Raw genomic sequence first — 72089 nt, 5'->3', positions numbered from 1 at the left:
TTGACTAGCACATTTAACTCTGCCCTGGCTCTCAATGTCAACTTACATGGACTTCACATGAAAGGTGCACGAACACGCACGCTCGACAGGAAAGTAAATTACTTTCTTGTTTGGAAGTTATTCTTAAACTTTGTCAAACAATGAAATATCTAATTTTGTTTCATTAAATGAGAATGAAACCCAAAATCTTTTCCATTAACTCAGCCATATTTGACGAGTGCTGCCAACTACACAACACAAAGACAAACTACCGAATAAAATAAATAAATTTTCTGTTTATACTATAGAACAATTCATTTAAAGAAGTCAAGTTCCGATTCTCGTCGACGACTGGAGGGATTTGTAAAGTCCTCTTCTGTCGAGGCCTCGTTAACCGATCGCAGGCAGAGGACGTAGTAGCATTTCTCTCCCCTTTACTTATTCTGGGTTTTTCAGCCCACACAACATGAAAGCATTTTATATTACAAGTTTTTGATGCGTGCTTATTTACTACAATTAATTTTCATAGCTGTTATTATTTATAATTTTAAATTCTGCAGTCACTGATTGTGTACACAAAGGACAATTGTATTCTGGCGAATAAGGGGTCACAAGAGAGAAGCCGTGAGTTCTCTCTTGTCTCTTTCGTCGAAGAGACCGTAAAGGAAGTGTGGAGGGAGTTGAGAAGCGAGTGTTCTATCAGTTTTTATAACTATTCTGAGTAACTGCTTTCGTGGGCTGTGACTTGTCAATGCCTGGAGTGTCAATCTGTGGTTAGAAAGGCTAAGACGTTCTCCGACTCCAAGTTTATTGATTACTTTATCCTTGGGCGTGAAATACTTCACCAGATGACAGTTTGACCGAGAAGCTTCGAGCCACACTACCGAAAGGTGTGTAACGATAATGACTTCCTTGAAACATTCCTTCTTGTGTGAAGGAAGGGCAACGCCACGAACTATAATAGCGCCGAACAGTCTTTCCCCAGTTTAAGGAAAGTGCTGTCGCTCGCAGCACAGCGAGTCGCTGCTGATAATTCATGTCCTATCAATAACGCTTTTTATTTGGGATGAATTCACCAAGTTCATCTTCTCCGAAGGGTTTATCGATAGCCTCAATAACCTAATAGCTTCTGTGGTCGTCAGCAAGGAGCACAGCTGTCAAGAGGAACTCCTGGATGACACATCGCCATTCAGATAACGTTTGGCTCGGCCACAAATTAGCGAACTGAAAAAACGGTGGGTGGTGAAAAGTACAGCGTCAGCATGCTGTCTACAAACGGTCATTACTATTTAAAAAAAGAAAGAAAAAAAAAGAGACCCTCCTTCTCTCGAGGAAAGTTATACCAGCTATTACCCACTTACTGAATAAGCCTTACATAAGTCTGTCGAAGTTCAGATTGTTATTAAAGTACAGAAACCATCATGGGGAAAGAATAGATGGCAAACAGCCTACTCTTAGAAGATGGAAAGATTGGAAAGATAGAACATACAGATCTTTCTTTCTCTCCTCGTTTTTATCATTAATTTGACACTTCCAGATTTCCCTTTTCGTTTTCTCTCTTTCCTTTACAATTTTCGAAGGTAACATAGGGTTTAAAACCGTTTTTCTTGTAAAAGGCAAGGGTCGAAGTTCATTCTAGACAAGGAACTGTTATGGGCCTTTATTTCACTTGAAGGGTTGCACGATTTCTCCACCAGGAAGTTTGGGTTTTTCATCCAGCAAGCAGGCAAACCGAACAAAATGATACTAGCAAATTACTGATATAATATATTGATTCCTCGCCGCATAACATAAAACAAACCCAAAGCTTTCCCTCCCTGTTTCGTTTTTATTCTCCACCCCAGCCCTCTTCCGAGCAGTTCAGTTCGTTTGAATTACGCTAAGGTAATATGTAATGTTCATCTCCATGGAGACACTGAGTTTCTATATTTAGAAGCAACGATCATCTTACCCTAAACAAGCCGCTCTGGAGCCAATCACTCTGCAAGAGAAGGCTACGTAGGTAACTCGAGCAAACTGAAAGCTCTTTTTAAGTACAAAGCAAATGTCACAAAGGGATAGTCCTCTACAAAGGCCTTAACATTAGACACTGCGCGGATGCATTATGTTCTACTATCATAACTGTTCTCAAATTGCTGCTTCCTTGCACGGCTGACCTTTGACTCGAAAGTATTCGTGATTGCCGTATGCCAGGTAAATCGCTTGAGAGATTATAAACAGTTCAACTACTGATTTGTTAAGGCCTTAATAAATGGCAATAATACGGTATATGAACTCTTCGACCATTTTTTAGTAACTAATACTTAAACAAAAGATAGCCACTATTATTATATACAATGTACACGAACGTGTGAATGGCGCGCGAGATTTCTACAAAAAACTATCGAAAGTTCTTCAAATGGACTAACTGCTTTTTCAAATGTTTATTTCCCGATATATCTGGCCAACTGATGATTGTTTGGGCCATTTAGGATTATTCAAATTGATTATTAAGCTGCAATTGAAGTCAAGGATTGCCTTTAAAAATTAAGACCTATCCAGGGAATTCTGGAGGAATTATTCGCTTAGGAAAACTGAAATTATCCACCCGCGTGTTGTTTTACGAAGGTAATGGCAAGTGAACAGTAAGGTGGATAATGGGAATGGTCCTTACAGAACGAACCGTTTCGTTCATTAATGCAAATAGTCCACTGAGGGAAACAATTTACTGTAACTGAAACTGCACTGGAGGGAATTATTATCAGTGAATAATAATTCTTAATAGCCATAGTGGGAAAATATCGAACTATTTGTTTGTTAAAGAATAACTTTTAGATTTACTCAATGTTTTGATATTATCGTAGCATAAACATTACTCGCAAATGGCTACAAAAATTAATTTAAAATTTGTAATAATTCTGACAAATTCTATTAATTTAAAACACTTTAAAATAAACTAAACTGATTACTCCATGAAATGAAATTAATTCTGTTTGTAACATGAACAGATTTCAAAACAATCCTTTCTTTATAGAGAATAAACAATTGCCCGTGGTACGTTTAAAATTAAGAATTTATATTAATTTTAAGCATGATAGCTGAGCTACAGAGTAGGCAGATGTGAGGCTTTCTGCTTATTTCTTCAGTTAGACAAACTGAAAAAGAGAGGTTCAGGAAACTGTTTGAAAGAAGTGCAGATGGCCGTGAGTGATTTACACACAGAAGTGCAGAGACTGTGTATCAAGAAGAGCACTCAGCGAAAAATACCAACGAATAGGACGCGATAGAGCAAAAGCCACTGTGAAAAAGAAAGAAAAACAAACACAGTGATGAGTGGGATCTCAAGAAGATAGTGACACCTATTTTGAGACAGTACAACGATGCTTACATGGGAAAAGTAGTCAACATAACGAGTGGTTTTTATTATTATTAATAATATCATTTTATTTCCACAGCCGTGCACCCCTGGAACAGCCTGGTTTGGCTAGAAGGGTGTACATTATGCAAATTCCAGTTGAGTACATTCATCGGAATTGCAAGAGATCAAAACAGATTGAAAATACACAACCAAGTATAAATCAATACATAAAATAATAAACAATAAAATAAATAACAAACAATAAAGTAAATAGATAATAACCAATGAAAACACCGTGGTGAATCCAGGAAAGCCTTTGCAGGGAATTATTTTCACATAGCGCTTATTATTCGTGTTTACAGAGTTCTTTCAGCATGTCCTGTCTACAGCGCTTCGAGCTGCAGAAAGATAAGGCATCAATTCCCAGGGAGTTATACATTCCGAACGTATTTGACGGGAACACTGACCTAAGGTACTGCACATTTTGCAGAGAAGATTGTAGACAAGGTGTTGAACTGCACCGGGTTCGTTGTGAGGTCCGAGGGTTCGCAGAAACATCCCAGATGCCAGGTGAATCCATTTGGTAGCATAGAAGTTGCGTCAAGGTGTGTAGATTCCTCTCCTTGACTATATTTTCCCAGGGTTTCATGCCCAGGTTTGTTTAGAGCACACTCCTAGAGATGATGAAGGGGTAGCCCATCTCACTGTTTAGCCATCTCAGGAGCCAATATTCAACCCCCAGAAATCTCTTTAGTTGAGTATAGAAAGCCCCTGACCAGAGTACCGAAGCGTAGAGCGTACGGGTATTAAATTTCTTCGGAAGTATTCCAAAACGACCTCTCGAGGCCTAAGACCGACCAATTCCTGCCGGATTGCCCAATACGTCGCTAGCGCTTTTAGCCTGGCCATCTTGAGGTGTTCTTTGAAAGTAAGCCGATCATTCCATTTCAACCACAAATCCGTGTGGGAGTGAACCTTTTTAATGGCGGTCCCATTTATTGAGTATAATTTCATTAATAGTCCTTTTTGTGAAAGTCATCTGGGCTGCTTTCTGAGGATTCAGTTTATGTTCCAGACGTCCTAGATCAATGATGGGCAAACTTTTTAGGAGTGGGCCAAAAAAAAAAAAAAAAAGAAAATTTTGGCGGGCCGATATAATTTATTATAAAACGCAATAAAGACTAAAAAAAAATAGTATATTTAAAAAATTCTTTAATACTAATGCGATGAATGAAGTTGTGACTGCATTTCTCAAAGTTCCTCATAATCTGGTTCGAACTGGGATGTAATGATTCTGAGAAGTGAAGTTAAATGCTTATCTGTCAGTCTGTTTCTTATACAACTCTTTCAATGTTTCATTGTAGAAAACACCTGTTCACATAAATAGGATGAAGCAAACATAGCACTAACTTTCTGGGGGCGTGAGATATCAGATTTGGAAAACTTGATTTCGACAAAGACTTGTAGAACTCTAATTTTGGGACATTGAGAAACAACTGTTTGAGGTGATTGTTAGATTGCGATTCAATTAATTCAAGCTGCAAATCCAGTCTCACTACTTCACAGTCCACATTAAAAGGCATGCTGAAAATATGCAAGTCTTTTTCAATGGCACTGAAGTCTTGAAATCTTCGTTCAAATTCAAGATGAAGTTTTTTCAGGCCATCGTCATAGCTCTTAAGCTTGTCTTTATTTACTGGGGCTATTGAATTTAATCTCCATCGGTCGTAATATCACATATGTTTGTTATGGGTACTTTCAATGTTGAAAGCCCTTCCTGAAATTCATGAAAAATATCAGACCCTGTTGTTGTTCCTTTTAACGACCGCATGCATGCAAATTCCTCAGTAATAGAAAAGTTTTCATCAACACCTCTTATAAATAATACTAGTTGAGCAATATCATTTATATCAGTGCTTTCATCCATAGTAATGGAGCAGAATTTAAATTGACCAATCTTTAACTCGAACTGTGATGTCAGATTTTTATTTATGGCTTCGACTTTAGAAGTCACAGTTTTTTGGGATAAGCTTACAGTTTCAAAATCTTTTTTCTTGTAAGGACATAAAACATCACAAACTTGGAGCATACAGTGTTTAACAAACTCGCCATCAGAGAGAGCTTTATTACTTTTAGCAATATTGTATGCTACAATATAACATGTGTGTGTAGCTGCTTTCTGAGAACTATTTTTTTTTCTTAAAAAAAATTTTGGTAACTTGATAATTTTTTGCAAAGATCTACTACTACGACCCGCGGGCATCTGGCCCGCGGGTCGTAGTTTGCCCATCACTGTCCTAGATAATCCTGGAGTTCGAACAGTACTATCTGATTTTCATAGGTGACTGCCTCAGCTTTTGCTGGATCATCGGATGCGACCAGCATCTTAAGATCATCAGCGTATGAAATGAAGTTTGGGTGCTTCGCAAGGAAGGGTTCTAGTGCTGCGGCAAAAAACCATGATGAAAGAACTCCCCTTATGGGATCCCGAGAGAGGTCGTGGAGGTCCTCTTCAATCTATAATCATATTTAATAAAGATTTGCCTGTTGATGAGAAGTTTATGGAGCATAGCAAGAAGATTGCCTTCGATTCTGAAATAATGCTTCAAAATTTTAACTAGCTCTGTTGTGCTGAGTGTGTCAAAAACTGATTGTATGTCTAGAATAAGATTTTAAGTTGTTGCATAGAGTTAAGGGCTTTTTGGATAGCCCAGCTGGTCATTAATATCGTAGACCTCCTAGGAATAACAGAATGAAGATGCTATGGACGCCCATTGAAGCAGTGATCGACTAAGGTGGACTGTATCGTTTTTTCAAACACTTTTAGTAGTCCACAGGAAATAGAGATTACTCTGTAGTCTCTGGGATTTTTTGGTTTATTAGTTTTTGGGACTGGTAAAGCATGGTAGACATTCCATATTGTCGGTGTGATACCTGTCTGGAGGATACGGTTGAAAAGGTGATGTAACAGGTCACTCACATAGAAACTGCATATTTTGAGAATAAAGAGGTGGAATCCATCGGGACCAACTGTACATTTACTGGAATGGCTGTTTATTGCTTTTATAATCATTTCCCTTGAGATCTTGACATGCGCAAGATCGGTCCTGGCCTTATCTGTGATGGCCGCTGCAGAGAGGGGCGGATGTTTTCCCTTGTCAGGATGGAAGGTTGACTGTGTCTACCGTTTTATCCTTTCTTCATTCATCCATTTCCACCTGACGACCACGTGTGGAAACGATACGCTTGGAATGCCTAAGTCTTCTCTGAATATGCTTATGATGTGCCATCTTCCGAACACGCAGGAAATTCGCTCTTTGTTCCTTGTAAGCAATGCGATCTAGCATGGAGCCAGACGTTTTCCAGGTTCTGTAGACTTTCTGCTTTAGATTAAAAGCCTGTTTCGGAGTTGAACCACCACTTTGTGTTTGAGGAGATTTTAATTGTCTTCGACGCACCAATGAGAGCAATGTGTCTCAATTCATTCAAAATGGCATTAATTGCCTCTTCCACTGGTTTGAAACAGAGATTATTCCAATTAAATGCTTTAATTTTAGTGAGGATAACATTAGGCCTGACCAGGTTGGTTGAAAACGTGGTTACTGTATGCACCGGGTCCGCGGATTTGGTCCCAGCTACTGAGGTTGCAGGTACCTGTGCAATTTTAAACACTATTGGTAGGAGGCTCCTCCGTAGCCAGGTGGGAAGAAGCAGCAGTGCATAGCACACGCTTCTTGATTAGACCGAGGTTCGAACCCGTCACCATCAAATACGGAGGATGCGGAAAGGTCAGGAAATGACCACCGCATATCCCGGAGCAATATGGCCTTAGTTGCTAATGCTCCTAAAAACCAAATAACAACAACAACAACAACAACTATTGGTATGTGGTCCGACACGAACTTGGAGTTATAGGGAATGATTTTTATTTGTTTCAAATTGTGGTAGACGCTGTCCAGGACTTGATTTCCTCTGGTCGGTGGTGTATTCAGTGGGATGAGCCCCCAGGTCCGCATAATATCTTCCATGCCTTGCCTCCTTGTACCTTAGCAGCAGCAGGTTTAAATCTCCTAAAATTGTTGTTTGGATATTGGTGCATAGATGAGCAGACATCCATGAGATGAGATCCTCTCTGATTGATGGGGTGGGTCCTGGTGGGAGATTGCAGTTATTGCTTCATAGTTTGATGTTTTACTGCTGTAGACATATATCTGTCTGAAAGAGATCTTGTAGAAGATGGCAACACCACCACCTCCTCTCTTATGCTTCCTAGAGTTTGCAATATATTGATAATGAGTGGAAGAGAGGAGCAATCCAAGTTGTTTTCCCTCATCAATCCACGTTTCCAAGATGCAAATGAAATCAATATCTTCCTGGAGGAGCAGGGCGTGCAAAGTATGTAGCTTGTTATCAAGCATTTTGTAGAAAAAAAATGTTACAGTAGTTTGGGTTACATCCATTTGCCTCTTGTCAATTGATTGCAATGCACTAGGGGCCTTGTGGTTGGTATCTTTTTTGTTTCGATGAATGGCTTAATTAGCGTACCTGTCGGCCATACTGCTGGGTTGAGCACCCTTGTAGATGTGCCCGAGGGCAAGACAGAACAAACGAGAAATATGATGGGTATTTTGTTTTGATGACTCTAACGTCTACCTTTACGGCCAAGCTCTATGTCCAGGAAGCTTTTGATAGCAGTGGCCTGGCTAGTAGGCGCCAGCCTAGTGACGAACATAAAAGATATGCTACATGTTATAATCCGTAGGAGATCCTAACCCTTATCAAAATTCGATCGTAAAGCACTGTTTGCACTGAGTTGTACGTATCGGCAGTTTCGATATATAGCATCCTCTGTTCGGCTAGAAAAGTGTCCAATACAGTTTTCAATCTTTATTAAATCTGTATTCTATCTTTATATTTTCGTTCTATTTTGATTAAATTAAATAAATCTCGTATTTAATTCGGTTGCAATAAATCGAGCTAGTCAGCTGAGCTTATTGCATCTTCAGCCACCTCAAATAATATTACTTTTATAGACAGTAGACGTAGAATTTTTTTTTTTACGCTGCATCAAAAGTTAAGAAAAAAAAATTAAGCTATATATTCTTTTACATCGCTTAAAAATATTATATTTCTTTCACTGAAAATGCATTTTATGAAGTGTCCTAAAAGTAATTCATGAAACCTCTTTCATAACTATTTTTTGCGCCAAATACTAAATCATATATGTAAACGAAGGCATCTTTCAAAGAATATTGACGTTTCAATTTGTATCCATTATGATTTCCATCTGAGTTTTTACAGTCTACCGTGGCTTTCGCCTTTGCGCGCAGATCATCGAGTTCTACCCATAGATCCGCAGATGTGTCTTTGTGATGGTACAAAATTACTTATCGATATGGAATGGGCCCTTTAAGTACGTCAAGGACAGTGTTCAATATCATTATCTAGTTCTCTGCGGCCTGTCTAAAGAATACATCAGCATCTTTCAAAAGTGCGTGGAAAGTCCTTTGAGAGGCGTGAGTGTGAAGACGTGGATTAAGAAGGAAAGCGAATATAAAATAGCTGTCAGTGTAGAAAGTACGACTATGCCCAAAATATAGCTGAATATCATAGAGAAGAAATTTATTTCTTACACATCTTAGGCCACCTCTAGATCATCGAATGTGAAAACAAACTACAGGACCGTTCGCTGTAACACGACAAACTCCCTTTGCAGCAAGATGAAACATCACTGAACTCAAAAACCATTTACGTAAGGATCACCTGTTCTATTACAGATGACGTCATATATCGATCTAATATGGCAAGTTGCCCATTACTCTAACTAATTTTAGCATAACAAACAACGACTCACCAAACCGCAGAGCAATTTACGGTCGAGCAAAACAAACACGGAGGTCCCATCAGATGTCGAATTCGAAAGAATGTCGCAGCTGCACGTGCTCGCGCATGGAGAGCATTTTTAACGGTTCCGCGTTACGTTGAGAACGATTTAGGAACTCTAATCATTATTCCATCAGTTTACGGGAAGCACTTATTTAGTTTTGCGAGAGACCACCCTAATTGTCCATCGTTGTTGACTGGCAAAAGACATCTTTGCAACACAAACCATCGAGGGCCTGTTTCCTGCTGTACCATTACCTACTGCGTTCTGAGAGTTTCTCTAATTATTCGGGAGTCCATAGGAAGAATTACAAAGAGAAACAGCTCGTTATTTCTCCAGGCATCGCGTGCTCTCATAAGGTAGGCACGCAAAGCTAAAAAGTTGAGGACAATTACTCGTATTTTGGGTGTGCCGCCTGGAACAAAGGAGACCTCTAAATACGTTGGCACCTTGTTTCTCAAGCTTAGGAACTCAAATGCTTAAAAACACGCAACAGTTTATCACTGTTTGTATACATGATTGTGTTTTTTTGTTTTTTTTTACGGATTTCGACATAATCGTTTGCGTATTCTTCAACTATGTAGTTTGCTATCTACAGGATATTCCAGTTTCACTAAGGATTTTGGTCAAAAACCGTGGTTCATTTTTTTTTAAATTCTTCTGAGGATCGGTTGTTTGAGATCAGTTTCTGAATATCTAAGCTCCAACTCATTTTATGGGGTAAATTTTAAAGTGCGAATTATGACGCTGCTATTGGATAATAGCAATTGGATTTTGCAATAATCATATTCAAAGTATTTTAAGAAGCATTCGCAAATGCATCAAGCGCCTGTTCTCTTCAGCATATGCCTCAGTCCGCATATAACAACTTTACTCCTAACAGACGGTTTTTTTTTTTTGTAATTTTATATTTGGGCCTTTTGTGGAATCTTTATTGTAGTAGTAAAAGTAGTAATAATAGAGGGTTGTGGTGCAAAAAAGCAAGCGATTGAGCTTATGTAGCATCATCCAAAAAAAAATAAAAAATTTCGCACAACCATTCCCTCTAAAAGTTTGTCCAGTTCCTCCTTGAATTTATTTAAGCTATCAAGGGGCTCACATCTGGTAAGCATGGGTTTGGCACACCCAGAGTCCTGAGCTGGATATCATCATTCTTCCCTTTCTACTTCCCTTCTACTTTTGACCGACTCCCCTCTCTCTCTCTCTCTCTCTCTCTCTCTCTCTCTCTCTCTCTCTCTCTCTCTCTCTCTCTCTCTCTCTCTCTCTCTCTCCAGGTGTTGCTTAAGCATGGGGTCATAGTGAAGAGATGGTGTCCATCATGCATTATACCTTAAGATAACTCTTCTTGAGACATTCTATCTCGTGAACAAGTCAATAGACAAATCAGCAGGACAAGTTCTTGTATTAGCATTAGCAGTGACAAACGATGGAAGAAATCGAGCTTATACAGCATCAACCAACAACAAAAAAAAAAAAAAAAAAAAAAAAAAACGACACCTCTCATTTCACCTAATCATTCCTTCCAATAATTTGTCTACTTCTTATTCAAGCTGTCAACTTCCACAACAATAGATGGAGTTTGTTCCAGCAATCGACCACCCTCTGGCTAAAGGCAAACTTCTGCACATCTATTCTGCAACCAATTTCAACTTGTGTCCCCTCATGTGTGTTGTTAAAAAATCCCATGGAATTTCACAAAGTTTTAGGAAGTATTTATAAATTTATTTATATTAAACTAAATTTAGAAATATTTATAAATTCATTCTGAAGTATTGAATAGCTGGGAATTTTTCAATAAAAAAGGGATCGACACCAAATTTTCAGTATTTTCTGGAATGTTTCAAATATATTCCTATTCCACCCACTAATCCTTTTTAAAACTTAGGGAATTACTTAGAATATTCATAGAGATCTTTTGCATCCAATTTTGTCGATAAGTTAACCCAATTTCCCCAGTATGCCTTTTTTTTCCCTTAAAATAACTACCACATAGATCATCTTGCACCTTCCCGGAGAAAATTTCCCTAAGGAAATTTCTCCGTCTTATCTTCTCGCCATGCGAACATCAGAAGGTGAAATTTTCTTAAATACTTCTAGAATAATTGTACATGACAGGCATGGCCTCTTTCTGTATACAACTATGAGAAAACTGAGTTTGCTACTTAGTTTATAGATCTCATATTGTATAGGCACTTCGCAACAAATTCCTTTGGTATTGAATCACTCTAAATGAAAGGTACTACTTCAAATGTAGAAGTATATTGCTTTTTATTCAAAGTTTATACCACTACCCAGCCCCAGATTTCGATCCTTTTTGTGATCTGATCGGTAGGCATTCTGAAGACCTGAAAAAACCAGTGGCGAGATGTATCCACAATGTGATTTGCGAGATGGCGCAATAAGTGACGTAGACGCTTTAGACAACTTATTGCCATCTTGCATCTCACATATTGTGGATGTATTGCATTCGTTACTGAATTGTTTGGGTCTTCATATTGCCTACATAAAAATGGAGGAGATCCCAAAAAAGGATTGAATTCGGATAGTGGCATATACTTTCAATAAAAAGTTACATACTTCTCCATTGGAGCTGTTCCTTTTATTTTAAGTAGTGAAATACCAAGGCAACTAACTCGTAGCGCTGTTACCACGCATTATTATTATTAACTTAATTCAAAACTTCTGAAGAAAACGGTTGCTCTAACAATAAGTTAGAAAGATTTAGAAGCTTATTATATACCAAAATTGATTTACAATCAAACAGGTTGAACCGTGCTAGCCAAATCCACCAGTTTCTCTGAACTCATTTCTAAGGGTCATCTGATTGGTTCCCGCCAATACCACGCATATACATAAAAGTCGAACAAGAAATGAACTGAGCTGTAATCTTGCACTTGGCACATTTAAATTCGGGTTGTCCTTATAGTTACCTTTACTGGGCTTTATTGTCTTTACTGCCGACGATGGGAAGAAAGGAGGATAGAATCTCTCTATGCCGCAACCATTTGGCCCTCTGCTCCCACAACACACTTCAAAAAGTTCCTCAGCCTGGAATACTGGCTCCTGAAATGGTTCAACTGGCGGACTGGCAACCAATACACCATTTCCAAGACTCAGTTCTACATAAACCTGGAAGTCACCCCATGGAAACAACAGATTGTGGCAGCAAACCTTCTCACACTTGCCAGACTAATCACAAGATGACTCGACGCCCCTGACATTACTGATCTAATAAAAACTTCCCGCATTGCCGGAAGCAATCAAATGGATCCACGGCTCCCACTCATAATCAGTTTGAACAACCTGAAAGGATTGAGACGCATGTTCCCAGGAAACACGGTAGATTTGATGAACAATCTAGCCATCGACCTGGATAGATTCTGCGAGCAGCATACATACAGACACTTATGAGACCCCACGAAGGAAACTGCCACCACAATGCATCCCGTTAAAGATAGGTGAAAAGTAAAATAAAGTGAAGCCATCACTGGTCCTCTCTCTTAGAATATACTACTCCAAAGACGCCTGGCTGTGAGCACTATTACCATCAAGATTGAAGAGATACCACGTGCAACAACCGGTGAAGGACTGCTTCATTTCTCTATAAGTATTTTGTACATTTCTCTCATGGTTTTGTAATTTATAGCACTTTTGAGAAAATAATATCCTATAATTCTCTCAATTATGTAAAATAATAAACACTGTAAGTTCTGTACCTTTCGGGTTAAACATACATGTGCCCCATGTAACCGACGGACACATGTTCCTGTCTTAACCTTTGTATGTAAATATCACCCCCCTAGCTTCGTGCTGTCCAGGGGGTGGCTCTACGGCAGAGCAATAAACAGATTTAATAATAATAATAATCTGCCAACTGATCCAAGCAGTATCCAATGGCCCACGGGAAACCCGTCGACACTGCTTCAAGAACTAATTGATGATGTGTTCGCTTAGCTCAAGCAGAATAATGCACGAGAAATGGTGAATTTGCACTTTATGCGAGAACCAAGAGCACTCACATAAAATGAAATACTAAAATATTCTCGTTTTTCCCTGCTTCAATGCACCTCGACCTTTCGCTGTTATACAACAACAGTTGAGATTTCTTTTCCTACATATTGGACCGCTTTAGCACTAAAATGGCATGCGCAACGTAATTGTGCCGCAACACTTCCCTCTCTTAATGACCTCTCACTAATCAGTTGCAATGCCTACAGAGGATCCGTGCCCAATTGTTCCATTACCAGGAAGCCATTTGGATCCTTTTCTTGCTGCCCACGAAGCATGTGTACAAGGCGCCTTTGAACACTTTGCACGTATACGTTATGCGCTTGCCAGAGTTCCGAAACATTGATTGGTGTCTATTCATTCCGAGCAGATAAATATCGTTTCCTTTTTTTAAAGCGCGATCTCACAAGGTCGTAAACGTTGACATATTACCCATTGAAAGTGACGCCTAAGGCTGTAGCCTCAATGAGCCACCTCTCTGTGTTCCTGAGTGCAAAATAGAATCCTGAGTTGGGCTATATGATAGTCCTACTAATTCAGTGCAGGGCAATTCACATCTTAATCTGTTATATGCTCGGCAAATCTTTCTAAAAGCGTGTTAATCAACCTTTATTTTATTATTTTTTTTTGTTGACATTTCACTTTCATGTACCCTAAATACATTTTACAGCTAATACATATTCAAAATATCCATGAGAACTGATGAATTAACTGAAACCACAATTAACGCACAAATTCGTCACCCAGATATTAAAAGTTTACAGGTAATTTTTGGTGGTTTATCAGTAACTAATGAAAAGGATGCCGCGTATCTCCAGAAGCCCCACTGGTTGAATACCACGGCTTTAAAAGATTCAAATATGAAATTTCATAGAAATCCCTCGAGCTGTTAAGCGTAGACTGACGGATGAACATAAAGACAACAGGTATATTATGCAAGCATTTGTCATCTTCGCTTTTCCTGAAGATGAGGACTATTTATTTCCGCCGAAATTCCTCCTTGGAAAAACAACAGATGGTTCATCAATTTCTAGAGCATAGCAAAGCATTTATTGGCCGGGAAGGGACCCCAAGCTCTCAGCCAGGAGAAGGTCCTCTTCTTCGTTTATCGCATTTTTGTTTATTATTCACCTACAGGGATATCTGTGGAAATGTTCTGAGAACCAATCGTAATCATACCCCCCCCCCGGGATATTGATGCTGATTAACTCTTCCAATAACTTAAATGGGCTAAAATGAACGTTATATAATCAGCAGTTTCTATTCGTAAATGTCGAATTAACACAGGTATAGTTTCATTCTGCGTCTTATAGCAGAAAGCCAGTTAATAGGATCCCTAATGAACTAGACACATTTGAATTAGATACTTTTACTCGAACATATTCACTAATGAATGAATTAACTCGAACATATTCGCTCCGAATGTATTCCTCTAACATTAATATGTTTTTACTCCAAGGAACTCTTAAAATTTGGATGAACGCAAAAGACGTCCATGATATTAATGACAAACAACCCTTCAACAAGTAGCCGAGCACGTTCAAAATTTGAAGACGTTTATCGCTGACTAAGCGCACGTGCCGTTGTACAGTGTCAGGACCTATTTTCTACTTAAGAGAGGTCTTCCCGTCTCCTAGAGTGATCATTCACCGTCCTGTTAATGACCTGTCTCAAAGTGCTGATTTATTAACTAGTCCGATAATCAGTTAAACAAAGCTCTTTCTACTTATAGTGATCTGCACCGTAAATTTAGCGAAGACTTGGTGGGGAGGGGGGAGGCGGAAAACTACACCGAAACTTCGACTATGGGTCGCTCAGAGCAATGGCACACAATATTTTATTATTAATATATTTTGTCTGAATTAAATAACTTAGACAAAATATATTAGTAAATTACTTATTTAATTTAAAAACCACTTTTGATATTCAACAGAATTAATTCAAAGCCAATTCACTTTTATTTATGGGTTTTATCTATAATGGACTTATGCGAAGTTTATCCTATACAATTTTATCAACAGTGAAATAGTCCCATCGACATTGGAAGTCTCCTTAAACATGATAATCGCGTAGCTGCAAAATTTTAAGTCCCATAAGCGGTCATTTTACAAATATTTTCCATTCAAAGTCCAACAAGATATTCCACTCAATACACATTAACTGATTTAAATGCATACATTGGCATAATTCCCACTGCTATGTCAATGACGTCACTGTTTGGTCTTTCTCATATAAATGTCGCATTTAATCCTTCTGCCTTCAAAGTAACGATGCAATTAAGCAAACCCTTTGTATTCATTTACTTAAACCCGTTCCATTATCTACGCAAATCTCTGTCTCCACTCGGAGCCACAGGAAAGTTTAACGTCCACTCCATCTCCTACTGCAGTCGGTTATCCTCTGTTAGTTACCACAAACAGGCGGGTAATGTTTTGATCGTAACCCAAAGGAACAAATAAACAGTAATTGCAACGCTTCAAGCTAGATTCTTATGGGAATTTGATGAAAGTGATGATTTGCTTCAGACAGACTTCGTACCGGAGTATCGTCATTTGCTTAATGTCTTCAAATACTCTTTTAAAATATAATTAAACAGCACTGACGAGGATGTGTTGTATTTCGGGAACGTGGCGGATGCCGCAGAAATAGGTCTGATGGGCTAATTTCTACAGAGTAATTGAATTGATATTAATTCCATAAACAATGAAAATTAACGAAAGTCGTTTCTCTGTTATCTATGCTGAATGGAACACTGCAATATTCTTGAACGAATAATAACGTCTGAGAGAAATGATTCAACAAAGTACTGTGGTGGGAGTCATTCTTCCGTCTCTTTCAACTCAGTGCACAATGCTCGTTTCCTCATATGGAAATGGTCGGTATATTGTCGTAAAATGTAAATCAGAATGGAAATAAACTGTTACAGAAATCTGAAGACATTTATTCTTTCTGGACGCTGAATATTTGCTGAAGAATTGAGCATAAATATATTTGAATACAGAACTGGGAACTTAAGACAGCTCAATTTACTGTCCAACGAAAAATTTTATACTAAACCATCCCAATATGCAAGCGCCGCCTGTCGGCATTAACGCTTTACTATAATGGGTAAGCAGACATCAGAGAATTCATAAGGGGCAGGATGTTGGTATATCCGTGCAGGGCATATCTCTTAGGCCAAGAGCGGATGTGATATAGGCAGGTCTGTAAAAGACATTCCCCTCGTTTTGATTTTTAACTACATCATAGATAGTGATGTAAGTTACAATAAAAAGACATCGCCACATAAAAATCCTGGACAGAGTAAATAAATGCTAGGTGGGAGCTACTTATCCCAGCAGCGCACACCAGAAACTACTCATAAAGGGTCTTCTCAATTGTAACATAATCAGTAAACTCATATGTCTGAGACGAATAGTTATGTGGGTTTTTAGTAATTCTGTGAATGGCAACGGTGATCGCTGAAAAATTGTAAACATAACAGGAGACATAAATGTGCGAAAAAATCCACTGAATACCGTTTCACATATTTACCATCCACGGGCGCGCATGTGTCTGTGCGTAGAAGACGACCCTAAAAGCAATGGATCGAGAAAGCAATCTCTGTGCACGCTTCTGATAGTGCTGCTCCAGTGCGGCAATGTTTATGTTGGACGAAACTGGTCTTATCATCTTTGAGGGCTATGTCAACTCTAGGATTTACCAGTATTACTGCAAGTCACGAACCTCCATTACAGAAAAATAACCTTTATCGGAAAGCTTCTTAAATCGGGATGTCCCTTTTTCTGTTTAAATTTTCATCGCCCTATGGTGTTTAAATCAGTAATTAAGTTGTTGTTGCATGATGCGCAGTTACATCTGGGTAATTTTCAACCCTGGAGCATCGCATATAACTATAGTAATCAAATTGTCAGATTCAAAAATCAATTCTGGTTGCATCAAAACTGGCTTTCAATAAAAGTTGCCTAGAAGATCATAAATATCTAACTGTATCCTAAAATTTAACAAAAATATCATCGAAAGGAACACGCCTTCGTACCCTAAGAGTTAATGCTCAGAGTTTACTAATATCGGACATAACCGATATATATTTGAGCCTGAATGGGAAAAAGATTAATTACTAGCCTACTAGGTTGTATTAATATACTGTATATGAAACGGGCTTTACAAACATTCAACGTAACACTCAAGATGGCCTAACTTTGACGTGTATGAATGCTGCAGGTGGTTCTTGTCCCTTGCACGTATCTTTCCAATTAATGCACATGAAAAGAGAACTTTATGAATCGCTTAGAACTGTAGTAACCTGTAGAGCATCAAAACAGGAGCCATAACATCATATTCAAAGTACAGTCACCATCCGATATTAGAAAATCAATTTTCGTCAAACATTCGATTATTGTTATTGCAAAAAAAGTTAAAAAGGAATGACAAATTCGGACACAGTTACAGTATTATTTTTGCAATTTAAATTTTTAACAGCATTATTTATGCTATTACCTCTAACTCTACAGTACAATTTCAGAAACTGCACCCGATTACAGGATACAGTTTCCTACTTTCTGCTGTTCTTCTTCTTGTGGGGTTTTGGGTGCATCAGCGATATATTACTTCTGCAAATTGCGTATATTCGCACAATTTGCAGACGTATATTATCCACGTGGTGAATCTGCATGTTTCGGTGGACATAAAACCATGCTACCTTCGCTTGCGACAGACTAACTCAGTCACATTGCAAAAAGCTCATAAAATTTCTTCGCGTCATTGACGGGATCCGAACCTAGGCCTTTTCTATCCAGTATGGAGAGGACCATGCTTATATGCACGAAGGCTTCCTTATTTCCTCCGCTCTGATGTTACATTACGCTGACTCTAAAAGGGACGACAATGTCGTTGTTCACAGAGCAAGAAGTGGTAAAAAGATGGTTCTCAGATTTCAATATATGCAGAATCTTCTTTTCCGCCCATGATGCCTGATATCAAACCAACCATGGATTGATAGACATCGTGGGAACCATGGGATCATTTGAAATCATGTATCGGAGCAACGCAGTTAATGACGGAATTGGAAAAAGCTGAAGAGCTCCCTGGTGAAGTTGCCCACCAGGGATATCTTGACGAATCAATGGCAAAGGAACAGTGAGGCTATCGCCAATAAAAGAAGACCTCTTATTAGCTGCATTCTTAATATTTCGCTAGAGCAGTGTAAACTTTTGTAAGAATCTTTACTGGTGAAAGGTTTACTGGTGAAGATCTTTTACTTAACCGCGGTTTTTGTTCTTTGCAGGCGCACAAAGCCGTGTCTGATGGATTTTAGCATGATAATGTTTATGTGGAGGAGCCGCCTGCTGCCATGTCACTGTCGATGTCACTGAGCGAACGGAAAGTTGATATGAAGCGTTTAACGATTAGTAGGCACGTGATTACTTTTTTATACAAAGCGCAGACAAGACAATATGTCTTACTTGCAAAGACGGTATCGGCAACCATTTCGACGTACAATAAAAAGCGCGTGACTGCTCCACCATCGCTTTTTCTCGGAGTGTCGCTTAGCAGCGACACTCCGAGAAACTTTTTTTTTTTTTTATCTCATCAGCGTCCGAGTGGTGATCAGGTAGTTGAGATGATTGCTGGTGGCAGGAGACCTTCTACTGATGGGGAATTCTTGAAAAAAAAAAGAATAGTGAACGATGAACCTGACTGAAGAGAAACGACCTGAATGTAAAGTTCGATAAATAACGCGCCTTTCTTCTGCTACTATTAATCCGCCAGTTGGAGATGAAATTGTCCGAAGGAAAGAGAAGTTCACTGGTATACTTTTTATTGCCATGTGCTGATTGTCATGTTTGGGCAATGAACAGAGCAATTATTTAAATTATTACATAAACTGTGTACAACACTCACTCTCTTTGGCCATGTCAATGACGCCTATAGAAAGTTCGCGAATCTGTTTCTCCTGACTAGGTTCGATGATTTGCAAAAAATATATATATAGGGTACTGAGCTTCACTTTGATTTTCATGTAATGAACTCTCTGGTTGTTATTATTATTATTAGCCATATGGTGCAAGGAAGCCTGCTGCACCAGCCAAAACCCGAGTTACCCTCAGAGAGAGAGAGAGAGAAGTAGAAAGGAATCACCAAGAAAGAGAAGAATGATGATATCCAGCTGAGGACCCTGGGTGTGCCAAGCCCATACTCACCAGATGTGAGCCCGTGGTTCACGGTGCTTTGTGTTACTGGTTACTATGGTTACACAATTTCCTGTATTTGTCAAACAGGAACCTGTAGTCTTCGGTTAACAGGGTACTGCTGTAAAGTGCGGCGAGTTTGGGGAGCTCAACAACCCAGGGGAGTTCCTACATAATGTACTGCCCAAAATAATCCCCGAAAGTCATTACGGCTCCGTTAATTATCGTCAGCCCACCAAATCCCTTACATTTAACTTCTTGACTGTGGCAGCTCAGATAATGGAAGAGATAAATCTATAAAAATCCCTCCCCGCTCTTCTTCAGCACTCCCCAGGGACACCTTTTCTTCCAAGACAGCAGATGCGTTAGAGTAATTAAGAGCACACAGCTAATTAAATCCTATTCCTTTTCTCGTTTCTTCTTCTTTTACCATTTTTTCCTTAGACCTTCTTCCGCTCAATGTGTTGAATGCGAATGCCATTATTCAAACTATCTTAGAATTAAGTGATTTCTTTTCTACGCATACTAAGAAAAACTAAGTTTATTCAAGTTTTTTTTTATCTAGTTTATTTTTTTTTTTATCTCGGAAATCAGTTTCATAATTGTCATAAAAGCCACCATTTTCGTGGTACTGTCAATCCTCCAGATATGAATAAATTATTAAACCTCGGATGTTTAAAAGTGCTAACATTGAAACATTAATTACAAGAGTTTAGAACTGGGGAATTAATAATGCATGATTTTTCATAATAACGTTCGCTAAGTTAGTTTATATCTTCAAAATCTTCAAAAGTAACACAACTTTAGCGATAACCTTGCTAAGAAATGTTTGAAATACAAAAAGTAATAAGAGATATCTGTGTCGATCCAAAATAACCAAATTTGCGTTAATGAGCATTGTGAAAACAATATGCAACGGGCTATCTAGAATATTATTACTAAATATTAAACATTTTAAAGCCTAACAATACTGTAATAGTCTGATTTTATTACGTTGAATTTTATCTACAATTAAATCTGTTTAAAAATAAAAAGCAGTTAAAAATAAAATTAACAGAAAAGTAACGTTTCATATTAAGTATTGCTTTTGTCCTACACAAATTCAACGTAAATTTAGTTTGAACAGCGCATTCTTTATCATTTAAATTGCGATTTAAAAACTTTCCCAGTCATTAAAGTTTTCCTGTTTTTTGTGAATACTCTGCCCCTCCTCATCATCAATTCCTTTAGGAAGTTTATAGTACAGGAACATGCAGTGATTTCACCTTGTGAGAGGTCGAAGTATATTTACACTTGTATGTGACATTAATTTCTCTTTCGCATCAAGAACAGAAAAATTCCCGGTGACACTCTTCAGAGGATTACTTGTAGGGAGTGTCGGCGTTCCAATATTATCCACAGAACTGTTGCCTTTCTGACTTTGGTGACAGAGTGACAATTCAGTCTTCGGTTTATTATTACGTCAATGACGGGAGAAATGAAGCAATAAACTTGGATGTGTTCTGAGCACAGTATGACGTGACAGCTCAGCTCTCAACCGAAGCATGTTAGTAAACAAAAATCGGACATTCCCAGGTACAAAAAAGCAATGGACAGTTAGCAAAAGCTTTACATTTATTTCAGACACACAAAGCAGGACAGAATCCCAGTTAAAACGTTGTCCAAGGTGGAAGGTTGTCACGAGAAGTAAAACATAAATTCCAAACAGAATTAAAGGAGCCTATTTTCCGCATTCAATTTCGTTTCAAGATATAAGTCGAAATAAAAATTCCGTGTGCAGTAAATTTGATTTGTATCGAGCTGTAAACATAATAGGTTTAAAAATAGTGCTGCTTATAACTGAAGTGGCACTTCAATAATAAGCAGCACTATTTTTTGTTTCACTCTTGTTTCACAATGGCAGGTCGAAATAAAAATATCTGGTATTATTATTGTTATTATTATGTTACGTGGCTTTCAACCGTAAACATATATCTGTATAAATGCATTATGTCTACAGAAATACGTGTTCACTGACTGAAAAACCTGGAGTAACTCAAGGGGAACCCTACTCCTTCCTCCTGAAGTCAGTTAAGCACAGCCTCGATTGAAGAAGGCCTTAGAAATCTCCCCACTCTGATTCTAGAACTAGGCTTCTAGACTTCCTCTTATATATATATATATATATATATATATATATATATATCATAAACACTGAGTTTTAACGAAAATATGAGTTGTAACTGGAATTTGCTTATAATCTGACTAGATCTTGAAATGGCGAATCAAAATAAAATTATTCACCGTCAAGTAGGCCTCCAGACTCTTACATGTAATGTATAATGTAAATTTGATTTCGATGAGATGATAAAACAAAAAATTTACTACTGAGAACAGACAAAATGGTGATTTCACAGTCCCATTTTTGGAAAGTCAGGTAATATTCGAGGCACAAAACTATAGTTTCATCGTATTTTTTAATATAATTATTCAGTTAATGGAATACGTGTGACCTTAGCAAACTCTGTTATAATACACTCATTCTAAAAATTGCTTAAATGTGTTAAACACCTAATTTCCTAGAGTTATAACCCTCTTCGCTAACTTGGTGATTCAGGCTGCTATCTTTCTATATCATGGAGAAAAAGGCATGGCCTCAAATCCGTCGAGATATGACGCGATCTTTATTTTTATACCATGGCCGAATTAGTGAAGGATCACCTTTTCACCACCCTCCAAATTCAGATTTTTCATCCGGCAGAACAGGTATAGCAACAATACAATATTCGCAATTTACAGAGATCGAGGATTCATCGTTTGAGCTGCCTCGACAAGAGTACTTAAACAACCCAAACTTAGATGAGTTCACTGTACTACTACGGTGTATTACAGTGGAACGTTATCTCCGGTTGAATAAAGTAGTACTCTAATCCGTAATAAAACTCTTACATTTCGATTGCCTGAAAGGGGGCTTTGATTATTGAGTGTGAGAGCTAGTATTTTAATCATCTCTCACAAATTAGTCATATGGGTCAATTCCAGTTTGGATGTCTGGTGTAGTATCATCAACTATTTTGAGATATCAACAATCAGGTAAAAGATATTTTAGCTTTTCATATTTTGTTACCGTGACCAAACTACTGCTTGCAAGACGAGAAAAAAATCGTTTACTATAAAATTGTTTTCTATTGAATAGTACTGGGAATCGCTGAACTGCTAAGTTGTATTGAACAAGCTGAATCTCCACTGGAAAAATTAATCACATCAGCAAGATAACTGTTAAGGAATCGTTTTAAGAGAATACCGATTTTTCTTCAGTCCGTTTCAAGATGAAGAATACTGAACTGTGTAGCCCTTGTCTTAGGGCGGTTAAGAATAAAATACAGTGTGCGCTTCGAAATATTGTCTACGATGTGCTGGAATTAAGCATAATGATTTTAAGGGAGTGATGCGTGACTCTTGGCACTCTACGCCATTTTCCACATCAGATACTGGAAACACTACCATAAATTCCAAGAAGCGAGGGAGTTGCGCAGAATGTGACGACAAGGAACATTTCGAGGCTGACAACTCAACTTAGGCTACGCACTCCAGCAATCAAATTGACGAAGACAGCCCAAGCGATTATGAAAAAAATTAGTTTTATTTATGCAGAGCAGATAACTGTAAAAAATGACATTTGAGACAGCAACTTTAATTTTCAAAACCAACTCGCATCACTGTAGAATAAAGTTGAGATGATGTTCACCAAACACGGCTTTCTAACGTACCACTTCTTACAACTCACATCTCATCAAGTGTTTCTCGACAGAGTCAGAAAATTTACCGAATTCAGTGGAATGCCTACCAGCAATCTCCGAGATTTGGGCAATGATTTCGCATCTAGCTACCCAATCCGCTCACTACAGCATAATTCAACAGTCAGCCCATGACTCGACTGACATCGTGGTGTACAGAATGAATGATTAACAATTTATTGATGCGTCCACGCAACCAGAATATAAAGACAAGAACTCGCCACAAGAGTTTGGGACGAATATCTTCCTAAGAATGATGTGTCTAGCTCGTTTCGTATTCTTCTAAAGCGAAAGCCGCGCCTTTCTCCGAAATTTATTTAGAATCACTCTCGCAGGAAGCTCCAGATCAACTCAGTCAACCTTGTATCAGTAAACTAATTCGCCAGTAGACCAAAAACAAAAATTCTTTATTACCACCTCATGCAAGCCTAAGAGAGTAGTCCAACCTGAAACCGATGGCTTCGAGAGAGACTAGAAACGTAGCATTAGTTGGCACGACAGGTCAGAAAAGACAATGTGGGCTGGCACGGCACTCGCATCAAGGCTTCAACCGTTCTAAGTCCAGGCTTAAGTGAAATCCCCTTTACTCACAGGTTGTTCGTGTCGTGGCTGGCCCCAGATACGTCGCCTCAGCTAATTGCAGACGTACTGCAGGAAGAACTTAAATGAACAACCTTTAATGTAGAAAACTACATACGAGGGGAGTAATTCATACTCTTCATTTTGCATTTACTGCCACCCGTCAATTAGAATCAATAGGCGCACACACACTCCAAATGACCGATGGGCACTATATTAAGACTATTCTACCAGTTACTCCCTAAAGGTGGTCCAATGCTCTATCTACTTACTGTAATAAACCATCAAGGCACGCTTCATACTGGCTACAGGATGTCCTTCTATATCTAGGTGTTGATAATCGAACCGCTTTTCACAGATGCACCTTCTCGGAATAGCAGGTAAACCAATACGGTATGGTCTATGGTCATGCTGAAACTGAACTGTGTCAGAGCCATAAGGAAAACGAAGCCATCTTGCATAACAGGTACTCCCCCCCCCCCCCTCTCACGCCAGTGTAATGCAATACCAGTGTGGATAACGGCAGAGACACTACCAGTAAGCAAGTTAAAACATGCGAGGCCCAGATCAACACTAGCAGTTATGCAGTTTCAATTTCTTTCAGAGTGGTGAATTATGGAGGCAATTTCAGTCTTTTCTCAAGATCGTGCTGATATAATACTATCTCCTTCATGGTGCCCTCGAAACTACTGCCATATACTGCAATTCTCGGTTGCACTGGATTGAAAACACGCGTTGTAAACGGGTGATAATTATAAATCTGTGTGTTTGCCATCGTGAAGCGACACGCACTTCAACAGAGCATTGAATGTACAAGATTTATAATTTGAGCGGCGGCCATCTTGTTTCAAAGTGATGAATCGAAATAAAAATCACCCAGTATCCTTGAAAGTTAAGTACATACGTAACTAACTCTCTCTCTGTGTATACTTATATTTTAATTCATTATTATAACTTGCCATTTTAACATTTGCACTGATTTTAAGAATTTACTCAAAAATGTTGCCTCTTATCTCCTGTTATCCGATTTATGGGAATTTCTTCCTCGTTGTCTCGAGTGATCAGTGTTTGAAATCCGATCCATTCGTATTGATTTACATCAGCAAGGACTCGCTAGCACTATTGGCAATTTATAATTCGTAGGTTTAAAACAAAAGTTGGCGGTGAATAAATGAGATCGCGTTTATTCTCTGCACAAAAGAAAAGGAAGTTCAACTAAAGGACGCTCAGGTGGTTTTTCACCAAGAACACGTGCCATGGGAACACGACGGCAGACCTATCCGATGGTGTAATTGTAGTCCTTTATGGAAAGCTCCCGTCTAATTGGTGCTGCAGGCAATGAATGCATCTCTTGCCGGTAATGATATCGCTCAGGATTTCTTCATAAAAAGATCTCTGTAAATGCGTGCCACTGCCGTTTTGTACATCATTAACAACCGTACAGATGCATTCGGTGTCACAATAAGCGCGCATTGAAATATTTTTAATGAGCGAAGTAATATTCAGAAACAATCTCGCGTGCAGATTCTACAGATGCGCGTCTGAAATTATGCAACTGAACCCTTTAATACCAGTTGACTTAATTGGGAGAAAATGGCAACTAATTACCTCGTACAATGTTTCGATCTGGTCGGAACTGTTTCTCCCCCTTCTCTCACTGAATTCAGTAACCGGAAGACCAATTGGTTCTTTTCCAATTGATGATTGTTCCACAGAGTACCTCAGTGCCCCCCCCCCAAACCATGGTCTGCAAAAAGAAAGAAATATCGTAAAAATCTGAATAAAAATATTTCTTACAAAAATCTACTATACAACGGCATACCGTGCTATACTAAGCAGCAGTCGGTCCAATGGGTTCAGTATTCAAGAAAAGAACCTAGGAAATTCAGGCCGCGAGGGGCTGTGACTGAAAATTACATATGTGTGGACCGAATTCCATACACGTAAGAGCGGGGAGGGTGAAATTACTCCAATTAACTGTAGGGGAAACTCCATAACTCTTCTGAGAGCTACTGTCTACAGCTCCGAAGGTAATTTTTTTTTTTACATAAAATTCTCCCATTCAGAAACTTTAAACGAACCTTAAAATGTTCCCTAACAGTCAGGAGAGATTGAAATTTACATTTTGTTAAAGATTACCCGACTGTTAGCGAACGTATATGTTCGCTAGATGAATGAATGAGTCCAAGCTTTGAACTCAAAGTTTAGGCTCAGCCCTATTCGACCACATGAAATGGATAACTCCGACTCAATAAAAAATGAAAGAACTTCCAACAGACAAAAAATGAAAGAACTTCAGAATACTGTACTTGAGTGCAATATCACTTTAGTGATATTGCACTCAAGTACTCTGAAAACTGTGTTGGTGTTCAGCGTCAAGTGTATTCATTTAAGGAGAGTTAAATCAAAAGAATAGCAACAGGAATTCTTCCCGCCTTTTTCTGTACATATAAGTTTTGCAGCTGGGAACCAGCAGATTCCAATAGCTTAAACAAGATATCAAAAGCTCTATTTTAGATTTGGTTAATCCCAAGTCCCTCCGAAGGCATCCAATTTTTGATGATGAGGGGAATGTAGTACTTTATCATGCTACTGAAGTGTAATCCCAATTTTCCCATTCACTCAGTACATAAAATAAATATCAGAAACAAACAACAGACCAGATCGATAGAACCGTGCTATGAAGTATAAATGGGATCCAGAAGCAGCGAAGGCGACCCACATTTGTTTAAAAGGAAGGGGGGAATCAAGAAGGCCCAGAGGAACAATCGCTCGCTATTTAAACGAAGCGGTAGTTCACGACGGTTATCCGTCTAGTAAATTATCGAAATGTTTATAAATTGTCAAACATTCGTTTGGTGTTCAGCGTCAAGTGTGTTCATTTAACGAGAGTTCAATCGGAATACAGTACAGAGTCACGCGCTACGTTCACCCTTTAAATGGCGTGCACGTGGCGCTCCCTATACGCGATGCACGCAAACCACCCGGCGCGTGCCACCTCTACTAATTGTGTTTGCAAACTGCCGAAACGGAAGCCACTCTATCATCCCGGTTAGCGTATTTTATTAACGGCAAACCCTCCACGGCAGGACAATGATTTATCGACAACCTTTCCCGGAATCCACCGACTCAATTACGTTTCTAATACGTAAAAGTTCATTTAGCATCGGATGTCCCACTACATTGGCAGGCTGGGAGAAAGCTACGAAAGAAGATAATTAAATCGTGCACCAGCGCCGTCAAGTAGTGATCATTGACTACTCTCGGTTAATTAATAGCGCACGAAGAGGTCACAAGCCAAATAATCTCTTGTCCCAGCTATCGTTCGACCTGGGGGCAAACATTCCAGCAATGTAGGAATGGATGTCTGTTTGATTATCATGCGTATTGCTTACGGAACCTTTGTTCTCGGGGGATTCCATTTTGCACCCCACCCCCTTCACTTCTGACGATGACAACAAATGAAGCCAAAGAATTAAAGATAAATTAGTCAAATATTATATCTAAACCAGAAGAAATAAATCGGTATTAAAACTATTAAGGAATAAACAGTATACGACATCCATATTGGACTGTCTCATGCCATACTGCGAACTTCGTGGGAAGGGACGTAATGAATTTTTAAGCTCCAGCCCCTTTCCCTCGGAAATCATGGGCTCCTTTCCAAAAACAAAATTAAAAATTTATTTATCAGGCTAAATCATAGACGACTTGGGCTTTCCTTCTAGTGTACGTGAAACTGACTGCTCTGTCACTTGGAGGATTCTTTGGTACCCTGACCACTTCTATCACAGCACGCCGCTTCATATTTCATGTTTGTTCGTATAATTTTATTGCGTATTGAATCTGTACAAGTGTATCTAAGGTTTATTTGCGTGCTGTACAGCTCTAAAAATCTGGAATAATCCTGCTCCTCTTCCCAATTGTCGATCACTATGTCCTGTTTATGAGCGTACCTTTTTACTTGCTTATACGTGAGCAGCAATGTTGTCGTTGGGGTTTCGGCGCATCAGCGACTTCGTCATTATAATGTGTCTGTGCGTGTGTGCTCACGGAACGATATTGCATGTTGTGCGGACTGAAAAACACGGAATGACTAACGGAGGAAACCACTATCCCCTAAGAGTGATTAACTACAACCACAACCGAAGAGGTTTTTAGACATTCCTCCGGTCTCTGCCAGGACCCTGACCGCTCCAAATGACTGACAAGTGGCAAAACTCCCATACGGTCGCCGACCGGGCTAGCCGGGTGGGTAAAGTGGCTGCCTGGCAACCCAAAGGTCGCTGCTTCGAATCCCGCCTCGGGCTTGGATCAGAGTACTACAAAAACCTTGGGATTATGGCCACAGAAGCCGATGCGCCAACAACTAACTAAAAAAACAAAAACAAAAACCATACTGTCGCGGAGGATATTATTAGAAATCATGGTGGATTGCACACACGGAAAAGTTAAGGTTTCAATTATTAAAAAGATTTGTTTTTTTCCTGCAGGACATGATTTTTCGACCATTCTTGCCAGATGCTGGAGATATTTTGAACAAGTTAAATATAATAAATGTCGTGAAATTAATATATTACTGGCATATGACAGTAATATATTAACTCAAACTAACGCATTTAACCCAAAGTTTGAAATCAATCGATCGAGAATTCCGCTCAACCGAATTGACATCATTTTTACGTTAGTATAAAATTGCCGTCAGCCACTTGTTGGGAAAGGTTTGGGTTCGATTTCGATTGACGACTGGAGAAATTTGTATCGAATTCCGCTATCAATTGAGTCTGTCGTTAGCCGATCTCAAGGGGAAGAGTCGGTTTCTTCCACTGAGTTATCCAGATAAAACTATATTAGAATATTTTATGTTTTTCAGATTCACGATTTTCAATATTTCGTTGGGTGTTATTTCTTTTATCCACTGCAGTTTATAATTCGAAGCTAACCCGAATGATTTTTTGTATATTCTATTCAAATAATCCATATGGATTTATCAAACAAGTTTTAATTAATTATGGCAAAAATCTAAATCTTTGGCCTCTCGCATCAATTGATGCGAGAGGCCAAAGATTTGTGCAGGGTAACGGCAACGATACACTCAGCCAAATAATAATCCAGGTACAGCAGTGATGAGAAAAGAGGCATTTCAGAGCGTATAACTCGTACCTTTTTCACGAACAGGGCACGCAGCAGCCGATTAACGAACCGAGTTTTCTTTTGACACTCTTATCAGCAGAAAAAAGGTGGTGGTGTCACAGTGGAAAAACATTACCTGGTGTAACAAATCCTGCTTTCTACTCTTTCTCGTTGCTGGACGGATATTTGCACAATCAGCCGAAATCCATGGACTCATCCTGCGAAGCGTCAACAATGCAGACAGATGGTGGCGGTGTAATGGTATGAGGAACGTTTGAAATAAATGTTGCCTACGTTAAAAACGAAGAAAAAAATATAAACTGTCTGTATTAATGTTGTTTATCGTAAACGCAACATTGGGAAAAGTTATGGGCAATGGCTCAATGATTTTAAAAACTGGAAAACGCTTCAGTATTTAAGCCTTATTGGCTTTGAGCCAACAAAATCATGTGGTCGTTTGGTGTATGCATAAAAGACTCGAGTTTTTATTGCGATATATTTTCTTTAACTTGTTCGTGGAAGGGACGCTGGAGATGCCCTTCAACGAAGTAAAAGTATTTCTTCTCTTTTATTCAGGGCAGACGCAGAAAGTTTCTTTTCCTTACTAGAACGCATTCATAACACGCGTTGAAAGAGCCGTGTCAGGCACGTTCAATGCCATTCAGTAAATAAAACGCGCAATACCATCGTCATGCAAACACTTTTGGAGATTTCGGGAAAATGAATGGGCAGTTGATTGTAGTGCTCAGAATTCAGAAAGGGATTCTCATATGCATAAAGAAGTGGAAACAGCAAAATTGATCCCTAAACATGAATAAATTTGCGAAATCAAAAAAGTATACAGTCATATTTTTCAACTTCATATCTCATAAAACTCTTTCTTTGCTTATTTCCCAACTTGGACTAATTTGGAACAAAAAATAGAGATATGTCTTAGCAAGTTGAAAATATCTTAAGCAACTGCATTTATCAGAACAACAATTTAAATCTAATTCATGAACAAAAGTCTCAGGTTCTCTTTGTCAGAAAATATTATCATAAATGACGATAACTTCCATTGATATCTGGAGCTGGTCGAAGTAAATGGCTACTTTATTCTGAGGATTAAATGCGTTATTTCTGCTCTTCATCGGGAGGCCCTGAAGACTCATTCATTCTTGATATCCCTATATTTTAATCATTTTTTTTTACATTTCTTTTACCTTTTTCTCTATATCGGAAAGGTCAGAATTTTTCCATGCGCGGTCATCTGATATTATGGAGAATACACCCTCCCCTTCTCTTTTAACCCATAGTGTGTATTTGTGAGAAAGAAATATCTGTCCCTGTTCGGTACTTGCCTCGACATCGACCTTAAATCATTGGTCTGCAACCACCTGAAAAAGAGAAAAATCAATGACGGATAGCGTGACACGGCAGAACTTCCTATCAAGATCAGATTTCGCGTTCTTTTCTACTAGTTTCGGCTGGTTTCTTTCATTTCTGACATTTGTCAAATATTACGCCCACAGTGAGTAATCCAAAACAAAACAAAAAACTGCCTGAAGGTCTTGGAGGGAAGGGGAGGAATGAAACGAAGAAGCTAACGTTAAATTCGAACTAAAAAACAATTCTTAAATGTAGCTAATCGTGTTGTTCAATACGTAATCTACGTATTTACGTGACTACTTGGACATTAACGCTGAATTTCAAAAGTAAAAGTTTCATAAATTATTCACACGATGTGACAAGTTATTATCAACTGCCGATGACCATTCTATATTAATATCGGTGGTGACCTATTAGGGGAACCACTTTCAAACCGCAAAAAATAGCACTTAATTGTTCAATGGCCAATGTTTGTTAGATCTGATAATATCAGACGGTAAAATTATCAGAATTTGCTTCTTAACTTTAATGCCGTTGTTAAATAAACTCTTATGAAGCGTAAGGAAGAAAAATTGGTAAAAGAGAGCAGTGTTATGTTTTCATTTATCGAAATAGGCGTTAAGCAAAGTCATTATCCCACCTTTACCTTTGTTCCACAGGGAAGAAAAGGTGGGATGAAAATAAATTCTATTAGGAAGTAAACAGTGTTCGAACACGAGCATTGCGTAATTCTGTACTTTAATCTGACCATTTGTTTATTTATTTATTCAAGTAAAGGAAAAGGAAAGGTTACATATACCCCTCTGGCTAAGTGATCTTCATCCCCTATACAGCTAGTTGACTTGGGAGGGGAGTAACGAGACAGAGAGAGAGAGAGCATATTTTATAGAGAAGAACAAAGAGATTAGTGAGGGGAACAAAAGGATGGTCTTACCAAGAAAGTCTTCAGTTCTGCAAATTGCAGCGTCTGAAGACTGGACACCCGCAAAGTGATCTGATCGAGGTGTTTAAAGCGTTGAATGCTGATGGGATTCTTTCTCTTGCTCAGATTATCCACATGAGGAGGCATAAATTGAAATTGAGGAAGGATGGTTGCAGGATAGATGCGTGGAAGTTTGCCTTCAGTCAGCAGGTAGGTGATTGTTGGAACAAACAAACTTCCATCGGTTGTTATGGAAGTGGGCTGTTTGAATAAATTCAAGTACGAACTAGACAAACTATTGGAGGGGATGGACAGATGATGTGGGTAGGGTTTTTCTTTTTTTGAAGATGCTTTAAAAGCTTACTTTCATGCATCGCTTACAATATTAATACTAGTAATATGAACTGCATGTCACAATAGTTCATCTCTGCACCATTTTCGCCAGGTATTAACAACGAAATACGGGTTATCCATTAACTATAAAAAAGGTATAGTAAGAAAAAGATGAGGTTAAAATTAAGTTAAGACTGTTAAGCACCAAAAGAAATAAGACTCTGAAGCGCTCATATGGTTTGCGAAGTTTTGCCTCCAGCCCGCGATTGGTTGATTGTTGGAACAAACTTCCATCTGCTGTTGTGTTTTCAAGGAAGAACTAGACGTATAACTTGCTTTCTTGCATCATTTTCCACTACCAATAGTAATTTAGAGTGGGAAGGGGGCTGTCTGACGAGGATACGTAGCAATATTTTTTTTGAGAGTCTTCAGTAGGGTTATTGAGCTAGTGATTGGCCTGTAATGGTTCACGAATGATTATGTAGGTACTTTTGGAACTGATCTAACAAGTGTGACGGGATACACGCTTTTCAAACGGATTTAAGAAGATCCACCAGTGTGTGAAACAGCAGTTTGAGAATACTGAATATAAGACGTACAGAGGAGCTTGCAGGATGTGATCCTTACAAGCTGCTAAAATAAATTGCGGGATTCCATTCAGTTCTCACTGACGCAATAAAATTCAACAGTTCAATATTGAACACTTCTCTGTTATTAGACTCCAAGTCTGACAGAGAAGTTGCATTGTGATGTTGAGGACATTGATCAGTGTTAGGAGGCGAGGATTGGGGATGACAATGGAGTGGTTTGAAAACCATGAGTTCTGGCAAACAGACTAAATTATCATTGTGATATTTTTAAATAATTTGGGAAAATTTAAGATCAATGTGCCAAGGTCCATGCGATGGGAAACCCCGAAAATCAGAGGCTAGGTGCAATTGCTCGTTTTGCCCATTATATAAAGTTATCTTATATGTATCAGTGGAATATCATGAAAACAGATGAATCGAAGAAATCTATTTAACATAAATCAAATTAACAGATGTCTGAAATTTTGTCGGAAAACGCATCCTAATGTTGGAATGTCAAAAGAAGTGATGAACGATACAAGTAAATTACACTAAAAATCAGAAGTTAGAAGAAAATGCTAGAGTTGACAAAATAATACCACACAGGATTGCAAGTTTGAGCCAAGTGAATTATTAACAAGCGAATTGCCTGTGATATAAGTTTTAAGAAAAATAACTACGAATATCTCAACTCGACCAGGGGTGAGTGCTTAAAGTTGAAGTATGCTCTTTTCAATCTGCCTGTGATCTTCTACTCTCCAGTAAACATATTTGCACCAGTGATCAAGTTCCCCAAACGTAAGATACCAAAATTGGTGACAGGTGAAGTTAAACGTCTAATTGTGCAAAAACGGAAGTACCATACGTGCTATAAAAATAAAAAACTTATTTTCTCAATTTACTTTTTTATTTTCCTTACGCTAGTTAATATCGTATATGATCTATGAGCGGTCCTCTCATCCACTTCAGCTCCCTCAGTACCGCTGCCTCATTGCTTTGAATCAGGTAGAAGCGTCACGGTACAGTCTTCAATTCCAGAACCACAATGTATTTTTGTTAATAAAAAATACCAAATGGCCAGAACAGTGACCCCTTTTGAACATATCCTTCACTTTCATAGAATTTCTCACGTGTGAATCCTTGCTGTGACTTCTGAACTATTATTTTTTTGGAATAATTGACAATAACACATAAAATTTTATCTAACGAAACCCATGTGGTCAAAAGGTAATGGCGAGATGTTTCAATTTCAAAAGAGGAGATATAAGGGAATGAGATACGAGTATTTCTTGGGCCGATTAACTGGAGAAACTACTGTGTAATGTTAGATACAAAGGTGCTATATAGGAAATATTCAAGGGATTTATCCTCGAAGCCACAAATATATTGACACAAGTGATCAAGTTCCTCAAATGTAAGAGGCAAAAACTGATAACAGGTGAAGTTAAGCCTAACTATGCAAACCACGGGTTTCTGATTTGTATGAACATTATAAAATAATATATTAAAGTCATTGATGGATAAGATGAGCGAAAGATTATTACAGGAAAGCACTAGCAAAGAGAGCTAAGAACGGGGTTAAGAACTTTCTTCTCATATGAATACAAGAAAGAAGAGAATAAATCAAATAAATCGCTTAATACAAATTGTATAGTGTGTTTAGGGTCTAACGGCACCAGGGGTTTCCCCCATCTCCGCATAATATACATTGTGGTGTTATACAGAACACTGTAGAGGCCAGAGGTTTAAAAGTGTGTGGATATTGTGGTGTGTAATGTTTTGTACCGTTGTTCATCTGGTCTTTTAGCCGTTGGGTCTCAAATGAGGCCCACCGGTGCCCACACTATACCTCGTGGAGGCAGACCAGGTACACCAGTATTTTAGAAATTTACTATTTACTCTGGCAGGTCCTGCCACCTAATTTCCTGAGATTTCAGTGGCTAGCACCTAAAAAAAAAAAAAATGGGGGGAGGGAGAAATGCTAGAAATTGGGTCAGGCCGAGATATAAGTTATACGGGTTAGAGTTTTTTTTTTTTTTTTTTTTTTTTTAAATTTTAGTGTGGGGCTTGTGTAGTTTTGGCAAGGGTCAAACGCTAGTCGCAAGATAGCTAGAGAGGAAAGGGAGACTGAAGACTGGGGGGGTGAAAGACAGAAATATGGGGTCAATAGTGAAGATAACCCCAAAAGTCGACGGGGCAGGCCCATGCTTCACCAGGTGAAGATAGGGGATGGCAGGGGGGGCTACAGAATAACCATTCCCTGACAAGGGAAGGGAAGGGAAAGAAAGCGACCCAAGTGAGGGTACCCGGTTCAGATCGCCTAATGTTTCGGCAGTAAACTGCACAATGTCTTTGTCAGGTCTTCGTATGCCATTCCTGGGACATGTTGTCCCGTCCGTGTGAGTGGTCAAGTCCATATAATGACTCCAGTTTAAGCCAGTGGTCAGATCCAGGTTAAGTTAATGGTTAGTTTTTCAGATTGCAGCTGTTAGGTTTTTGTTTGGTTGACACATCTAAGGATCTTTATTATGGATGACGAGTGGTTAGTTTGTGGGAAAATTCCTGCTAAGGTTGTGGGTATGTTCTTCTTCTAGTAAAAAGATCCTGCGCAAACTGCGTTAAGGCTTCATAGTTGTCCTCGCTCTCCAGGAGATATTGTTCTTGGTTTATTGGCGAGAAACAAATACTGGAAGGTCCAGACATAGCCCAGCAGAAATGGTAGATAAGTTAAAAGATATACTTCTCAACGACATTCACAGCCGAAAGCAAGCGTGAATCTCTGGAGAATGTTAATGGGTGAGATTGCTGTAAACAAATGATATCTCAGAGAAGCGGTTTTTTTTTTTTTTTTTTTTTGAAAAATCTGCTAAGGTTCAGGCTGGTTGGTTGTTGTATGCGAATAAGCAATTTTGGCCATATTCCGCTGCATATAATTTTTTTTAAATTCCGTGTGTTCTGTGGTCTATTTGCTAGACGAAAAACGCATACTACTCTAGCCCGAGACCGACTAATTCAGCCACGTTGTGAAAACTGCTCATAAAAATTCCTCACGTCACTGACAGGATTCAAACTCAGGTCTTTTCCAATCGATGCGGGAAGGATGGTAATTATTCCAACTGTGCTACCCACGAGGGCGAGGTTAAAGGAGGACAAAACTCCAAGTAAGAATGACATATATTCGGTTATAATCAAAGAAACTGTATGGTGTATCAAACCGTTGGCAACCAATGTTAATTGATTGCCAACGGTTTGGCCCTCGCGGTAGCACAGTTGGTAGAATCGCTGTCCTCCCAACACCAGGTGTAAAATACCTGACTTCGAGTCCCGTCGATGACATTAGGAATTTTAATGGGCCTTTTTTCACAACTTGGCTGAATTAGTCGGTCTCAGGCGAGAGTAGCGTGGTTTTCTTCTTCCGGAAACTCGGATTTTTCTTCCAGAAAACCGACACACAGAATACACGCAATGGAGCAATATGGCCTTAGTTGCCGGTGTTCCTAAAACCTCGTTACAACACAACAACCAACGATTTGATAATTCTAAAAATCAATGTTATTGAAGGCGCCGTTTGGCTCCGAGAAGTACCCCTTCGACAAGACAAAATCGGTGCTGCTAAAAGGTACGCTAGACTTAAGGAGACCACCACAAATTAAGATTGAGAACAAAACAGTTAAGCTGTGCGAACAGATCAAATACCTAGGAATAATCCTGGACAGAAAATTAAATTTCAAGCCACACCTAGGATATATTAAACAAAAGATAAGAAGATACGTGGCCCTCGTCGCTAGAGTCACTCGCAGGGACTGGGGACTCAGACGTACTACCCTGTCTCTGTACTACAAAGCTCTCTTCAACCCTGCCATCACGTATGGCTCCCCTGTCTGGTACGTGAGGGCGGCACTAGAAGTGAATAAAAGGATCCTCGAAACTATTCAAAGGACCATCCTCATTACCATAACGAGAGCAACTAGAACGACTAGCACGGCTGCCCTCCATATCCTGGCAGGGGTCCTTCCCCTGGACCTCGAGGCTACCTGCTGCGGTCTGCTCTACCACCTTGGTAGAAACACATCAGTTACAATGTATGACCTCGCCACTGACATCATTAATGACCGCAACTGTGAGAAAAGAAGGATTACCGACCACCTCGTCCAGATTTGGCAGAGGAGATGGAGCGACACAGAAAAAGGAGCAGTAACTAGAAGATTCCTCTACACTGTCACCAAGCTTTACCCTAAGGCGCCAGCGTGGTTTCACCCCGGTCGGAATACCACCTTCCTCCTTACAGGACACGGCCCGTTTAAGGTTAAGCTTCACCAAAAGCGAACTGTCCGTGTGGCAACCCGCAGTCCTGGAGACACTTAATGTTCGACTGCGATCTGTATTACGACCTAGAACTACCCCTAATAACGGCAATCCAATATATACCAGACAACCAAGAACCCAGACTATTAGACGCTCAAGAGGACTACAAGGCACTCAGTCAATATGCCCAGGATCTATTTTCCAGAAGCAAAACAATGATAGCAATACAACAAAGGCAATCCGACTGGAAGAACTGCAGGAGGTCAAACAAGAACGTGACACACAAATAAAACTTACCATAATGTATGAAGCTATTCGGCAGCACCCACTCTGTGATACCCAGTTTGAACACCAATCCAGAATTCCCACTCCTGAAAGTAAATAGGAGAAAACTTCAATTCATTGCACGACAAAGGCCCGATAATAAAAATTACAGAATCCCAGACTCCGGCTTGCCAGAACTAGACCTTGTTGTTGAGTCAGTGGTGACACCACTGGAGCTGACATTACCATTTGGACTACAGCGGAGATACAATAGGTGATATGGCCTATTGGCGACCCAAAACCACACTCCCTTGTGCGGACCTGTTTTTCCTCTTATCTGGGGAGGGGGAAGCAGAGTTTTTTTTTTTCTCTTCTTTCCTACCCCATATTTTCACTCTGGTGGGGCATGGGCATGCCCTTGAAAATGGGGTCTCCTTACTATCCGACCCCTTTTCTTCCTACTATTTCATCTCCCCCGGTCTTCACCGTCCCCTCCCAACACTTTCTCTTGTACAGCGACTGCCCCACATGTCCAAATTTAAATCATATCAAACTTTGCCCGACTTTTTAGGCTCTCTAGAAATAGTTCTTTCAGCGTAACACCCCACGCTGGACTTTCTAAATGCAATTTTACCAAAATCAACCGCCATCGCTCCAACCTTTGTTTTAGGTCCTAGACACCGAAATCCCAGGAAAGTAAGTTACAAGACCTGCCAGAGTATAATTAGTCTCTTGGTACACTCGGCTGGCGTCCCTGTCGCTAGATATGGTAACGCCGGGTCCCACTAGGGGGCCCAGCGGCCAAGAGGTCGGATGAATAATGGGCACAACAAACTACATACCGCATGACCCGTACATTATTTTTAAACCTCTGACATAGACTGGATACTGTCACTCGATACATAAAACATACGCGGAGATGGGAGAAATCCCCTAAGACGTCTGACCCTCAACATACCTATACCTATACAAAAAAAAATAAATAAATAAACTCCTTCCTTGGTTTGTCCCACAGAACCACCAGCACAGCTCAGCTGCTGCCATTAGGCCTTCCTAGCCACGCTCCATTGCGTAGTCCTTTGCCTCCGTTCCCCAGACGGCAGGGGGAGGTGACCTCTGGTCTCATCCTCCCCCCCTCGCCGCTCCTCTTTACCTTCTGGTGGGGCATGGGCCTGCTTCACTGATTTGGGGGTCATCTCTATGGACCCCGTATCTCTGTCTTTTCCCCCCAGTCCTCAGTCTCCCTCCCCTTCTCTTTCTCTCTACCTTACAACTAGAGTCCAAATCATCTCTAAATTGCTTGAGCCCTACACCCAAAAACTTAACATCAAATCGCATAACTAGTACTCCTTTTGGCTGACCCCTATCAATAGCTAGTTTTTTTTAGGTCCTTGCAACTGAAATCTCAGGAAATTAGGTGGCAGGGCCTGCCAGAGTATATAATTATAATACTGGTGTACCTGGTCTACCTCCATGACCAGAGGAACAACGATACACGACACTACGCATATATGTACAAAATCCATACGCCTTTAAACCTCTGACATTGACAGTATTCTGCTCCACACCCACAATGTATACTACGCGGAGATGGGGGTAACCCCTGGTGCCGAGTGACACTAAACACACTCTACTGCATATGTGGAGAAGTAGAGTTAATGTCCCTCCAATTCACAAAGGTGGCGTTAAAAAGGAGTTAGCCAATGAATTTGACATCTGTACTACCGAAGATTATGGAGTCTATGGGTAATGACACGATTCAGGACGATCTCGAATGGTGTTTTAAATAGATCCCAGTATGGCTTCGTTAAAGAGAGGACATTCCTGATCACTCTAGTAAATTGATGCAAGTAATTGCTTTGAAATTAGACAGCTTTTGATACTATCCTTCTTGGAAGGCTTACAGTTTTATATAAACTGAAAAAAACCTGGGAATTCTGGTAAGATCCTACGCTAGATCGCAGCATTGCTAAAATATTATGACAGGGGGGGTTTCATAAATGGTTAGTTTTCGGAGTAGACCACTGTAACAAGTGAGTTCCTCACTGATGTTTTGGGACCCCTTCCTATTTTTAATTGTTATAAATTGTATTGATGAGGGATTCCAAGGGAAAATGTCAAAGTTTGAAGGTCGGAAAGATGGCTAACAATTCAAGCCTGGCCATGATGCTTCAAAACGTTTAACAATATGGTATAAGCTGCTGAGGCGTCTAAAAAAATTGACAATTAAAATTTAATGGTTCTAAATATAAGATCATACATTTAGGGAATTCCTGGAGTCACAAACTAGGGGGAGAGGAGCTAAAAGAAGTTCAAGACGAAAATACTCTTTCTCTTTAAGAAATTATAGAAGGTCGTCATTATCCTTCTGCAAAAGATGGTGGTTATACCGAATTCAGACCCCATTTTTTTAATAAAAAAAAGACAGAACTTCTGAAGAGGGTTCAAAGAAGGGTGACCAGATTAGCAATGAATGCATGTCGACGCACATATAAAGAACGATTTAGACGGTATGCACTGCAAATTTCGACAACTAGGCATCTAAGTTCTGATCGAAGTGTACAAAGTGCTGAGGGGATTAAGTAAAATGAATGAGAAAGTTGTTCTCCTTCCTAGGAGAAATCAGAGAGCACAAATATAAAATCTCAAGGAATGACAGAATACTGAATCTTGAAGTTCATCTATGAGTAGGGGGTTGTCAAACAATGTTATAAATTGCTTTCCAACGTGGCAGAATCAGCAAGTCTGGATAAATTCAAAGCAGAATTTGGAATGTTTAGCTTGTGGAAATGAAAATGGTATGTTCTGTTTTGGTTGTTTTTTTTTTTTTTTTGTTTTTTCTGTTTTGTTTTTTCTATTTAATTTTATTTTTGGCTGATGCAAAAATTCTACTTTCTTGGCTTTACTAATAGACTATACTCTTCATAATAAAATATCAAATACGAACTTTGTACGAGTTATCTCGATGCATGCAAACTTTAATTATAAACACTAGGTACACTGCACATATATTGTTCCACTAACACATTACTGTGTTAGTGGAAGAACATTACTTACTGCTTTTGTACCAAGCAGTTCCATCGCTTTGCTTCAAGCATACGCTATACCACAAACATGTGGTGCTTCTGTCAAGCAATATATACTATACGACCAACTACAGATTTTTGGACATTTCATGAGAATGCAGTTAAAAAGAGTATCTGATAGGCAGATGTGGTTTTATCGTCTTTCTGTTATGGTTTAATATTGAGGGCAGTAAATCGTCAACATTGAGGATTGTCTTCTAGTCGTTTAGCTAATAATGCAACGAACAAATCATTACCAAGCATCATTTTAGTGCGAAATAAATCACCGAAGTAGGTGAAATGGCATCGTCTTTGTTACATCTCATATTGTGAACAGTTTCTAAACGAGTTGCCTGTTATTGCACCACACCTTGAAGTGAAACGAAATACTACAAATCACAAGGTACTACTACGAACGAAAGTGATGCCTTGAACTAACTTGCTTGTCTAGTAAATTTCCAGTAGTCTGGGGCTCCGTAGCCGAGTGGGCAGGAGCGGGAGTGCAGTAGCACACGCTCTTTGAGTAGACCGGGGTTCAAGCCCCTGACTGCTGAATGCGGTCGATCTGCCAACCCGCACTGGACCAGCGTGGCAGATTATGGTCCATTTCCCTCAACATGAATTGTTGAGGAGGCTTCCACCCTGCAGTGGGTTGATAATGGCTGCACTTTACTTTTAGTCTGGGGCTTTCAGCCCTAAATCCCTTTTAGCACTAATAATGTAACTTGAGAGGGCAGAGGGAATCACGTTGAAAACAACAAGCTAACATAAAGAGGTCAGTTCACTTGAAATGAGCTAAAATATTTCTTTTCGTAATCTCAAAATAAAGCCAGCTAGTTCAGAATTAGGCAAAATTGTCACTACTGCGAAGTCCATTGCTTTCACTTTACCATAACCGCTAATTGACTTAGATGTTAATATTCTTTAATTATCGTAAATAATTTCATACATAAAATGCAACTTAAACTTATTTCCAAAAGTCCTCCTCGTAGTGGTTATATTTCACCTTTCTTAGAAAGATTCTTTATTATATCGAATGTTTATAATGGTAGAATTCATCCTTCTTAATTAATGATGCTAATCCAGGCAAGCTAATCAACTTTCGCATTACCCCATGCATCTACCTAAACCGAGTTAATTGTGGAAAAGTCATTAGGTGATAGATTTCTTTTTCTTTTTTCCATCCTGAGAGCGCAGCATCTGGCGTTTAAGTGAGAAGGATCATTTGGGAAATTATTCATCGAAACCCAGTGCAAATTAATTTCGAGGGAAAGGTTCGCGTGTCTTTAATGATCCTTATTAATTAGTCGAGTTTACCTTTAGCGAAAATTAGTCTTAATGTGCAGATATTTAGTCAAAATGTCGCTTCCCTGCTATTTCATCAAACGATTATATTGATGCACGCCTATCAGTTTAAATCTGGAAACATGTGGATGTCCATGGTAGATGAGCTCTCCACGTAAATAACCGATAAAGAAAACGTGGATATGAATACACGCAACAGTACAATTGGTTTTTCATCGGCTTGTCTGAAAGAATAAGAGAACTAATTGGTGTTTATAAAGCTATTTTGTATATTGTATGTAGTGTTTTTTTATGTGTGTATATTTTTTTACTATGCATCACATGTGATGCCAGGACTTCTGGATACAAACTTACCCCTCCACGTCCATGAATCACATATGATTCATTTACAACTACACGCCAATTTTATTATTTTTCAGGTTATATTGTTGACATTGAAGTGTTTCGGTCTCACTTTATTAGTTATTGTCTAGTGTGAAAATGGGTGGTCGTGGACTTAGTGACGAGGAGTTGAAGAATGTTAGAGGAAAGTGACTAGGAGCTATTTTCTAGCGATAGCGACGACGATTACGTACCAGATACAATGGAAATGAAATGCAACAAATATTGACACAATTGACGGATATGGCAGGTACATCAGGGAAACATGATGAAGGTTCTGCTAGCATTAGTAAAAGTCATTGGACTTACATTTCTCCACCTCAGAAGGAAACTTTCATAGGTTCATCTGGTATCCAAAATATTGACAGTACAATGGAAAATGGTAATGCTTCTCTAACCCGCATTTATTATAAATTTATAAATGAAGACGTCTAAATTTTATGGACAAATTTATATGCTCATCAGGTTGTGAATAGTCAAGAAACAGTGAAAGGAAGAATGCAACGATGGAAAGATACTAATGAAAGTGAAATGAAAACGTTTTTGGAATGGCATACAATCGTTTTACTAGCCTACTAAGATGCTGGCGTTTTGCAGATAACACAGCAGAACATTCTAATCGATTATATAAAATTCAACCCCTGATTGATCTAGTAATTACAAATTTACACTTTCTCGGGGATGATGTTGTTGTTATCGACGAATCTATGATACCGTTCAGAGGTCGGCTTCTATTCAGTTAATATAACCCTTCAAAAAGTAAAAATATGGATTGAAAGCATACTAATTGTGTACAAAAGATGGTTACGTTTGGTCTTTCGATGTTTACAACGGTCAAACCCTGCCAGGTATCGATAAACCTAGATGTGTGGTTATAAAACTATTAGACAGACTAATAAACGAAGGACGACTTCTAGTTGCAAATAATTATTATATTAGCATACCTCTTGCGAATTGCCAGAAATCAAATAATACAGATTTGTGTGGTACACTTCGTAGTAATAGATTGGGAGTTCCTAAGGAAATAATCCAGAAGAAATTACGCAGGGGCGAAAAAATAACGATGCAAAAAGATAATATAGTGATCACTAAGTGATAAGAGATGTTTTTCAACATGTTTTGGTGATGAAGAAGTGTGGAAGACGAAATGAACAAGTAAAACCGGGAATGATAAGTGAATACAATAAGGCGAAAAAGGGGATCGATGTATCAGACCAACTTTCAAGTTACCAGTCACCAATGAGAAAATCACTGATATAGTATAAAAAAATTGCAATAGAATTAGTTTTCGGGGCAGCGATTGTGAACACGTTCCTAATTTTCAATGAATTGTAGCAAGAGAAGAAAGACAAAGAGTCGCTTTTAGAAGTGAGAGAGGCAATCACTAAAGAACTTATGGGAATCACAAAGGAACCAACCTAATACATCCCCTGGTCAACCCTTATCTCAGCATTTTCTGTCGGAAATTCCGAAGCTTTCCCACGATAAAATTCACAGGAAAAGGTCCTGTTTTGCTTCTTTAACATCCGTAACGGATGTTAAAGAAGCAAATTTTGCTGGAAAAAAATCCCAAATTGTCTGCCAAGCAAGTTCATACTGAATGTAAATCGTGTGAGAAGCCATATTGTATGAAATTTTTTGAAAATAAACATAAAAATTTGTCTTTTTTTTCAGTTTTTTTACTTCTGAAATAAAATACTCTTTTCTTCACATTTTGAAATCTGTTTTATTTGCTCCTAACATTGCGTGTAATTTGAAATATTTGATGTAGCTATGTGTAAAAAATAGGAAACTTTTACGCAGGTTCATTATTTTTTCTAAAAAAAAAATACTTTCTTGTTAATAAGTCCACAAAAGATTAAAAACGTAGGTTTTTAATGAACGAAATGACGAGGTCCCCGGGAAACACATATGATGGCTGAACTTATTACAAAAAAACTATTGCGCATCTGTGATTGGGTTGGGTTCCGATCACATCTGATTGCGCATCACATGTGATCGGAACAAAGGGTTACTCTTACGAAGAAAGGCTTAAGTTTTGCAAATTACAGTGTCTGGAGACTAGGCACCGGCGAGGTGATCTGATAGAGATGTATAAAGCCTTGAATGGTTTGAGCACGCTCAAGGCTCATGGAATTCTGCCTCTTGCTCAGAATAATCACCTGAGAGGGCATAAATTCAAATTGAGGAAAGACAGTTGTAGGATGGATGTGCGGAAGTTTGCCTTTAACCAGCGGGTAGTTGATTGGTGGAACAGACTTCCATCCCTTGTCGTGGAAGTTGATGGCCTAAATAAATTTAAAGCTGAGCTGGACAGGTATTTGGAACGAACGGAGGGGTGAAATGGGAGCGTTTTTTTTTTTTTTTTTTTTTTTTTGGCTGATGCTGCATAATGATGCTGATTTTTGGCAATGGGAAATTGTGGGAGCGAAGTTAAAAAATATGTAATTAATGATATTGAAATTTCGCAAGATTATTTAATGAAAAAACTTTCAAGCCTACAGACTAGTAAGGCTCCTGGAGTTGATGGAATATACCCTATAATCTTGAGAGAGGCGGCAAGCGAGTGCATTGAACCACTGAGGCTGGTTATGCGAGCGTCACTAGACTCTGGGGAGATTCCCTTGGATTGGAAAAGTGCAAATGTATCTCCCATACATAAGGGTGGCTCTAAAAGTGAAGTGGGAAATTATCGACCTGTCAGTCTGACTTCAGTAGTAGGGAAAATCATGGAGGCATTGATCAAGGGTGGAATTCAGGATCATTTGGATCGAATTGAAATTCTCAAGGATACTCAGCATGGTTTTGTAAAGGGAAAATCATGTTTAACAAATCTGGTTCGATATTTCGAAAGGGTCACTCACGAGCTGGATTTAGGGAATAATTTCGACATTGTTTATTTAGATTTCAGCAAAGCTTTTGACTCAGTCCCACATGAGCGGTTGCTTTATAAGCTGGAACAGGTAGGAATCACTGGGAAAATCCTTAGATGGATAGAAGGATGGCTTCAGGGCAGGAGGCAGAGGGTTGTGATAAATGGCTATTCCTCAGATTGGGTTGATGTAAGAAGTGGGGTTCCCCAAGGATCAGTATTAGGACCACTGTTGTTTTTAATTTTCATAAACGACATTGATGAAGGGATAGAGGGCGTGATGTCTAAATTTGCAGATGATGTTAAAATTGGTAGAGTAGTTAATGATCACTGTCAAGCTGAGCTTCTTCGGAGAGACCTAGATAGACTTCAAGAATGGTCAGAAAAATGGCAGCTGTGCTTTAATCCAACAAAGTGTAAGGTATTACACCTGGGAAACAGTAATCCCAAAATAACTTATTCACTTGGTGGAGTTCAACTAAACCCAGTACTGGAGGAAAGGGATTTGGGTGTTACGATACGGTCAGACATGAAATTCTCTGAGCATTGTAAACAGGTTGCAAGGAAGGCCCATGGTGTCCTATCGATGATCTATCGAACTTTTGCAAGTAGAGATAGGGACGTGATAATCCCATTATATAAGGCCTATGTTAGACCACACTTGGAATACTGTGTTCAAGTATGGAGACCGCACCTAAAGAAAGACATCGAGCTTCTTGAAAGGCTGCAAAGAAGGGTAACTCGCCTGGTGAGATCGGCAAAAGGGCGTCCTTATGAAGAAAGACTTCGAATATGTGGGTTGCAGAGTTTGGAAACTAGACACCTTAGAGGAGATTTGATTGAGGTGTTTAAGGCTCTGAGAGGCATCAGTAAAATGAATGAGGACAAAATTTTCAAGATTATAAATGATGCTAGAACTAGGGGACATAAATTCAAGTTACGCGGGGAAATGTTTAGATTGGACTGCAGGAAGTTTTATTTTAGCCAGCGAGTTATAAATTACTGGAATAAGTTGCCTTCATGGGTGGTAGAGGCCGACAGTTTGGGGAAATTCAAAGGTCATCTGGATAGTACTTTCGGGTAAGGGAAGCGCATAGGATGATAGGATTAATTTCCTTTTTATTTAATTTTTAATTTCATTTTATTATTTTTATTTATTTATTAATTATTATTATTTATTTATTTAATTTTTGTTTTTATCATTGTTTTGTTCGGATTTTTTTTTTTTTTTTTTTGGCTGGTGCAGCATAAGCCATAGGCTTTCTTGCACCATACGGCCGTTACTAATACTAATACTAAGCTTGCTTTCTTGCATCATATGCCTCTACTAATGCTAATTTCCTGGACAGCGAACGTCCTTGAATTAAGGAAGTTAATTTAAAAGAGATTCAGCAATTATTATTTCAGATATTTACTTATTATTTAGTTTAGTTTGAGTTATCAGAATAAATATCGAAATCAGAATTTTTATCCCAGTAACTAGAAAGCTTTCTAGTTATCGGGATAATACGCAGGCTAAGACATCAAAAGAAGTACGGATCACATCGAGAACGTCCCCATGGTTCAATGGGGACGTTCTCGATGTGATCGTAAACAGAAGGGCCATTGAGAAAAGGAGGACTAATAATCAAGAGGATCTCATTACTTATAAAACGGAAAGAGCTTTGTTTTTAAGGCAAAAAAGAACGGCTCACAGGAAATTGATTCTCGACAAGATGAGACACTCAAAAAGAATACACGCGTTTACTCGAAAACATTCTAAAATGGAAGAGAAGACCTTTGTGGAATTCGGAAAATTGGCTTCGAGCAGCCCATGAGCAGCTTAACCAGTCCATCTTTCCAATAGGGCCAAGAGCAACCAGTACTCATTGATTTCACTATCTCCAGAGACCAATTGATCAAGATCACAAAGAAACTACCACTAAAGTCAGTAGGAGGTCCGGAAGGATTTCCTATTTTCATTTTGCAACTATGCAGCGTCTACATTGTGGATATCCTAGTGTATATTTTTAGTCAAATCGTCGCCAGCGCGAATCCATTAGAAATTTGGAAAGCATACTTTGTGAGCACAGTACCAAAATATAAGACCCAAGGGACGAAAAGGCCTTCAGGCCCATTGCCATCACCTGTGGACACTTAACTCTTTGAGGAGGAAGTTCAACCTGTGCTAACACTGCTTCAACCATCAGCTTCCACACCTCTACACTGTAATTAAAGGTAGATCTACCAGCACCAACCTGCTTGACCCACAAAAATACAGAGAACTCTGAGCGATCGGGGGCAACTTCATGTGGTCTTCTTCGAGGTGAAAGCAGCCTATGACTGAATTGCTTCAACATTACGGATGCACTACAAATTCTGAAAGCAATTCTTAAACCGAGATGCCTTGTGATTATACAGCAAAGCTATTAATATATAGTAGAAACTCGACTGTCCGGACCTCGATTATCCAGGTTGCACAGAGTAATATATTACGTTATAGATAAAAATATATAGCGGTTATTGCGATGCGCGGTGAAGCAGTAAGTAGTGAGCGGTACACGCGCCAGTATGGCATGAGTAGATATGTTGGAGATTTAAACACATTTGCGTATTGTGGTCTGAACATCTGTGCGAATTCAACTGGCAGACACCGATTGCCTTTGTTTCTTATCGGGAAGTCGAAAAATCCTAGTTGCTTCAAAAATGTAAGAAATCTTCCAGTTACGTATGATCATCAGAAAAAAGTATGAATAAATGGCGAAATTTTCAAACAATGGTATAAGAAACGTTTATTCCGGAAGTGAAAGAATATCAAAAATTCTTGATAAAGATGGATAAATATTATTATTGGTCGATAATGCACCTTCACATCCGTCGACAGAATGCTTAAACCAGATTGACAAAATGGTGGCGGTTAAATTTCTTCCACAAATGTTACATCTTTTCAATGTTTAGAGGTTGCTATGAAGCAGTTTGACACTGGAAGAATGTAAGACAAGACAACTTTTATGTTTAAAATGTGCATGTGAGTTGGCTGCGAACGAAAAGGAAAGCAACTTTAAACGAATGTCAGTAAGTGACTTTTTAAAGAAACAATAATTTTCTTTATGTATGTATTGCTATTACACATTTATTCATTTTATTAATTAGTTGGAAATTTTTAAGAAAACATTATATATATTAAAATTACGCGTAAAACGATTTTTAGTTTTTCCGATTGTACGGGGTTTTTCATTATCCGGACATCTCACCTTCCCGTTTCATTCGGATAATCGAGTTTCTAGTATATATAAGATGCCTGGTCATGAAATGAGTATCTCAAGGAGATGTCCTTTCCCTCTTACTGTTCGCCGCCACCCTTGAATCCTTCCTTGCATTACAACAGAGCTTTCTATCTTATGCGAAGACAAATCTGTACATAACACATCTGATCCTAAAAAAAGCACTGTAATCAGTCAACTGGCCAATCAGAAAACGTAACAACTAGAAAGATATCTAGAATCAATCAGTTTAAAAAAAAAAATAATAATAATAATAACTAAATAATAATTAATAGATCAAAGCAAAGATGATAATCACAATGTAAAAATGAAGTAGTAATTACAGCGAAAAAGGACTAAAAATCACAGCGAAAAAAGGACTACAAGTTGAGCAGAACATGAAATGACATAGGTTAACTAACTAATATCGGTACTTACATAAATGTCCTTTACAAACAGCAAGATAGGACAAGATGCCGTCGCGATATGCCTTGTCTATAGTCTACAGGTCGATGTCAATGTTGAGCGAGTTGAGAGTGTCCAGAGTCGCATTAGGGAAGTGTCTCTTGAAATTTTGTAACCGCTGGAGCCTTGAGCACAAGGAGGGGGTACTACACAGATGTCTGCCTGGCAAACGCCAACCAACCGTTTTGTAACTATTTTGTGATCGTTTTGTGATCCTGCTTAGCTGAGCACAGATGTGTTTTTGTTGTTATTTGGTTTTTAGGAGCATTAGCAACTAAGGCCATATTGCTCCGGAATATGCTGTGGTCATTCCCTGACCTTTCCGCATCCTCCGTATTTGGTGGTGACGGGCTCGAACCCCGGTCTAATCAAGAAGCGTGTGGTACGCACTGCTGCTCCTTCCCACCTGGCTACGGAGACGCCACAGATGAAGGAATGACTTTATTTTTAGCATATGGGCTCTGTGGACTATGGGCGTATATTGCAGGTTGCAGCAGAGAGTAGATTTAGATGTTGTGTAGATCTGGTGCGACCACCAGGTGGCCCACTTCAGCACCCAGAATTCGAGACCCCATAGTTTCCTGAGGCTGGTGGGTGGTGCCGCCGAACAAACTTCCACGACATAGGAGAGCACACTACAGAAGTAAGTTGCAAGGTATTTCTTGATTATTTGCTTATTGTATGTTTTGCACAGATCAATTTTCATTCCCCAGAACGCTCTCAGGGTTTTGGAATACTGAGCTTGGATTTGTTTTTTTATAGGTGAGGTTGGCATCAAGGATTACTCCTAGGCATTTGACACTGTCTGTGGGAGTCAGAACATTTCCCGCCAATTCCGGAAGTAGAGAAGATACAGTATCAGCAGAAGTCATCCGACTTGGCGTAAAGATGAGATAGTTTGACTTCTCTGGATTGACTGACAGGCCAAAAAATTTAGCATACTTATAGAATGCATTTAGGTAGCTGTTTACAGATTCAGACGCGGTTTGTCTTTCTTGTGAATCACCAACATGGCGTTTGCATGGCAAGTAGCAAACAATATCATCAGCATACGATAGGAAAGTTGGAATTTGATCCATTAGTGGAACGAATATTGCTGCAAATAACAAGGCTGAGAGAGAACCACCTTGTGGGATCCCTACTTCATCGCTTTTAGTGACTGTAATGCCATCGTCTTTGAAGTGAAGCATTCTCCTAGATAGCAAATTATTGAGGATCTCGAGCATATTTCCGAGTATCCCGTAGAATCTCTCAAGTAAGGCAAGAAGGGGTGTTATTTGAACTGAGTCGAAAGCAGATTTCATGTCCAGAAAAATGGTGTGAAGATCTTCGTTGTCATTCCAGGCGTGAAGTATTTTCTGTGATAAGAACTGTAGGCAGGTTACCGTAGATCTATTAGGCATGGCATAATGGGTGTGTTCTGGCCTATGCGCAAAGATTGCGAGTGCTACATCATTATAGATGCACTTCTCGAGGCATTTCAGGAAGGGAGAGGCAATTGATATTGGCCTGAAGTCAGCCGGTCTGTTCGCACGAGGCTTTTTCGGAACTGTCAGGACTCTGTATGATAACCAACTTGAAGGCAACTGTGCAAATTTGAGTACTTTGTTGTAAAGTTGAGTGAGCTCTTTGCTGATGAAATAGGAAGCAATCAAGCAAATATCGTTTATATATGCAACTATAGAAATTATCTGCAAAGGAAAAGGAAGAAAGAGAGGGAACTTATGGACAAGGGCCACTGATAGACAGAAAGCACCCGACATCTATAATTGTAGTATGTATAGATAAAGTTTTTGAGAAAAGAAAAAGGAAAATGGGGGAAGACAACAGGTAGTAACAGCTACTAATTGAAAAGCATAATAATAATAAAATATAAGAAAAAATACATTTTTAAACACCAGATAAAAAATATAAATATATACACATATTTTAAATAGTATGAATCAGAGCTGTAATACTCAATATGTTTTACGTTGATAATAATATTAGTAAATTAATAAGAGGAGTTTACCTCAATATAGTACGTGGAACACTTCCGTATGATACCCTCCAGAAATTAAAACGGAAAAAACGAAAAAATCGACAACTTACCAGTACATTAAAGTAAAATATAAATAATTAAAGTAAAATATAAATAATTAAAGTAAAATATAAATAATTAAATAATCAATTTAACACAATTCAAAATCAATTCATAACAATTAAAATTCAAATTAACGCAATTAAAAGAATCTAACGAAAATATTCAAAACGATTTTCCTTCCTTAACGCAATTAAAAGAATCTAACGAAAATATTCAAAACGATTTTCTTTCCGTTTTAATTTCTGGAGGGTATCATACGGAAGTGTTCCACGTACTATATTGAGGTAAACTCCTCTTATTAATTTACTAACACATATTTTAAGTATGTTGTCGCATATCGTCCCATTTTCCTTTTCTCAAGAACTATTATCAACACATATATTTATATATTAATATGTATTAATATATATCTAAATATATTAATATATATACATAATCTCTCCAGAAAAAAACTCTGGAGAGATTAACGCAGCTGAATAGTCTTAGATTTCATTTGTCTCTTATTCTGCATTAAGGAAAATGAACGAATTATTAATGATGATGGTTCCTTAACAATTGTATGCAGTCACACATCTAATTATTACAAATCAACTCATCAATGCTCAAATGCGTATTGGACAACAAAAGTGTAATAATCAAGCGAGAAAGAGCTCTTGCCTACTAACTGTATTATAAAAGGAAGTAATTAGGGGAAATTAAATTATGATCTTTGAAAGATAAATAAGGATGATAACTGTAGAACAAAGGACACGATATTTAGCTAGGATGAATGATAGATACAGTTATGATGCGCTACAGAGAAAAGTGTAATTTGCCATCAACTTCAACACGAGAAAATTACTTAATCGCGACATTCGGAGATTTAATCGAACGACTTGAACTCATAACGTTCCCCTTGAACAGTGGAACTTTGAGTTCGAGCATTAGAATTAAGGCCTGAAATCTGACAGTGCAAAAAACAATGAGATTGCAAAGTCCATTTCTCATCAGATGGCTGTCCGAGGATAAAATATTGTCTATCGCGCATAAAGCAAAGAACTTTATGCGCGATAGACATTTCTTCCTAACACGCTTAGAATTCCATCAGATCAATGAAATATCTCATTGCCAGTTGAAGTTTCCTTTTTTATAGCATATTGCTATGCTATATAAGGGTCTTGGGAATACAGGTGCGATCGGATATATCTCATGCAGACAACGGTGCCACCTATAATTTGTCATAAATTTCGAAGGGCAGAACTGGCAACCTTTGGAGAAACTCAACTTCACAAATTTATCGTTTTTACCTGTCATGGAGGAATATTTTTCCCAGGTTGCGTTGGTGTACACTTTATAGGACTTTCTCCGGTCAAGGTACGTGATTGCAATACGATAGTATCGGGTCTCTGTCATGCAATACAGCTCTTCGACAACCAGAAGTGCCTGTCTCCCTATTCGGCACTCATCTCCCGCAGTTTATAGGATTCGTTGCAGAGAGCAGGGGAGTACGATGTCAAATCGATCATGAATAGGAAGCCGCAGGGAGAATTTGTCGTAAAGAGACAGGAGTGGCACTCTTTTCCATGAGGATGTTTCTTGTTCTTTCGCATATCCTCCAGACGCTTTCGAAGAGAACCACTTCCAGCCTAAACAGAAAAATATTTCACGGTTTCGCAATCAGAAGCTATAAATTTTATGGAAATATACACGTCAAGTGGGGAGCAGAAAATGTTAAAATGAAACACTTTGAGGATGAAAAAAAAATGTCATAATTTTGTCGAAAAATCAAAAAAGTAATCTTAAGCAGTCGGTCGAAAATAAAATCTGCTATACAGTATTTAATAGTTAATAGTTTTCAGTTAAGAGAGCTTAATTGATCTGTATATACAATATGCCGGTCATTTCATTCGTTCATCATAAAATAAAAGAAACAAAAAAAGACAACTTCCAGGAACACATTAAAGAAACTTAAAGCCTAACGAAATATAAATCTGCTTACATAACATTTGTTTCATATATGTGGCAAAAAATAAATTAAATAATAAGATTAGTTAAGATAACCCAAGACAGTTTCCATGGGTTGGGCTTTATGTGAGATCCTTGTCCAGCCGAAACAATCTCAAATCAGTTGATAGTTGTGGAGTGCATGTGCCAATCTAGGGTAAGCTGTATATACTTTTTGTAATTCCGATTTTGCACAAGTCAGCATCCAGGGATTGAACTAGATGGAGCTTCTCATAAGGGAGGAAGCGATCTTTAAACTGCAGCCTTGAAGGAAGAGCAAGAAGCGTGGGAGTGTAACGGAGAACTGGTTGGGGATCAGCCAACAGTGTCCCAAATGTTGGGCGCGGAGATTCTCCCAGCGATCATTTTTATGGTGAAGATGAGCCTACTTTCATGCATTAAGACTGAGAATCTGGTTAAATTCAGTGCTTTGGCCATTGGAGTGGTGTGCTGCTGTGGTGGAAGATGGTACTTCCAGGTCGCCCACTTCAGGTGCCAATATTCTGCGGCGTTCAACGGTTTGACTGTTGTGTTTTCAGTCGAGCACCACAGCTCTACTCCAGCATACCTTCGAAAATCATCCTTCTGATCAGATTTGTGTTCCGAATATGTAGCAAGTGCTGTTTGGCAACCCACAGTTTCCTGTTGAATTTGGCACAATTCTTCTATATGATGGTGTAATCTTAATTTTTGGTCAAAGATCACACCCAGCCCTCTCTCTCTGCTTTTCGACACGGGGGATCAGGACTCCGTCAATCGCAAGCTGAATTATATAATAGCTGGTGTGGGTTTAAATGAGAATACCATGACGGCAGATTTTTCAGGGTTAACTTCCAGATCAAATCTCGTGAGGTACTGCTGTATTTCGGATTAAGTCTTGTTGATGGTTAGGGTAGTGTCTTTTGCCTCATCGGCAAATTTATTTTTGTTAAGATGTTTGAATTAAGTGCGGACACATCTTTAATCATCATCCGTTAAAAAAAAAAAAAAAAAAAAAACACCAGCAGATGTTAGAATGCATGAACTGTGTAGATCGGGAATAAAAATCGAATACAGTTCATGTATTCGATTTTTATTCCCGTTTTATGAATTAATCAGCTCATTTGGCTTTAATTTACTTTATGAATTTATTACGTCAAAAAGGTACAAGAAATATGGCGACAGTTATGCGCAAAGCTACAAATGACCTCAGAGATCTCGAATTCCTGCAGTCTATTCAATTGACCATAAACCCCGATAAAAAAGCAAAAATGACTTTCACACATCAGAAAGCTACAAATAATTTAAACAGGCATAAAGGGAACAACTGTCCTTAAAGTCAAAACTCATACTGAACTACAACTTACCTGGGATGAGGGACTGATACTCAGACGATAATTTGGAAATATAAAGCGAAGACATGTTACTGCAATATGGGGGATCAGGCAAAAGCTTATAGGACAGAAATCCAGTTCTGGCCTATAAGCTATGTCCAACACTTCATGAGCTTTGATTATAATCAATCTCATCAAAAATGATTATTGTCTGATGAGATGGACGGACGGATGATAAGGAAGTAATTTACCATGTCTCGGTCCATCCTTCTTTTTCAACCTTATCCTATCAAGAGTGAAGACTACTTAACAAAACATTAAAGTATTAGTCGAAATGATCATTAAAGTATACACGCTCCTGGTCGCGACAATATTCGGTTTCCACAAAGGAAAATAAGGAGACAAATCGACCAGTCCCTGCGGAGTTCAGTAGTATGGAGTTCCTCAACATGTTGTTACTGATCAACACCATCCACATGTTTAATACGTTAAAACCCTTCCAAAGAAATTCTGCACGGATAGAACCCACAGGAGATAAGTCATAGCTCAGACATACCAACACATCCCGCTGTGATGTAAACCATAAAATTATAACTCTTTTGTATCTGACGTGAGAGTATCCTTAAAAGTGACCTCTCTGAACGAATATTAAGCAACATTAAAAATAGTAATAGTGATTCGCTATAGGATTGTGTTGTGTTTGTAAGGGATCAGGAATTACATAAACATACAGATGAAACCATGTTCTTTGCTCAATGATGGTAGAATAAGCAGAAAAAGAAAAGCAAGGTAAAGAAATAATGTCACTTAATCACTTAACTTACAGTAGCATTAAATTGGATATTATGCTTATATAAATATATTGCACAGTCTGAACATAATGTGTATTATTTATTTTATCGTGATGTAATACATATTTCTATCCTGCCAGCTGTGTCAGGTTTCCATTATCTGGAATAATTCGATATTTCTGAGAGCATTATTTTACTTTTGACATAAATCTGAATTATATAACATAATGTACATGACAATCATTTTATTATTTCTTTCTTTATAAACACATGAAAGATGCGAAAAGGGAAAGCAACATTCTTGTTTGATTATCAGCAGAGATTCATCATGCATTAAATGAAAAGTGGCAGTGATCACAGTGTACTGATGTGGGATTTATTCGAAGAAAAGACTATTGTCAAGAGTAAAGGAAAGGGACCTTGTTTTCACAAATGTGATTGTAATGGTTTTATACAATTAGATTATTTTCAGTGGGACCAAGTGATGTTTTTAACAAACGCAAATGTCAAATGGAGTCATACTAGAAGTTACTAAGCAAGATTTTTAAAGAACAAAGAGCTACCGTTCAAGATTTAGATTAAAATGAATGTCAGTTGTACTAGTGAGCTTAGAGACAGGGAAGAAAAATGTACGAGTTGATTATAAATTGCCAGGGGGACAGACAATCGCACAAAGTATAAATTAGTCTGCGATCAGTTATCTAGAAAGTTAAGCAGACTAAAGAAGATTATGAGAAATCTTTGGCTAAGACCACAAAGAAAAGTAGCAAAAAATTCTTTTCTTACGTTAACACTCGAAGAAAAGAGATAAACCACTTTCCATCCACATGGACTGTAGATGGAAAGAGTGTCGATATCCTTTGCCAGGCTGCTGACAAACTGAATAAATATTTTGCTTCTATATTGACGGTTCCACGTCAATTCGTTGCTAAAGAATTCGTTGTACGACAGTTCGGTGTGCACGACAATTCGGTGTACGAGACGGTTTGGTGAAAGACACTTGGTGTCGCATCCACCAGTTGTCTTTCAGGTGAATGACATTTGGTTGCATGTGACAATTTGGTGAAAGACAATTGGTGAATGAGAAATTCAGTGTATCACAGAGATTAGAAATTAACAAAACCAGTGAAGTAAATGGTTTATAAAACAACAGAATTGTGGAGACTTAAAAAGTAGAAATGAAGAAATTTTAAATATATTTTTATCCATTTATTTTGGATAAATAAATTAAGATTCACGGCGATCCTTCCCATAAGCAGGTTGAAAAGTGAGTATGTGCCTATTTGACTCCATATTGTAACACTAATTCAGGTAAGGTTATTTATTATTTTTTAACATACCTATCAGTTGAATCCTATGCTTTTCCAGGAGCATGAATCGGTTTAGGATTGGCAAGCGAGAAAATAACCGGCGAAGAAACCAGGTGAAAGGAACAGAAATAAAGATTACATAAAAAAAAGTATTTTAAAAGTTTTTCTTTATATCTTATCTCCATACTAACGATATTTCAGGTACCATTGTGGTTAGTATCCATGCCGTGTGAAAAATGAAGTAGTTCGGATCCCCATCAGAAAGGAAGAATTTTTACTGGTAGGTGCTTGGTTCCCTCAGCTATCTAGTAACTCGGGTTTTTTATGAAGCAAAAAAAGGCAAACAGACAATAAAACATATGCAATTAGTAGGCACCTTACGAGTTTAGTTGTTTGGTTCAAAAATAAGCACCCTTTTACTACCGTTCTCCATGCTTCGTTAGCATGGATAACGGTCTTTTGGCGTACCATCCTTAGTTAGGAGCGTCGAGAACCGCCACGAGACCTGGTGAAAACGCCTCACTGGACCAGAGCATTTGTCCATGTAGGGAACTCTGACTCCAATTCAGTTCCGACCCTTACACAATATCCAAAGAAGTACTAGCATACCACTAACTTCTTTCAATAAAAAATGTAACTGGGGTTGCAAACCAAAGTCAGAAGGTGTGCATTACCCAGCCGGCATCCTTTAATGATCTCCACTTCTGGTCTATGAAACAATCCCTCCACTCCCCATGCGTATTTCCTAAATGCAACTTACAGAAGTGAAAATAAAGTGCTAACAAGGTTCTCTTGTATCCCAATCTTTAACCTGTCAGTGGCATTTTTAAAAAAGTAGAATGTGCATTAAAAAACGAAGTTGGCTAATACGCTCCATCAAAAATATAAAATATCCAGAACAGTATCGTGATCACTAAATTCATCATTTGTACGCGGCATGTTAAAAGTTTTTATTTTCTGTCTCTTGCTGAATTCTCCCAACGAATTCGCCGAACTGGATTGGCCACCAATTGTCTTTCACCAAATTGTCACAAACAGCGAAATGTCATTCACCAAACTGTCTCGTACAACGAATTGACGTGATCCTACATTCACCTCTTCAAAGGGCTTCATGCCTTTTAGTTTCCTCATCATAGTAAGCTACAGCAACAGAAATGGTTGGTGCTACCCAAGTAACCTTCGGGGAAAAATATCTCTCAAATACTTAAAGTAATAGGAAAGGGGGATGGATTTATTTATTTGTTTAACTTATATGTAATCCAAAAAAAAAAAGAAAATATACAGTAAAAGTGTTGCTATTCGGCGAACAGATAATTGTAACGCTCTAGTAACTGCACATTTATTTTCTATAACAAGATCCCAATCACAGCAGTTTTCTTCGCGTTCTACATCAAGAAAAAAAATATAAGTCGTCGCAGTCCGGGATCCCTTTCTGGCGTTAAATTAATGTCAAGTCCGTATTGTGATAACATACTTTTAATATGCAACACCTTCCTATTACGTATTACAGAAAAAGGTGCATTAATGCCACACGTAAAATTAAAATAACTTACAAAAGCAAAACTAAAATAACTGTGTTGGTAGTGGCTGCTGCATAAAAAGTTCGCAATTTTGATTTGGTCATTTCTGTTGACTTGTGAGAATCGAAGACTAGACTGTAATTATTGCATTTTTGCAGATACTGGCGATATTGATCAATAGAATTGGTAAATTTAGTTGGAATTTGTGATACAATATCGTAAAATAATTTTACGTAAAATAATTTCAGCTTTTTTTTTTTTTAATAAAATAAGATTAACAGAAATTTTACTTTTACTATTGTTAGCCATTGGTTTTTCGCACGTTGATGGAATTCTCGTATAAGCGGAATGCCCTAATACCCGCGAATGGCGGATAGTAAGTTTTTACCAAGCTTGGAAATGATTGGGTGCGAACTGTAAAGTCAGATGCGATGTGTTTCATTCACACAGTTCTTGAACAGGCTTCAAGAATGTGAATGAAAGCTACTTATATTTTTAATTTTTTATAGAGTTCTTTACACCAGCTTCAGATGTTTTAACCCTCTCACAAAAATGCACACTTGTATGTACATGATAAACCATGTGAACCAGCGTATTTCAAGATAAAAGAAAAAGAATTCGCGGAACAGATTTTGAAGGTGCAGGAGGCTGATCGGAAAAAGAAAACAATAGCAATCGAGCAAGCAACTACGAAATTGTGCGAAGCCCTTGGGACAATTCCTTGCGCCCTACAGGAAATAAGTACTGAACTGTGTCGCTGCACTAATGACCGCAGCGTAGTCACAAAACAAGATGCAGCCACGCAAACAACACCCCTGGAGTTTGGGCCAAACTGCCTACGCAAAACGGAAAGATACACGATAAAAATCCCAATAGGGTGGCTAAAGAAAATGAAAGCACCCTCGAAACTCTTCTAATTAAATCAGATTACTTCCAGTTCCTGAAATCACTTGAAAGTCGAGATGAGAAGAAGAAAAGAAAACCAAGCGACAAACGGCCACAGGAAGTAACCGGAGCCAACCACGTAGTGAACCACACTAAGTTGACTCAGTTTCACGAAAGAAACGATGGTGTTGTACCACACCACAATAGACATGAACCGAGGATCATCGACCAGGGATGCGTATCGAGAAGCAAGAACCCCACCCCATTCCCCCCCACTGGAAGGCAACCAAAGAATTTCAACAACACTAGCAAACAAGTAATTATCAAAGACTCACCGCAATAAACAGACGCTCGCAGAGAAATATGACATCTGTCGCCTAGCCCAGGACCAAAATTTTTGTCTCCCTGTTTGGACCCTCAACAAGCCCCGAATCCATATAGAGAATGTTTCTTGTGGAACACAATATCCCATCGAACTAAAACAGCTTAAAACTAGGCAAACAGGCTACGCCTCATTTCTAGTAAGGTGTTCACCCTCTGCCTACGAAAAAGTTCTGGATCCCGACTTCTGGCCCCCAGGCATACTTATTAGACCTTTCTCTGAAGAAAAAAGGCCATTCCCCCAACAATCCCTACTAACTCGTCCTCTGCAATAGCAATCACCGATTCCAAAAAACCTCCATCCACGCCCCACATTCAGGATCTTCTCGCAAAATGTGCGCAGTATTGTCAACAAATTGGCCCCTCTGCAATCTCTCCTGCTCGACGAATACGATTTCATTTGTATCCAGGAAACTTGGCTTAACCATGGAAGACAAATTATCCACATGGCCACTCCCCATCGATACAGAAATATTTGCAACGGCAGAGACCACAGACGTGGAGGTGGCGTCTCCATCATATATAAAGACATCCACCACCTTGTGTGTGCACAACTCAGCGCAACCCTGCATTTGAAACCATTCCTGCAATTTTTAAAGTCAAAGAAGTGAGGACTCAAGTTGTTGCTGTATATTTACCTCCTGACCATAATCCCTACACAAGGGATGAGCTAACTACCTGGATTAGTATTAGTAACGGCCGCATGGTGCAAGAAAGCCTATGGCTTATGCTGCACCAGCCAAAAAAAAAAAAAAAATCCGAACAAAACAATGATAAAAACAAAAAATAAATAAATAAATAAATAACTAAATAATAATAATTAATAAATAAAAAAAAATAAAATAAAAAGGAAATTAAACCTATCATCCTATGCGCTTCCCTTACCCGAAAGTACTATCTAGATGACCTTTGAATTTCCCCAAACTGTCGGCTTCTACCACCCATGAAGGCAACTTATTCCAGTAATTTATAACTCGCTGGCTACTCAAATAACTACTAAAACAAGAAGAATCGTCAAAAATTTTTTACCTTTGTATTATATTGCGCTGTATTTAATTTATTGTATTCGGCTGTGACCCTACTAGCATATACCGCTGTACAGAAATTGTATACTTTAAATAAAGTAAATAAAAATAAATAAATAAATTCGCCATATTAGGAACTGGAATTTTTCAACAGTCCGTAAGCCTCATCTCCATATTAATCTCTAAATTCTACTCTAGCCGATGTAAAACTTTCAACAGTAACTGCTATGATGAGCGTTGGTATTTCTGCTTTACATTTTGTATTCTGTATTACACAAGTAAAGAGTATTTCTTTAACACGAAATCTGCTTCAAATGAGAAAAACCGAATATTTTTATTTACATCAACGGCGTAGTAATTAAGAATTAAAAATTCAGCTTACTCATGGATCGCCCTGTTACTGCAAAAATATTATCGGAAATACAAAAATATGTTTTTGTATCTAAATATTATCGGAAGAATAATTCACGAACAGAAAGATCTAGTCGATATGAATCAACACGTTTCCTTTTATTTCTTATTCCACTGTGCTGCTGCCGAAAAGTTCTGGGTAATTTTATTGTTGTCTTGTTTCAAGAGACTCTCCCAGCTGCTAGGTGCCATTTACTTCTACGTGTATACACATCATTGCGTGCCTCGACTTTCCAGATCTAACGTGAACGCGCACATGGGGCCCCCGCTAGTGATAACACTGTCAAAGACAGAGAAAGAGACTTTCTTTAATCATATTCTTTCTCCGAACACATTTGTAGAGTTGGGATGACAACTCGAAAACTAGATTATAAATCAAAAATAAGAATACTGTATTACGTAAATCAAGAGCATCGATAATTATTTTTCTGTTCTCGTTAGAAGCGGATTTCAAGCAGTTCTCCCTAACAACCTCTCGAAATCACTAGATATTTAAGCTGAAAATTACAAATTTCAGCTTACAAATGAAATCGATTTTAATATTAGATAAGCTTTGAATTTGCATGTATCAATATATCGAGTTGTATACTTACTCGACTCAACTCTTTCCATTCGGAAATCATGGATCGAGTTTGAAATGCATAAAACATTCTTTGATTAAAATTTAGAAAGCTTGGCTCTAACACCACTGAAGTTTATATCAATATAGTAACAGAAAACTCGTAACTAAAATTAGGGAAACATTAACTTCAATAAACCGCAAATCGGTTCTTGAAAACTTTTCTTTTAAATGCATCAAATTAGCTTAATACACCAACACACACTTTGACTAGTTTTGCAAAAAAACATTGTTTTTATAAAAGGTAAAGATTTTCCACACTGGAAATTTATTCAAATCAGTAGCTGATGCTTTGTTGCACCGTATATATGCGGCGAACAAAAAATAAAAATGCAACAAATGCTAAATACGATTAACAATTGTATTCATAATTTATTATAAAGTCTACTGACCTGGTGGTCGTGCAAGTATAAACAAGAACATTAAGCTTTTCTTGAATGATGTCATAATATTATTATTATTATGACAATTTTTCTAATATTGTTGTTGCTATATTATTTCTCCCTGATGGGAGGCCCACCCCTGACGGGTGCTGGTACCAAGAGGGTGGTTATTATGTCTGGTGTTCTTGTTTATACTCCAGCATGACCACGAGGTCAGGAGTTTACAAAAATCAATCAATACAAATGTTAAATCGTACACTGATGGACAAAACTTAAGGACCAGTCAGGTTTTCACCTGTAGCTTCTCATAGGAGTGGCCTGCATATGGGAAAAGCATACCAAAGGAACCTCGTGGGGTACAGAAATGATGAAGGAAACAACACCGACACAACAATGGAAACAAACCGGTACAGAGGGACTTTATTCAAATATGGCAACATAGCACTGGCTGCCATGATAGAGATGCATCATTGCCAAAGATGGAACAAAGGGAAGAAGTGGTCCTCAGTGGGAGATATGACCACCCCTAATGTCGATGCAGGCTTTGCACCGCCTGTCCATACTTAGAACAATGTTGTTGATAAGTTCTTGAGGTAACATCGTCCATTCCTCTGTCAGCGCCATCTTCAGATGGTGAACATTTTCTGTTGGGTGTGGACGTGCCGCTAAGCATCTCCCCAGAGCGTTCCATAATATTCGATTGGATTTGGATCGAAGGGAACGTGCAGGCCAATCCATACAAACAATATCCTCACTTTCCAAAAGCATATCAAAGACTGACTGCAGTGCGATGGGGTGTGGCATTATCATGCATAAACAAGAACTCGGGATCAATGGCACCTCTGAACAGACACACACACACGGGGAAGGATTACCTCAGTACAGTAGCGTGCACCGGTTACAGTACCGCCTTCCAGTACTGGAGATGTGTACGTCCATCCAAGATAACGCCTCCCTAGACGGGAAAACCTCGACCGCCATATCGATCCCTTTCAGTGATGTTTGCGGGGTGATATCATGAGCCAACCTCTCGCCAGATTAGCTGACGTCCAGAATCGCTGCTGAGACTGAATCTACTCTCATCAGTAAAGAGTACCTTACCCCACTGCGCTGCTGTCCAGTCCTTGTGCCCGATGCACCACTGTAAACGGATCTCCGATGGGTAGGTGTTAAAGGGACACTGCGTACTGGTCGTCAGGCAAACAGTCCACCTTTGTGGAGTCGCCTGGCCACAGTTAAACGTGATATCCTGCGTCCTGTGCAGCTGGTTTGCAATGGATCCCGTTGTCTGGTGTCGGTCCCTCTTGGCTTGTAGAAGTATATAGCGGTCATCATTGGGCGTTGTTTGTCGTGGACGACCACTGGTGCTTCGAACAGCTGTACCTGTCGTTCTGAAGGCCGACCACACACGTGAGATAACTGCTGCTTTTATCTGTTTATGTGAGCCCTCTCATCGCGATTCAAATTTTTGCGTGTGCACCAGTTATACTGAACGGCCACAGTTATATGCAAATCGCCACAGGCTGTTTTTTTTTTTTTTTTGATTTTGTGGTTGTAACCTGTAGAAATAGTGGGTCCTTAAGTTTTGCACACCAGTGTATTCAGCAGTCACGGCTTGAACCCCGGTCCACTCAAAGAGCGTGTACTACTGCACTCCCGCTCCTGACCACTCGGCTACGTATTACTATTGGTGTCGAGGAATTCACTGGCTATCCTACGGGTGTTCAAGGATTGCGACTTTCTCTTGTTCCTTGTAAGTGTTCTCCAGGAGACTTATTGCTGCTAGGCTGTTTGTCAGGTCTTTGCCACCATACGTGGTTGACACAAGATCGGGATGGTCGTTACTTGTTGCATATGCCACATCTCTTTGATATACTGTCTTATGCACAAATAATGCTCAAATAATGCACAAATAATTTGCTTCTCAATGATGTGCACTGAGAAGCAATACATACAGCAGTTTGCAAGAAAACCCTTGGTAAACTGTCAAAGGAAATTATTCTGCTTCATGACAACACATATGGCACTGTGTTGTGTCTGGGTTTTCAATGAGACATGAATTTACAGTATGGGGTAGGTGTGTTTCCCCAACGATGTCAACGATGTGTTTCCCCAACGGTTGCCAGCACAAATAACGCTTAGTACGACAGTACGAGAATTCACAAGCATTCATTGGTTATGAAAATTTTAATTTAATTACCTAACCTAAAAATTATTTTAATTACGTAAATAAATTAAAAATTTTAATTCCTATTATTTTAATTACGTAATTAAAATAATAGGAATAAAAAGTATAAAATATCTTGTACATGCTAAACAGTGAACTGAGTGTTGCACCCTGTGCAGGCCTACAAAGAAGATAAAGATGTTAAGGCCTATTCGTAGTCTATACTACAATACGTAAATGAACACTATCGTAAATTCATTTACATACGTAAATGAACTATGCGAAAGTGAACATGCGCACGCGCATACGAAAATGAACATGCACTTCTTTTTTTTACGCATTTTGCGTATTTACGTACGTAAATAAATTTAACATGGTATGCGCGGCCGATACGAACGCGCATACCTAAATAGACATGCGCATGTGCATATCTATTATGCACGCGCACACGAAAATAAACATCCGCACGCGCATACGAAAATGAAAATGCACTTTTACCATTTATCAGTGCTGCATGTCTACATCGTGCATATCGATATAGTGTGGCATAGTGTTTTGTGGAAGGCGCCACCGGTGGTTTCCAACATTTGCACCATGGTACTTTGTGAAGAATTACAGAATCTCTGTAAAAGTCAGAAAAAGTGTGGTGACTGGTTTGTGACAGAGTTAGTTAGTTAGTTATTTGGTTTTTAGGAGCATTAGCAACTAAGGCCATATTGCTCCGGGATATGCGGTGGTCATTCCCTGACCTTTCCACATCCTCCGTATTTGGTGGCGACGGGCTCGAACCCCGGTCTAATCAAGAAGCCTGTGCTATGCACCGCTGCTCCTTCCCACCTGGCTACGGAGGCGCCTTTGTGACAGAGTAGTGCTATGTTCTGATGTTCTGTCTCTGGCTGCTTTAGCCGCAGGGCCCCTAAGGGTGCCACAATGCTCGCCACCACCACAGGGAGATGAGCCAGCGCATACCTAAATAAAATCTGGCTGGTTGCCTGAGCTTCCTGACAGAAACCAAATTAAAAAAATAATAATAATATAAAATAAATAAATAAATATATATATATATATATATATATATATATAAATAAATTTTTAAAAAAATAATAATAATAAAAAATAAAAATAAATAAATAAAATAAGTAAATAAAATAACAGATTCAAAAAAAATATGGACATGCGCACGTGCACGTCTAAATAGACACGCGCATACCTAAATGGTTTCACCAATGTGCGTTTCACGCGCATTGGTGAAACCATTTCTGTGCACACCAAGTTGCAAAAGTCCACAGTTGTAGATATAAATGCAGCTGAACAACTTTTCTCGTAACGGACTTCGAACACGCATACGTCAATGGTAGTAGGTGCAAGACGTCCTGGACAAAGCATCTCTGAAATAGCAGCTCTCCTGAACCGCTGTATCATCCACAATCAAGTGTTAACCAGCAAAAGATTAAATACTAAAAGTGTTATGGACATAGCTTTAAATATTGTGAATTCCATCAGAGGGCACAATCTCTTCAAAGGAGATTTTTCAAAATGCAACTCGATGAAAATGAACCAGATCTGATGCGAGGTGGTTGAGTCGGAGCAAGTTTCTACAGAGATTTCGAAATTTGCTGAATGAAATTAAAAAATTTGTTAATCAAAGGGGAGATGATTATCACCAAAAAAAAAAAAATAGAGTGGTTGTGTGATCTGGTTTTTTTGGCAGATTTCACCAGCAAATTAAGTGATATGAATTTGGAATTACAAGGAAAAAATAAAAATGTGGGTGGCATGATTAGTAGTATTTCTGCATGTACATATTTCGCAATGGCTAAAGATCTCAAAGAAAGAAAATTCGATCATTTTTCAAATATTAAGATCATTTGCAAAAATATCCTGTTTTTGAATTTAATAGTGAGAAATGTGTTTCTGAAATTGAGAAAGTTGTTGATGATTTTAAAACAATTGAAGAAATTGTTCAATATATTTCTTATCCATTTAATGTCGACTTAGATACGAAACAAATTGCACAAAAAATCTGAGATTTTTCACATGAAGGAAATATTACTTGAAAATGAAATTATTACATTGCGAAACGATATCTTCCTAAAAGCCAGATCATCAGAAAATGACTTTTGGAAATGTTTGCCGAGAAAAGTACCCAAATGTAAAAAAATGAATTGAATTTTTAAATTCCTATTTAAACAAAAACGAAGAATCGCTGTTCTCTTGCATACAGAAGACTCTTATCGCAGTATATCCCCAATTTTGAAAACTTGGCAAACAAAGATGACATGAAGACACAAACTTCACATAAATTAAAAATTTAAATACGTGTGAATTTAAAATAAGAATTCTGAATTGTATTTAATTTTAAAATTTATAAACAACATTTTTCAGTATGTGTTGATTAACTTTTTTAACCATGTGCAATTAAAATTCTTGAGATCGCGGCACATTTTGAAGAAAAAAAGTAGATCACATCACAAATTAAATTGGTCACCCCTGGTGTAGTGTAATTTTTGGATCTTTTCCTCGAGAGTTTTCTGCATATTGCCAGTGTTGGCACCGCTGTGTTAATCAGATAAGTAACCTTTCCCTACTTGTAGACAAGGGTTATATCCAGTCTATTGTGCGAGATTATTTTGTCTGTTATTATGGCGAGGTCCCAGTACAGCTTGTGTGTTGGGGTCTCTATTACGGCCTAGGGTTCGTACTTGTAATACGGTACACTTTCTTTGATCGTTTCTGAGTCCAAGTGGCATCGTCGATATGCGTCGTTTGCCACTCAGGTGCTCCTTTACGATGTATTTTTTGTAGCTAATGGTTTTGGATTGCGAACATGAATCCTTCAGTTTCGGAGAAGTGTCTCGCTCGAGAGATATGCATTGGAAGCCTATGTGGTCTTGATGGGGATCATTGTAGTGTCTACTATGGAATGTCTTCTTTGCCCATCTTTCTAGCTTCCATCTGGGTGGTAGAGGACTCCTCGCTTAGGTTGAGGGGGGGTATGCCGTATGTCTATCTTTCGAATAGCCTGGTACAGTGCTGATATGTTTTTCTGGAAGTAGTCCATCGAGCAAACAATCTATCTCTGTCTTCTCCTCGATGAGGTCTATCAGACCCCTTCCTCCTTCTTTCCGAGCTGTTGTCTATCTCTCCATTGCTGACTTCGGGTGGTGTTGGCGGCTCTTGATCATCATTGTCTGCATCTTTTTCATAATTTCCTCCAGCTCGGTATTAGACCAATTTATGATCCCGAAGGAATATGTTAGCACTGGGACTACATAGGTGCTTATGACTTTAACAGCGTTCCTTCCGTTCCGCTTTGTTTTGAGCGCGCTTCTGAGTCTCTGGTGATATTTTACTTTCAGGTAGGTCTTGATCCCCTTGTTTTTTAATTGCTGAGCCCGCCTCATCCCCCAGGTATTTGTAGGTCTCTCTCATTGCCATGGATTCCATCTCTTTACTAGTCTGCAGTTGGTAGTTTCGGCCGACTAATTTGTCTAGACCAAATTCTATTCGACATTTTTGCATAAATTTTTGTCTAAACCAAATTTCATCTTGATATCATTGTCAAATTCTTCGGTGATCCGGAGTAGTTGCTGGAGTTGCTTCTCGGTTGTCGCGCAGAGCTTGACTTCATTAATGTACATCAGGAGAGAGAGAGAGAGTGCACAGGTTTTTCCTTCCTTCTTTGAGGTTATATCCATATTTGCTGTTGTTGAGCATGGTAGATAGAGGGTTAAGTGCTAGACAGAACCACAGACGGCTCAGTGCATCTCCCTGAAATATTCCTCTTCTGATGAGTATTCTGTCAAGTTCTGTCATGAGCATGTCAAATTAACGTTAAAAATTTACAGAATTACGGTTAAAAAAAGTTATACAATCGTGACTATAACTTATATTACAGTTAGATAGCTATTCACTTTCGAAAAAAATAAGGAAAGAAAAAGTTTGGTGGTCCTTATAAGACCCCCCTCTTTTTTTTCTTCTAATATCTTAATACAGAGTGCCTCAAAGAGTTAAAAGTAAAAATTTATTGAAATGCAAATAAAGTACATCTGAACATGGCATGTGGAAATTTTGTTGGTTGGTAAACAGAAAACAAAACTGCAATAACTGAAGAAAATCAAATGTATACGTGAAGCTCTCATTCGTAACACAATCAGTGTAACCTCCCCAGACCGTGTGGAAACGACCCGACGAGTTCGAATCCCATCAATGAGGGGAAGAATTTTTATTGATCCTTTTCACAAAGTGGCTGAGTTGGTCGGTCTCGGGCGAGGGTAGCGTGGTTTCTTCTCCAGGAAACTCGAGTTTTTTGTCCAGCAAACAGAAAATCGATCTCTGAACACACGCAATTTACAAACAATATACACAGACCAACATGGTCTTTGTCGCCAATGCTCCTATAAAACCTAACAAGAACAACAGCCTTGAACAACATACCTCGCAGCCACCGCGTGGAAAAGGCCCGATTCCAGTTCCATCTAGATGAAACATTTTTATGATTTATTATCACTATAAGAGGAGTTAATCGGTCGAAAGAGAGGTTTCCACAGCCCCCTCCCAAATCGTTTTTTTTTTCCGAGAAAATCAATTTTTTGGAGAAAAATCAACCAAATAATACACTTCATTTACCGACAATACCCTGATGTCTTACAGCTTTAGAGCAAAATCAAAACAACCTTCTATATATTATATCACAACCACTTTTTTTTAAGCGAAAACAAAATTTGATTAACAAAAAGCAATTTTAATAATAATATCTTTCTTACTAGTACGGCTCCTTTACAGCTAACATCCACTCGTTATTTTGGAAGGCTGTTTTATGCTATTTGTAGCAGCAGAAACGCAACTTATCTCTCTAGATAAAATAAAAAAAATTAATTGAGCGAGTTGTAATTTCCAAACAGAGGTAGCACATGTGACAAAATAAATAATAATAATGAAAAGCGGCAAAGATGAGAGAGCCTACGAATCTATTTAATATTCTGTGGATGATGCGAAGAGTGAATTCTGAGGACAGTGCATTTTTCTTATTCAGCAACGCTCCCATGGTGCATCGAGACTTTACTAAGTCCACTAAATGAAACGTTAGATGTTCCTCTGTCCTTGGTGGATTTAAGGGATGTTTTCACTTTGATATCAGAAGCGACTGCAAGACCGCAGAGCAGTAAATGTTAGTAGCATCAGGCAGCAAGAGATAACAAACTGACAAATTTTCTCAGCGCCTTAAAGTAACAACGCCAAATGTGATCCCATCTCTTATCAGAAACGTCAGGATTTATGTGACTGACTTTCAGAAATGTGGGTAAAAGAAAAGAAAAGAAAAAAATAGGAAACAAAAAGAAGTTTCCTAGCAAATTCTTTATCATATGGAAAGATATGAATAATACCTAAGCTAAGAGGGAAATGTTTCAAAATTAGACTGAAACATAATATGAACAGAGCACATATAGCTACCAGAACTGCTGCAACTACTTTCGTCTCCATTTAAGTAAAAAAGAAATCGAATGTTGAAGAAATTTGTTTATACTGTATATATATATATATATATTTTTTTTTTTAACGTCACACTATACAGTTTTACCCTCTAACAATATGTGAGAAAACTGTCATATAATATGATACAATACAGAACATAAATATGCAAATACAACTGCACAAAAGTTAAGAAGTGAGAAACAATTCACCGTAATATATTTACAGATAACTATTTTTTTTTTATGAAAAGCCCAAAACACGAGAGTTTTAAGAACCTACAGTAATTAGTACCGTGCGTGGGTTGAAAGTTGAGAAGAAGAAGAAAAGGACTTGATATTGGACTTGAACTTCTGTAGATTGTAATTTTCAGGAAATACGTATGAAGGAAGGTTGTTCCAGAAAACGGAAATTGAATGAATAAATAAGGATGAAGAAGAAAAGTTAGCCCTGTGAGTTTCAAGTTGGACAATAAAAAGATGGTGAGTGGTTGCAGCACGTGTTCGAACTGCTTTGGAAGAGAGAGCGAGAATCATAGAAGCCAATTCAGCAGCACAGTGCCCATGGAAGTATCTGTAGAAAAGGCATGCAGCAGAAACAGAAAGTGGAAAGACTCTGTTAGATATGAGTCAATAATTAATCTAACTACCTGCTTTTGAATGGAATCTAGAAGCCTGAGAGAGCTTTTTGGTGGGGGGGGGACCGCTCCAGATGTGAGAACAATATTCCATGGTATGGCGAATTTGCACATGGTAAACAGCTGTAAGGAAGAAAAGTAACGCCGGGGACGAAAGCGAAAACTCAGTTTTTTTTAGATGCAGAGGAAGCTTATTTGTGATGTGCTTATGCCAAGAGAGATTAGAAATCAGGAAAATCCCCAATAGAGATCCATGATCTTGCCTGGATATCAGAGTGTCATCGAAGGTAAATATAGGAACATAAGAATCCTTTTTTGGGAGATATAAGAGAGGACTGAGTTTTAGAAGGATTTAAGGAAATGATAGTGCATATTCGAGAAGTTGAAGCTGTTTGTTCAGAGCAAGGTTTCTCAAACTGGAAGGTGAAATGCAATGTGCTATCATTAGTAAACCTATGGATAGGATTTCCGGTCAATGAAAAAACAATTTCCGGTCAATGATATAATATGCATGACGAAAGGAGAGGAAGAAAGAACTGAACCTTGGAGAACACTAGCATTACCATCCACTGCAATGAACGGTCAAAGAGAAAACTGGATACCAATTCAACAAAAGTTGACCACGATCAAAAGCATTTGAAATGTCAAGAACAACTGCTTGAATTTCGTCAAACTTTTCCATTGAATTGATCCACAGATGGGTAATATTAGCCATATTATCACCAGTGGATTGACATTGACGGATTCCATTCTGGCGATCGTTGATCAGATAGAAGATTTCTAGATAGTTTAAAAGTTGGCGGTTGATTGATTTCTCCATTACTTCAGAAAGAGCAGAAGTAAGTGCAATGGGACGATAATTGGATGGGAAGGATTTGTCACCCTTTTTAGGAACTGGCTGGATATGAGAAAATTTCCAAGCAGTAGAAAAAAAACACACCTCTGGAGTAAGAAATTGAAAAAAGTAACACAGAACAGGAATAATTTTAGGAGCATAGGTTTAATGAGCAAGTGGAGAAATACCAACAAGACAAAGCTTTCTTAGCATCAAGATTATTCAGAATCCCTCTGACATCCTTTTGAAGGAAGACCACAGAAGGCATTGAATGGAGTGTATCGGTAATGGTGGGAGGTGGTTTACAAAGATCATTAATACACGAGTTGGAAGAAAATTAGAATGCTAGCAGGTCAGCTTTATCTTTGGCTTAAGCGGCAATAAAACCATCTGGACTTGGACAGAGTTGGGAAGAGAGATGGGCAAAAGTTGCGGCCAATAGCTTTGGCTAGAGACCAGAATGCTCGGCTACCATTAGGGCAAGAAGCAAGTTTTCTACTCTTAGCCTGTTTAAAATCTAGTTTGGAATAATTAATAACTGCTTTACAATTGTTGTGAGCATTGGTGTAGGCAGAAAATGAAGAATTGGAAACAAGCCAATTACGATATGCAACATTCTTATTTTGAACAGCTTTAGCACATTAATTGGAAAACCAAGGGTTAGGACGAGATTTTAAAGTGAAATGTGGGATAAAGTATTTCATACCTAGAAGAATAATTTCACTGACACGATTTCAGCAAACGTTTTCTTCAGAAGATTTCAAACACTAATCCGACCAAGGAAAAGACAAAATAAATCTCGCAAATCATTCTATTTTGTATTCAAAAGAATACAAAATACCAAACAACACAAAGTTGAGAATGGCCACGAGAGAAACGCTCAGTTGGAAAAGAGACCATCACCAAGTTGTGATCTGAGGTGCCTAGAGGCCCCATTTACATTGACCGTGTACTTAGAAGGGTTGTTTGTGAGAAAAGGATCAAGTGTTGGCTACATGGTTAGGACTGTTTGATTTCTGATTGGTAAATGAACATCCTGTGGGAGGTCATTAGTAATTGTAAAAGCTTCAGCATTTCGACCAGCTGGGTCCGTGTGACAAGAAAACGGAAGCCAGCTAGAGTTCTGAATATTAAAATTACCTCACTGTTAGGAAAGTTGGACTGGAGAAAGTCAAGTTTCAAAGAGAAGAAATTAGAGTTCCAAGTGATTACTGGAGTTGCGAGAACGATCGATGTAACAGATGAATTTGACAAAATGTGGTAGAGAGATTTTAAGCCAAAGAAGATCGGAAAGAGGAGATTCCAAATTACTGTCTCTGACAGGGAATATCAGAGTAGATATATATGCACAAGTGAAAGGAATCACTTGTGATTCCTTTCAATTTCACAAAGGAATCATCACAGCGAATAATTTAGACAACTGATATGGACAGTGGTTGAAGCAACTGATGATTCAGATTCTGTCTGAAAGAATATATGGGATTTGGCAGATTGTAAGTGGAAATGGAGATCATTGAGATCAGAACTAAGAACACGTATATTTATGAAATGAACAAGAAAGAGTTTGGGAGGTTTAGATCTTTTCTCAGATAGCTTCTACACTGGTGTGCAAAACTTAAGTACCAGTCAGGTTTTCACCTGTAGCTTATCAGAGGAGTGGCCTGGATATGGGAAAAGCATACCAAAGGAATCTCGTGATGCATCACTGCCACATATGCATCACTGCCAAAGATGGAAAAAAGGGAAGAGATGGTCCTCAGTAGGAGATATGGCCACCCCTAATGTCGATGTAGGCTTTTCACCACCTGTCCATACTTAAAACAATGTTGTTGATAAGTTCTTGCGGTAACATCGTCCATTCCTCTGTCAGCGCCATATTCAGCTGTTGAACATTTTCTAATGGGTGTGAACGTGCCGCTAGGCGTCTCGCCCAGAGCGTCCCATATGTGTTCGATGGGATTTAGGTCTCTGGAACGGGCAGGCCAATCCATACGAACAATGTCTTCACTTTCCAAAAGCATATCAACAGTGCAGTGCGATGGGGTGTGGCGTTATCATGCATAAACACGAACTCGGGGCTAGTGGCACCTCGGAACAGACGCACATGGGGAAGGATTACCTCACTACAGTAGTGTGCACCGGTTACAGTAGCGCCTTCCAGTATCTGGAGTTGTGTACGTCCACCCAAGATAACGCCTCACCAGACGAGAACACCTCTACCGCCATATCGATCCCTTTCAGCGATGTTTGCGGGAGTGATACTGTGTGCCAACCTCTCGCCAGATTAACTGACGTC

This window comes from Mastigoproctus giganteus, chromosome 10 (genome assembly GCF_048544385.1).
Source record: "Mastigoproctus giganteus isolate SK-2022 chromosome 10, ASM4854438v1, whole genome shotgun sequence".
NCBI lineage: Eukaryota > Metazoa > Arthropoda > Arachnida > Uropygi > Thelyphonidae > Mastigoproctus > Mastigoproctus giganteus.
This window is presented reverse-complemented; position numbering follows the sequence as displayed.